Below are 68,526 nucleotides of genomic sequence, written 5' to 3' on the forward strand. Positions count from 1 at the left end.
CTCATTACTGCACCGAGCGATTATTCATCGACCCGGGCAGTACTTCTGATATCATATATGAGCAATGCTTCAACCAGTTCGATCAGGAAGACAAAGATCGATTGCAAGCAGTGGATTACCCGTTGGCCGGGTTCGCAGGGGAAACTGTCTTTCCCCTTGGCCAAATTACGTTTCCTGTGCGCCTCACCAGCGGAAGGCACACACGAAAAGAAGAGGTAAACTTCATGGTTTTACCTCATACTTCCAAATATGACGTGCTCCTTGAGAGAGAATCCCAAGGTGATTTCAACATGATTACGTCTGTACCCCATTCTGCAATCGGTTTCCCAACCGAAACAGGGGTCGCGATAATCTATGCACGCCGGGAAGTTATGACGTCGGACGAACTGCGTCCGACCAAGGTAGCAAGGCCGACCCCCAACAACCAACAGAAAAATGGGTTCTCAACGCAAGATACCCAGAACAAAAGGTAACGTTGGGCCACACCTTGTCCCCCAACACCAGGGCACACCTGAAGCAGCTTCTCTTCAGGAACCAAAAGATTTTTGCATGGGCACCCGCAGACATGACTGGGGTCCCACGCGAAATCGCGCAACATTTCTTGAATACCTTACCAGGTATCAAGCCGGTGATCCAAGGCCAACGCCACCTTGGATCCGCAAAAAACCAGGCGATGCATGAGCAGGTCGAAGAACTGCTCTCCGCAGGCATCCTGCGGGAAGTCAAGTACCAGACTTGGTTGTCTAACCCAGTCATGGTAGAGAAACCATCCGGGGGCTAGCGCATGTGCATCGATTATAAAGACCTCAACAAAGCCAGTCCAAGGATTGTTACGCACTTTCGGAAATCGACGAAAAGGTCGATAACCTCGCACCATTTCGATGGAAGTGCTTCCTCGATTGTTACAAAGGCTACCATCAGGTACAGATGGCAATCGAGGACGAAGACAAAACGGCATTCCGCACACCTACCATAAATTACTGCTACACAAAAATGTCGTTTGGGTTGCGGAACGCGGGCGCGACCTATCAAAAACTGATGAACGACACTTTCTGCGGGCAAATCAGCAAAAGTGTCGAAATCTACATGGACGACCTAGTCGTCATGAGCATGGAAGAGGATACCATGCTCACTGATATCGAAAGAACATTCCAAACTCTGCGAAGCGTCAATATGAAGCTCAATCCAGGGAAATGCTCGTTTGGAATGGAAGAAGGCAAATTCATTGGATTCATCGTAACCAAAGATGGATTCAAGGTAAACCCGGAAAAAGTTCAGGCGATCGAGCGCATGCCATCGCCTTCAACGATGAAAGACATGCAACGACTAGCCGGCAGGCTAGCCGCATTAAATAGATTCTTAGCCAACCATGCAGCTAAGTCTTACCCTTTCATCAAGACCCTGCGGAACTATCTAAAGAAAGAACAATTTCAATGGACCGCAGAGGCTGAAGATGCTTTCCGGGAAATGAAGGAGTGTTTGATACAACTCCCAACTCTAACCGCACCACGCAAAGATGAACCACTTATATTATACCTATCCGCCGCAGACAATGCGGTAGGCGCGGTACTAATTGTGGAACGGGAAGGAGTTCAAACACCCATCTACTACATCAGCAAGATGCTCAACGACCCAGAGACAAGATATTCAATAATGGAAAAGTTGGTACTAGCACTAGTACACGCATCAAGACGGTTGCGACGCTACTTCGCAAATCACGTCATCACGGTGTTAACCAACTACAGGATCGGCCCGATCCTATCCAAACATGACATCTCTGGGAGGTTAGCAAAATGGGCAATCGAGTTGGGCGCACTCACGCTAAACTACAAGTCGCGCCCCGCAATCAAGGGCCAGGTCCTAGCAGATTTCGTTGCCGAGGTACCGGCAAATCGCATCCAAGAATGCGAGGAAGAACAAAACCCTGCACCGCCACCACCTTCTTCAGAAATATGGGCACTTTTTACCGATGGTGCGTCCAACGAAGAAGGTGCACGCGCAGGTCTGCGACTCGTCAGCCCCGACGGCCAAGAGCTCACCTATGCAATCCGCCTTGATTTCAAAAGCACAAATAACGAGGCAGAGTATGAGGCTCTACTGGCAGGGCTACGTCTAGCAGTCAAGCTCGGCGTACAACATCTGGAAGCACACGTCGACTCCTTGTTAGTTGCAGGACAGGTGCGCGGTGACTATACCGCAAAAGGGGATATCATGATCCTCTACCTCGAGCAAGCCTTGCAACTAAAATCAAAATTCACTTCCTTCAATATCCGTCATATCAACAGAAGTGAAAACAAATCCGCGGATGCACTGTCAAAACTCGCGTCCACCAGCTTCCAACACTTGGCAAAGGAGATACGCATTGAAATTCTGCAGAATCCATCAGTACCCCTGCGCCAAGTCAATGTCATCCAGTACGGTACAACATCCTGGATGACACTAATCATTTCATACTTGCAATCAGGTGTGACTCCCGAAAGCAAGTCAGAGGCACGCAAATTGCAATACAAAGCGTGCCATTATCAAATGGGAGACGGTATCCTATACCGTAAATCATACCTGGGCCCACTCCTACGCTGCGTCGACCCCCAAGATGCCACATACCTCATCAGAGAGATACACGAGGGAATGTGCGGCATACATGCAGGGCCACGCATGGTAGTGGCTAAACTCATGAATGTTGGGTATTACTGGCCCGGCATGCACCTGGATGCGGTCAAAGAACTGCGCAAATGTATTAATTGTCAGCGACACGCTCCCAAGACTTTGCGCCCCAAGAACAACTTGATCCCGGTTTCCACCGCATGGCCCTTTCAAAAATGGGCAATTGACGTGATCGGACCTTTCCCAGACGCACCACGTGCGGTCAAATTTATCATAGTAGCTGTCGATTACTTCACAAAATGGGTAGAGGCTAAATCACTTGCCTCAACCACTGCTATGATAACGAGGAAATTCATTTGGGAACACATCATCTGCCGCTTCGGTCTACCAATGTGCATTGTTACCGATAATGGCACCAACTTTGCTGCTGACGAATTTCAAAAATGGCTAGAAGAACTACATATTGAACACATATTCTCCTCTGTGGCATACCCGCAAGGGAATGGCCAAGTTGAGAGTATCAATAAAAGTTTAGTCGAAGGCATCAAAGCAAGGTTGGGAACAGCCAGGCGTGGCTGGGTCGATGAACTCCCAAGCATCTTATGGGCTCACCGAACAAGCCCAAAAACCAGCAATGGGGAAACACCCTTCAGCTTGGTCTATGGCTCAGAAGCGGTAATCCCCGCGGAAGTAGGTCTTCCTTCACCTTGAATGTTGGCTATCAACAAAATAGCCAACAATGAAGCACGCAGACTTGACTTGGACCTCCTAGAAGAAAGGCGCGAAAATGCTGCCATCAACGAAGCCAAGTACAAAACCAAGCTTGAAAAATACTACAATTCACGCGTGCGGGTTTGTACATTTAACCCGGGAGACTACGTCCTTCGCGATAATGAAGCATCTAACGCAGAGCGCCCAGGGAAACTCGCCCCCAAGTGGGAAGGACCCTACCTCATCAAAGAGGTCTTGGGCAAAGGCGCGTACAAACTAGAAATGTTAGAAGGCGAAACTATCGCACGCACATGGAATGCACAACAGCTTAGACGCTGCTACATGTAAGCCATGTTTTTTTATATTTTCATGTAACCTATCGGGCCGCAGGCCATTTGTAAATAAATAAACGAGCAAATCAATGCAATATTGTTTGTTACTACTATTACAAATGCGTGTCTCACTTTGCGGTATCCGCACAAACAGAGTGGCAAAATCTTCATTCGCGATACCCACACAAAGTGCTAACCACACACAATTATTGTAATAGGCCAGCAAAGGCAAAACATTAAGTGTCTATCCGGCCGGATACACACACGGGTTTTTACAAAACTTACACAATTCCTAAACCCTAATAGGGCAAATGACGGAATTAACTAATACTCATACGACAAAGGTATAGAGTATACTCAACCCCGTTCACAACGGGTAGAGTTCCACATACATACATTCAAACATGCAAGAAGTAAAAACACTTATACAAATTGAGCAACAGTTAAACTTTATATTCAAAAAATTCATGCACCCACCTGGTGCACAACGGATTTACATAAAGTTCTAACATATACAAAGAGGAAAACAAAAAAGGGGCACGCAGGCCACCCTAGTCCTATTTTGTACCACTGGTACCCGCGCCATCTTGGCCGTCACCAGCAGTATTTTCCTCTTCTGCATCGGCATATAACATCCGCAACCGGTCTACATAGTCCGCTGCATCTAAGCATTCATCAAGCTTCTCAACAGAAGAGAGAGACATGTCATAAAATGATGCAACGGCCGCCTCAAGAAGCGCTTCGGTGTCCACATCACGAAACCCGGACCGTTCATCAGTGTAACCGCCTTTAGACAAAATGTTTATATTTCCGATACAGCGGTTATAACCAGCTTTAAAACCAGCATCACGGGCACGCTGCTTGATCAAATCTATACCACTTACGGTCTCAGGTGCGTCCATGATAGCTTTAACAATCAGCACCAAAGGGCAAGTACATTATCACGTTTTAATTCAAATACATGTAAAGGCACGAGATACTTACATGTCCAATGTCGTGATACCGCATCCACTCATGGTCAGTCTCAAGCTGGTTAAACGAAGAGGTCATGGCATCTCTAGCCTCGATAGCCTCGTTAGCCCGCTCCTCAGCTACAGTCACGCGGGCAGTAATGTCTGCAAGCTTGGCCTCGAGAGTCTGAACCTCAACCATTCAAAAGCAAGAAACAGTTTGCACAAAGTTAGTAAACATTCTCGAAAGGCAGAAGGAAAGATAAAACAGGAAAAGCAAATCATACCTGAAGGCTGCCAACAACCTGATTCAAACGGGTGCGCTCAGCATTCGCCTCTTCAAGAGCCTTAGAAGCACGGCTCTCCCTCTCCTTGGCCTCTTCAAGAGCCTTTGCAGCACGGGCCCCCGCCTCTTTGGCCTCTTCAAGCGCCTTTACAGCCCGGGCCTCCGCCTGCTGGGCTTTAACAGCAATCACCTCAGCCGCAGCCTTCTCCTTGCCCAAAGTAGCATTCGTTGCCTTGGCATTCGTCAACTCCTGACGAACACGAAACAGTGTTTCATTCATCTTGGCCCAAGATTCTTTCCATGACTTACGCTCACTAGAAAGAGTTTCTTTCCAACTCTTGCGCTCTTTAGAAAGTACCTTGGCAAGAGTACGAACCTGTTTAAGCTCAGCAGTCGCAGCCCACTCCTCGGTTTGCTTCTGCTTTTCAAAAGCAGCCTTATCCTTTTCAAGCTGCTCTGCACCCGCACGAGCAGCCCTCACCAACTCCTCCGCCTCGACCCGTAAGCGCGCAGTCCCTGCGGCCTAACACCTTGTAATCCTCCAGAATGGCATTTGCCACTATGGAACTCCCCACAAGCATGGTGGAAAGTTGGTTGATGCGCAGTTCAAGAGGTGCGGAACGGGCACGATCAATTTCAAACGGGGTGCCCAGGCCACCTAGAATCTCCTTGCAAGCAGAAGGATCATTAGAAATATCATCCCCCTGCATAACGCTCCAGGGGGGTCGGTGATAGCTGGTACTCCGATCCGGGGTGTAGGTGCGGTAATAATACTCCAACTCAGACTCTCCAGGCTGAATTGGAGGCCCTTCATAACCCTCACCCCCAGATGTGGAACCAGAAACCTTCTCGGCAGCAGGAGACTTCTGCGACTCAACACCAGATTTTTGTTTCCCAGCATCAAAGAACCTCAAATCAAATTATCAGCATCATTTGGAGAGATTAGATTGTTAGAGGAATCAACGGTATCAAAAATCTGGGTCGCGACCTTCTCCGCAACCTTCTCCACAGTCTTCTCTGCCTGCACGGTTGGATCAGGCACCACCTTGACAAAAGGTGCCGCAGATTCCTTCGTTACCCCCGCATCCGCAGCCGTGGTATGCGAGGGAGATGAAGGAGCGTCAAAGATAGAAAAATCTTTATCTTGAGGTTCTGCAAAACAAAGAAAGCAATAACTATCAGAAAACAAGTTGTGCGTACAAAACACTTGGAAAAAGTTATAAATCACTTACCAGTAGTAACCGCAGGCTTCTTTTGCGTCGGCCCAGTGGACCTCTTAGCCTGCAACCTCTGACGTTTCACCTCACCAGCACCAGCAACTTTCTGCTCGGGTTTCCTCTTCTCACCAACAAGTGTGGAACCCGCAGCTGTCCCACTTGCAGCCGCACCACCACCTGGAACACCCAAACCCTCAAGGGTGTCAGATACTACCACGTAATCGGTATATCTGCGGTAACAAGAACGAGAGATACCTGCGGTTTGTGGCACCAAAGGAGGGGCAACAGAACCCTCAGGTTTCCCCTTGCCGTGACCCTGCGCGGATTTCTTGGCTTGCTTCTTCTCCACATGCTTCTTAGGGGCAGTTTTTTAAACTTCCCCAGGTCCCCAAGAGTACCTGCATTCGACACAAACAAGCAAGCAGTTTACAAGGTTGAATTTTAAACAACAAAGAAATCTTAGAAGATACCTTTGCCTTCCGCAATGGGTGCTTTCAGCATATCGCGTGTGGGAACGCGAAAATTTCCAACAATCTCCAAATTAAAACCCTCACGTTCTGACACCGCGATCAACTCAACTTTGCCCTTAAAATCCGGCTCAAACATCCTCCACAGGCCGACCGCATTCTCTGAAAAAACACATGCAAATTAATAAAAGCATAAAGAAGCAAGGAAAACACACAAGAATAACATGCTTACCACCACTTTTCTCTCGCAACACAGGCCTTGCCTTCCTATCCGGCCTGGTAAGCATCATCCGCAACACCCACAACTCATTGTTGTCCAGTTTCTTAAGTTCAATAGGTCGTAGCCTAGAGAACCAGTCTACAGTCTTTGCGGAAGCAACAGGAATATCTTTCGGAGTAACACCCGCACTCACGTTCCGAAAGGTCATTTCGGCATGCACCGCACAAGCTTTCACGTAGAAAAATCTCCTTTTCCACTTGAAAAGACCCTTCGGAGGGGTCATCAGCTTGAGACTCCCATACCTTTGGTTGAAAGAGAAAAAACCGGTGTTTACCGTTAACTGGTAGAATCGCCGGAAATTCTCAACAGTAACATCCAAGCCAAGGGCACGAAAAGTGTACTCGAAGTTCCTGATTCGGAACATCCCAAATGGACTCAGTTGGGAAATATGAAGGTGATAGTGTTCTAACACCTGGGCAACAAACACCATCACCGGCAATCGGAGGTTGCCATCATTGAAAAACTCAGCCCATAGGGTGATATATCCCGTCGGAGCATCAGCACCGGTGTCACCCTCTTGTGAGTAGGTGGCACCCCACTCATCCGCCATTTCTATGCTGGTCATTAGGATCCTAAAGTGATCCTTTGACCACTTCAATACCGGTAACCCACCACCGGGAGCAGCACCATCATCGTCTTCATCTTCATCAGCCACTGCCACCGGCTGTTCAGGGTTTTCACCCTCCACATTGTGTGGATTTGATGGTTCAGCCATAGAGATGTAGAAAGAAAAGAAATGAGTAACAAAAACTCAAACAACCTCACCGGAATTTCAGAAAACCTTATCAGAGAAGACAGAGGAATCCTTTTTTCTCTCACCGGAAATTTTGAAATTTTGAACAAAGTGAGGGGAAACCACGAACGGTTTCCCCTTATATACTGATCGCAATTAATGCAAGATGGAAACTGAATCATCACGTTCAAAAAGAGCGAATTATGCGGCACCATGTGTCAAGCGACGTTTCCGCTGACGGTTACCACGCGCGCGTGGCCGCACACGCGCCTGACATAGGAGACGTTTGCACTCCTACTACAGTGCATTTAATGAGCTCGGGCAGTGCAAACGTCCTTTCATTTCAGCACATGCCAGGAAATCTCACCAACTTCCACCAACTCACACGTGCGCTCAGCCACGTATACAACAAAAAGCGACAACATTATCCAAACACTAGCGGCATGCGGTTTCTCTGGTATACCGCACCATAACCCATACCGTATGTCGTTTTTTTTACATACCCCATAAAATAGCCAAAAAATATATCTTTCCATGGTAAAGGGGGTGTAAACATGTCCGCACATACCCACGAGCACACGTGGAATATGCGGAAATGACACACACGAGCCCGTACAGGTGTGTCAGATACTCAGAACCAACGTTGTTCTTTGGACTGAACCGCATCTCAGGAACAGGTAAACCGCTTTGCCTTCATTCTCTTTAAGCTTCAAATCCCTCCTGTCCGGTTCACAACCACAAAGGGTGCATAAACAACTTCTTCAACAAAAAGAAGGAGGGGAATGTACGCGAACGCACATCAGCAACCCTGACTCCTGATCCTTCAAGAGCCATATCCGAGCAACACACTCGTTTCAAGTGAGTCTGGGGTTATAAAACTGCAGACACTCATGAGTTGCTGCGGACGCACCTATAGCTCCGCAAATGGTTGCTACGGTAGAGCCACAACTAAGTCATCACATAGATGAACGAAGCTACTTCAAGGAAAAATTCTCGGTATTGGAGCGGGAAGGAAAGTGGCTAAGTAAGATATACAGACGAGATTTCCAAAAATCATAAGAGATCTCGTCGAACAACAAGCGGTCGAACAGCGGTAACAAGTCTGCTTATGACTTTGCTGCCCCACTTGTGAGACGGATAGAATAAACAATGGTGGGCATAACATGCCTATGACCATGTTTATTTGACCATTATCCAGATTCACATTGTTCGATCAAACACGGCCAACAATGACGCAAGTCTCCAACATTGTTTAGCCAACAATGCCAAGCAACGAGGTAACCGCAAAGGACGTGCGGTTACTTGAGAGCTAATTGGAAGAACATGAAACACCCCACAAAAGGGATCATGATCACATGTCCAATTACTACTGAAGACCACTCTCTTCTTCATTCACCACTTCAGAGGTTGGTTCGAAGTTTATGCATATCTTCAACCACCATCTCAGAGGTTGGTTTGAAGTTTGTGGACACCCCCAGCAAGATCTCAAAGGTCGGTTCGACACACCAACAGGTGGCACCCAACCCCGAGAAGAATTTCGGAGGTAGCCTAAGCTACCATATCAACACCCGAGGCTGAGAATTTCGCATCAGACGAAACTTTTTCACCGGTACGGAAGAGACGTCGCATGACTCTTCCAGATATCCAGCTTGATTTACGAAGAGCAAAGACCATCTACATGGTCTAGAATCTTCTCCAGACTCCAAACTACCTTCTAGACACCATAGTCCAGTACTCCTCCCACATGCAACTTGCATATGGCAGCAACACTAGACTGGGGGGACTTGAAGGGGTATGGTCCCAGATCTCGCGTCAGCACGACCGCGAGTGACCATTACCCTTATCAAAACCCCCACTAGCTAACAACCTACCTGTGTCCGTGCGGGAATGCACAAACACAGTGGTCGAATCCAATCTGCCCAATGATGGAGGAGGACTTACCTGGAATATGAGAACGGTAGAGCGATGCGGCATAGCATCGCATCTGGTGTATGAAAACGGAAGTATTCACAGCGATGTGGCCTAGCACCGCATCTAGTGAACACTTCTATCAATACAGGGAAGCTGGATAACAGCAACAGTCACCACAGACGACGATGCGGCCTGGCACCGCATCTCGCGTATTTCTTGATCAAAGAGTGAGACGCGGGAACATCTACAGTTACCGCAAACAGCGATGCGGCCTGCACCGCATCCTGTGTACTCAACAAGTGGGACTGACACCACAGAGCAAGTAGCACCAATGGCAGCCGCCTGTCAGATCTACGTAAGCGACAGACTGACGTGGTTTCACCTCCATAGCCGACATGCCTGACACACCTGCAAAGGTGCAGCATGTCGTCAGTCTATCCATCCACCTCCTCCTTCACTCCTCGGCTATAAATACCAACCCCAAACCAGGTTTGAGGTATCTCTTGACAACTCTCTCACTACTACTACTATCACACTTTGCTTCCCAAGCAAATTACTGATTCTCACGCCGGAGAGTGGTAACAAGGAGCACCCCCTACCCCATCCTCCTTGTTACGAGTCACGATTTGCTTCCTTGTGCAGGAGATCAACCAGCAGGCGACCCAGCCATCGATCCTCGAGAGGAAGGGATTAACCCCTCTTGGCGAGACCAGTGTGTTAACCCTGCCCGGTTAACCATTGTTTCATCAGAACCAATATGAACAGACTTACCCGGAACCACTAGAATCTATGACAGATTCCTGGAAGTTAATACAAACCGATAAAACTTCTCCAAGCTGTGACCAAATCTCTGTATCATTTAAAGATATCAAATAAAAACCAATCAACCACCTCATGAAAAACTGCCTAAATATTCACCATCACGAATCCCATATGAAACACATGAAACAAATATGATACAACATTAAAACACACAAATCTGCATATGTTTTACGTCTCCGGCGGTTTTCCGATGTAGATCCGACCAAACCAAAGCTGAAACGAGCCACTGAGGCTCTGATACCAAATGATAGTCCCGAAACGATCCGGTTTCAGTCTCGGTTCGGTGAAAAATAGTGAGACAGGTGATTCGAGCCAATAACAATCGATAATAAACAAGAAAGATTGAAACTTTAATGATTGTAGCAAAGAAAGTTTCATTGATTTGATAAAAGAGATACAAAGATAATGATCCACCCCGTGTGAGCTCCCCCGGGGTGGTGGCTCACAAAATGCACACGCTCCAAGTGAGGTGTAATTCCCTATTTATAGACCCTTGAGCCTTGTCCTCCAAGCAAGTCGCCTCTTGCTTGGAAAACCTACTATAATCACTGAAATATCCGACTATTACAACTAAAAGCACCACATAAAATAAACAATAAAATTAGTAAACTAAAGCCGTCATAATTGATAACATCATTCTCCAATTTGACCCAACACTTGACAACAGAGGATCGGACACCCTTGTGATATAAGGATGTCAACAATGATAAATATGTGAGCCACCTTCCTCTTTAGTAAAATAAAATTAACACAATATTAAAATTCAAACTAAAATAATTCTGCTAATTGTGTTAATAACTGACAATTTCACATTATAATTAAATCATTAGAGTAATTTGTAAAGTTATAGAAAAAATATCTTTATAGAAATGTAATATTTAAATATATTTTATTACATTTGTTTATATTATTATATTAGAGTAGTAAGAAAGACAAATGCATCAGTAAAGTTTGTCCTCTAAATGAATGGCATTTTAAAAATGGCTTAACATAGCAGTGTCATATACAAAACTAGGAGGAATATATAGATGGTACATAGTGTTATAGTTAACAAATCAATTTTAAACTTATTGTAAATGATAAGATGACCATCTTGGCGTCATATACATACAAGTATGTATAACCTCTAAAATGTTAACTTAACACTATGTCCATCTACCTTCGGGTTCGGTGGTTCTAATAAAGTTCACGTTTCAAAAAGAAAACACTATGTCCATCTACCTTCTTATCGGGTTATTTGTAAAATTTTAAAATCGTAAATATTTATATCATATTATTAAAATGCTTTTGGAAATTGTTATAAAAAAAGTATAGTATTTAGTGAGACAGACCTGAATTCCAATTGCCGGAACAGGAGGATGGAATTTCCAATGCAGAAGAGACTTCTATTCAAAAAGTTCCAAAACTGCAAAACGCCATATATAACTATAATAATAGTATTAATATTAATCTTAGGTGGCAGAAGCAATAGGCATGTCACATGTGATTCCATACTGCAGCTTACATTTTTTATAACTTATTGTAATGTAATAACTTTGACCTTAAAACAGACAGAGGACCATTAATTAATAAAACATATTACTTAAGTTGATGACCTTAAAATAATAAATGTGTTTCATCTTCTTCAACGTGCAGGGTTTGTTAACAATTTCTCTAAAATATTTATGTTTATGAATCATACAGCAACGAATTCACATGTGTTTGGTTCCTTGGAATCAAAATCTCATTCTTAACAAATTCGTGAATCTAAATTCATACACCCTCAACAAACACTTGTATCTGAGCCCATATACAGACTTTTTAACGCTAGGATCATTATACTTCTTGGATTTAAGGCATATATAAGTACGTCTAGATAGAGATCGGAAAATGAGCGGATGGGATAACGGGTCAAGGGTAACTTTGTTTAAATGGATTGAAGTTACTACTTCTACTCCTAAATCCTAATACTTTATAGTTGGGCCCAAAATACTCAGGCCCAGCCAGACATGTTATCACTTCAGAAGAGAACAATACAACAAAGCACAGGGTATGGGTATAGAGACATTGTAAGCAATAGAAAAATCATGTAAGGATATCTACTAACAATAATGGACATGGACCTTAGTGTCTAATGATAACCTTCTTTCTACAGTCTTTATAGTTTCTTGCATTACGCTTCTTAGTTCCGTTCTTGAACAAATAACTCGTTTTTCTTTGACGATGAGCGTGGAAGCTTTTTCATATTTGGTTATTTTCCTTTTCTAGCATTCAAATGCTTATGCCTCAACTGCTTCTCACCAATACAGTGAGAGATTAGTTTTGTTAAAAAGTTCAAAAATATCCGTCATACACTCGCACAAGTTGTGTTTGCGGGTTGACACAGACTTAGCCCATTTAACTTAATTTTTTTTTTTTACATTTCAGTGCTATATAATTATAAATTGATAACTGAGAATACAAATTTAGTATGAACCAATTGTGTAAATTATAAAACTTGATGTCAATTTCTCTTTTTAACTTTTAAATTTTGGCATAAAATACGAATCATGACACAAAATACAATTTTTTTAAATATAAAAGAAACAGGTTAAACGGGTCAACCCGAACATAACCATTTAGCTAAACATTTTTGTGGTTCAAACCGAAACTGACCCGACCCTGTTTAGAGTAAACCCAAAGCCGTAAAATTCATGTTGTGTTAGAAATTTACACCCAGATTCATACACCACCAAGTATAATTGACCTCCTAAGTGAGTGTTAGTTCCTACAGGAACAAAACCATAGTGTTTCATAGGTTTACAGTTTAAAAGGGAAAATCACCATAATGAACATTTGTATTAACAAATACTATATTAGTCGTCGTCGTCGAAAGATAGCAAGTTTTGCGCCAGACGTGGCAAACACATGATACATGTCTGTGCCAATGGGACATTGTGTGTCTTGCCACTCATGTCCTCAAATTTCTCTCTTCATCTACTCATATTATCATACCACACACTGAAGCCCAATCTGATCTGTAGTTACACTACTCATACACGTTAACAGATGTCATATATAAACATGCACGCATACATAACTAAAACACACTTATACCTCAATTTCATACCTCTATCTACTAAACACACAAATAACAATATCAAATCTAACAAAACCACATGAAATCAACAATTTCTTACAAATTAAAAAAAAACCAATAGATCACCGGTAACCGCAAAAACATGGACAAAAGAAATTATGACCAGAAGCTTGTGGTGAACAGACTTTCCGTTGAAAAGCGCATACAGATTCATGTCTCTCAACCTCCGCCAGCAGCGATTTAACGTCTCTGCTGTTCAGAACCGACTCCAGTAAATACTAAACTAAAAAATTTTGGCCCATGCAGGTCTCGAACCTACGACCTTCGCGTTATTAGCACGACGCTCTAACCAACTGAGCTAATAGGCCGATGCTGCTGATTATTTATATAATTTATTTAAATGTTGCTAAACTGGCCACCCCTTAAAAGCCCTATAAGAAGAAATTGGAGGGGAAAAAAAAAAGGAATTTGGAGATAGTTGAGAGTCTAAGATCGGAATCGATAAACAACAAGAAGAAAACAATAATTTGTTGAATTTTCTAACTAGTATTATCAAGAAAATTTTTCAAAAACTTTATAACAATGTCAAACCCTAACATAACATAGTTTATATCTTATATATAGGCCAAACTTGATAGCCAAGACATTGTTGTATTTAATTATATCATAATTAGGAAACTAACCTAAGTGTAAACCGAAGTACATATTTTGAGAATCATTGTCCAAATTGGGATATCCACAGTCGAGTCAATCTGGAAGTAAAATACGCGAATACACACCTAAAATTAATTTGCCATATTGTGATGTCCATACTCGAATCGGTGTCCTTGTTTCTTCCATTTAGTTTGCTCTTATTTGTATCAATTCATTCATTTGCTAGGGTATAAACTAAACCACCCCTGCTAGTTGAAAACTTCATTTACTAGGGCACAAATTAATTGTTTAACCACCCCCACCAGTTGAAAACGAGTTGAGCTACTCAAGCTTGATTCGAACAAAAAATTTGAAACGAGTTGAGCTTAAACGAGCTCAAGCCCGAGCATAAGAACAAACTTGTTTAGTAAATTAGCTCGTGCTTCGCTTATCGGGCTTGATCCGGTTTGCGGGCTTAAACAAGCCCACTATATATATATATATATATATATATATTATATAATAATAACTACTACCTATAAATTATATAAAAAAACACAACTAGATTATATACAAAATATTAACTATAACCTATATAAGTTAATTTTAAATGATAAACACACCGAACTCGAGCTTGAAAAACTACCTACGAGCCAAGCATGAGCTTTAGAAACAAAGCTCGAATTAAGCTAAGCATGAGCTTGAGCTTTTTTTATAATTAAACAAGCTCGAGCTCAAACCTATTTAAACTTAGGCTCGGCTCGACTTATTTACACCCCTAACATATCTACCCATATTCCTTTTGTTAAATAAAAAAACATAAAAACAAAAAGGTAAGCCATGCAAGAAAAAACAATGCATCGGTTCCAAGTTTTTTTTCTAAAAACAAGTTTATATTTTTTTTTTAAACTAGGATTTTAAACCGCCGCGTGTTGCGGCGGCGTCGAAAGCTAAAGTAACTCGGTTTGACCCTACTCGTTTCTTTGACCCTACTCGTTTCTGAAAAAAAATTACATCGCCATCGAATAAAAACCCAAAGTTTAGCAAAACGATCTCTAGTCGCTCATGAGTGACTTTTTCATACCCCCATCTGTTCATGAACAATTTTAAAGTTGACAATCTCGCATTGTTCTATTGTTCCCGTTGAAATTACAGCGTTGAATTCAGTCTTAGTTTTTTAATCCTCTATATATACCACTACTGTTAAGTTTATACTTTTCAACCTGGAAAAACAAACAAAGTTATGACCATTTGATGAACATGCATATTGTCAACTTAGAAGACTACAACTGTACAAGTGGTTAAGCACCTTAAAAAACACCCATGCTCTGTTGCAAGCCCGACTTTTTCAAAAGAAGCAAACCATTCACCTAATGTATTTCAGCTCCTTGCCCTCTCAACAAAAATCATGTTGTTCTTGTCTCTACACAAAGTACTGAGAATCTCTATCGTTTTAGAAGTCGGGCTTTATCGATGGAAGATTGAGGCATCAAAGTGCCATCATAATCCAAAAGAATCGCCCTTGTTGTAGTTCGTTTAAAAGCCGAAACTATATGCTCCATTGATAGCTTCTTAAAATTCGGATGTAAAGAGACAACTCTAAAAACTCAAACCGAACTGTATCCCCCAACACCTTTTCCTCACATGATCATTGCATGTTCTTTTCAACTCTTGCATAAAGCTACGGGCCCAATACCCGACATCATGAGTACTCACATACCTATAATGTCTGGTTTCTCTTTTGCTTCTCGGGGTCATTCAGCTCCAACGCACAATCAACATCCCACGGGTTGACCCGTATAGCCCCACTCAAAGACGGGGAACATCCGATAAACTCGAAAAAAACCAACAATGCAAGATGATTAACAAACAAACATATTTGGTCTGTTTTAACATTTTTTTCAGTTGCATATCATACCTGGAAAAATTCTTGCGATTATAGAGAGAAACGCTAAGCACCCACACCAACAGATTGTATGATCTCAATATCTTTCTACAACGGTCGATTAATCAGATTCAAATAGTTTACAGAACGGAAAGTAAATTTTTTATATAAATTAGAGAAAAACGAATAAACTATGTAGATACCAGATATTTTGGTGATACTCATCTCTTATCATCAGCTACGAATCCATTGTGACCATTACAAATGGTGCCTACACTAATATTAGTTGCAAACAATAGATTTCATATTAAAATTGGAATAACTAATCGTTACGACGGTGGTGATAGTGCGGCGTGGGTGGTGATGGTAGCGGCAGTCGACCGACACCTGCATTCATATTAAAGTCGTGATTCAGTATCGGCACTTATCTTGATAACATAAAGCAACAAATATGAAGGAAGGAAAGAAACAAACCCAAATCAATCTCTTAAAGAGAAGCGACAACAACATCATCAAAAGCAAACTTCCATTATGAAAAAATCTGATTTTGGTAGATCATTGTGACTGTAAATCATTAGATTGCCGCACCAAAACAACGAAGAAAATGTCCATGTTCCTTGGTACAATGTCCATGTTCCTCATGTTCTCAAAGCGCCGAAGGAAATGTCCATGCAATTTGCATAAAAAAACTCGACATCTGAAGGAAATATTCATACAATTTGCATAAAAAAACTTGACATCTAAAGACGCTAACCAAAACGCGTTCCACATATGTTGAGTTGCGGGTCAGAACCGGATGAAGTTCTAAACTAAAACACAATCAAACTAATCCATTTTCCAAACAGTCACACATATATGAGTCCGCCTCCTACATGTTTATTTTGAAAAGTCAACGAACAAACATACCTGGCTGGATATATAGGCATAGTTGGCAAGTCCCCTGCTCTAGCATCGTTGTAGCTGTCGTGATCCTGAAAATCTCACCCGATTTGATGATGTCAAGTATGGCTTGCAGTGTATATTGTAAAATCAGTCATATTAAACAAAACTAATGATTGTATATTTGTAGTTAGTCTTAAGTCAAATGTCATACTTTTCTAATAATTCATTATATCTATGCAAACAAACCACTGTTATTGCCAAAATAAAATGAAAAAACACTTCTTTACAAGTAGTAGGCAAGATAGTCTTAAGAAATTGCAATTTCACAACGTACTAATGAATGGGTTGCTTTAGGATATGCTCTATTTGTAACAGATAAAATAAACAAATAAATAACAGGTCAAAACTCAAAATCCGCCCAAAGGTGTGTTTTAATGCTTAAACTCCACTTGAATCGTTTTATTCAAAATATTAGCTTGCTATTGGAGTAATATATACTCATCATCAAAAAAAAATCCATTCAACTTGACCCGTTTAGATCTACACAAAAAATACATCTTTTGACCCGTTACCCAGCCCATCCCTTTCCCCAACTCTGCCCAAATATTTATAGGTGTTCACATTTCTATAGTTTTTTTTTTTTTCAAAACGATTTGTTACAACAGATTGCAACTTCTTTTCTTTTCTTTTGGATTTTCACAAAAAACTAATAAAGTAGTTAAAAAAATTGATCACGCCGCCAGCAAAAAGATGCAAAGTTAGGAAACAACCGGATTATCTCCGGATCTTTAATGAACTCCCACACAAACCCACGGTAAAGCGTTTGGTGAATGTATGCCTACAATACACACATACATATAACATATATTAATTTCATCCATTGCCTCATGTACCATAGTGGGATTCGGCTGAACATTTCTAACAGCTAGGTTTATTCAACATGAAGAAAACCAAATACTAAGCTCCAAACAACATTTAACAACTCATGAGGCTCAGAGAATGCAAAAGGACCAAGCCACCATGGCTGCAATAGGGGTTGCAGGCGATAACCTGCCATCCTCCACAACTGCCACGCCATGGCGACATACTGACTTGATTTCGGGACTAATCATAGCCTCGTGTGTACCGATGACAAATTTAGGGCTTGTTATTGTAAAACCCTAAGAGAGGACACATGCATGCCCTATAACGAATGATTTAGGGCTTAGTATCAAAAATCCTAAAAGCCCTTCGTTATGGCCAACGCCACACCAAATCTAGTGTTTTAGGGTTTAGCAACGTAAACCTCAAAGACGCTCCAACTTCACCATCATCGGAGCACCTTCCATAAGCGATCGACCTCTGGTTTACCATCGTACACCCAAACGGTCTTCCGTCATCACCATCATTGGATCATTTTCAGCACAAGATCAACAGAGAAATCCATCACCAGAGAGCGACAAAAGTGAAATATTGACAGAGATGAGAGGATGAGATAAGCCAGGCAACTAAAAGCTACAAAACAGGTGTCAAACTCTTCCACAACGTGGCAGGCCAGAGGACACCAAGAGCGTATCGGAACCCTATAATCCCCAGCCGTCATTGTCGGCTTCAGCTACCACCGATAACATTATTGTCGCATACTATCACGCTGGAACCCTCGTCCACCACCGCCTTCTACCATCTTTTCGTGTTTCTAAACCACCACAACCCACCACTGGTCTGACCGAAGGCCAAGAGGGTGGCCGGCGGGAGACGACGGCCAGTTCTTCCATCACCGCCTCTCCTCTCCCTCTCTCTCTCTCTCTCTCTCTCTCTATCACTCTCATTTTATCGCTACCCTCTCTCTTTCTCTCTATCCATGTCTCTAAGCTGGACTTTGAACCACTACAAAATAAAACTGTAAGCCGTGAAGATGGAAATACGCATACACGTGTCAATATTAAAATTTAAAATTCCTAATATACCCTAAATCACTGTTCATTCAGTTCTTCTTTTAACATATAGAGATTTACGGGTTAATTTTTTTATATAAAAAAAACAATAAAGCATATTTGGTTTTTTTTTATTTACTATTTACCCCTATTAGAGAGAGTGTTCATTGGATAACATTAAAAAAGTGACGAACCGGGAAACGCTATTAAAAGCAATGTTGCAGAAATCGGCCTAGGCGACCGAGTAATCGGTGCCAAGGCACTAGTCGGTGGGTTACTGCCTAAATTTAAGCTAGTCGGTCAAAAAAATCGGTTATGGTCAAAATCGGTAAAAGTCGGACAAAATCGGACTAATTGGGCCCATGTTTTTTGACCCAAAAAACCCAATTTTTGAAACATGGCCATGGCTTAAAGGCCAAATTTTAGTTATAAACCTATTTTAACTTTTAAGTTTAGATATTTTAACATTTAACCCCCTCTATCTTTCACTAGTTTACATATGGTTCCTAAACTTTTAAACTTATTAATAAAAAGTATAAAGTTATCTCCTAAACTTGTATATTTATTAATAAAAAATATATAGTAATCTATATATAAAAAAAATTGTAAAATTATACTTAAAAAGTCCAATCCGATTAATCCCGATTAATCCTTATTAATCCCTAGGCGGTACCTCACCGCCCGACTAGCGCCTAGCGCCTTCTACAACAATGATTAAAAGTTCAACTTAACATTTTAAAATCATTTTTTTAAATAGGCGTTTTTCCTTATAAATACATGTAGAAACATTTTTAATAAAAAAATAAAAAAAAATATAAAAAAATGTTTAAAAAACAGTTAAAGAGGCTAAAATATATATTTTTTTTACAAAAATGATTTTTATTGGAATAGTTTCTACCCATTTTTATAAGAAAAAACATTGAAAAAAATTTTTTTTTAACATGTTAAGTTAATTTTATAAGATATTTTTATTTTAACTGTTTTTAGACATTTTTTTGTATTTTTAGTTTTTGATTTTTTTATTAAAAATGCTTCTACATTTATTTATAAGAAAAAATGCCGAATTTATTTTTTTTAAATGATTTTTAACATGTTAAGTTGAATTTTTAAGAGTGTTCTTCAGTTCCGCACTTTTTTAGTGTCCCCAATGAACTTCACACTACCCCTATTTATAGAAAAACTTAAAAGGGGTGGGAGGTTACATATTCTCGCCTACTAAGCTGGCTTATTACATATTTCGCCAAACAAAAAAAATAACAATTACATATTTCTCATTTTCATTAAAACTACTTTTACAATTACCATTTTACCCTTAATGAACTATTAAATGAATATATACATATTTCTCCTTTCTAATATTATCAATTGACGGGTGGTCCCTTGGACAACCCTTTGCGATGCTAAAAGACAAGTTTACCCCTCATTTATGTGTGTAATTATCTTGAATTAGATAACTACTGTTGTCTTTGTCTCAGGTACGGTTTGGCGGCTCAAATTGAGGAAAAGTGCAGCTTTGGAAGCTTTCAAGTTGAACGGGTTGAGAATGCGGAGCAAAGGGTGAATAAAGCACAAAACTCAGGTTGCCACCGTAAATTACGGTCCCACCGTAATTTACAGTGGACCTGAAATTCATTTTTGTTCCTACCGTAAAACAGTTTCAAAGTGCCGTAATATGTTTTATGTCCACCGTAATTTACGGTGGAGCCGTAAATTACGGTGGAGTCTGCGATCAAATGTGTAACTGCCACCATTAAGATGGTTTTGTGGTGTCTTTTCACCTATTCTCATCATTGGACGTTTTTGGAACTTGCTAGGGGCGATTTTGGTGATCTTGCTTGGTTGTAAACATTTCCAAAACAATTTGTTTGTGTTTTCGATCCGTATGAACATTGAACTTGTTGCTATGATGATTCACCAAGCTATGTGTGGCTAAACTTATGGTGATCATCCTGAATTGAAGGTTTGTCTAAGACTTTTGTGTTTGGATTCGTATTTCTAGAATAATAGACTTGCAATATTTGTTTGTTTATTATGGTGTGTGGATGTTTGTTTGTAAATTGTTGATTGATGTTATAATCATATTCTAAACCGTACGTTCTTGGTGTCATTGACAATCGAGATATCACGGGAGGGATTAGGGTTGGATATTAGTCAATTGGTTATCGGGTAACAACCTCGCATTGTCATAATCCGAGTACTTAGTTCCCTTTTATCACAACAAACAATTATACACGAATCATGTCTATGTGATTCTTTCTAATGAATTTAAACACAATTGTCAAAAGCAAACTAGAAATTTAGGATGGTCGCTTATTCCTAATCTGTTTACAAACTACGGTCTTTGATTTGCAATTTAATTAGTTAATTTTAGTTATTAAAACCAAAACAATCAACTCTTGAATTTTAATTTCTGCATTTTAGGTAATTGTAGTTAAACCACAAAGCTATAACATAAACACATTTTCCACATACTCCCTGAGTTCGATACCCTCTTACCACTATCTATAGTTGTTTTTGGAATTAAATTTGTGTGTACCACGACATCACGTCAAATTTTGGCGCCGTTGCCGGGGAGTAGTGCGCAACGTGTGTCAGTTTATTAGTTTTGTTTTGTTATTTTCGGGTTTACGCTGGTTGTGTTTTAGTGTGCAGGTACTTCAGGTGTATGCATACTAGGGGCTCTCACAGGTCATCACCGCTATCGTTTGATCCGGAAATTGAAAGAACACTAAGGCAAAACAGAGTTTTAGTAAGAGAAAACAAAATCATTGGTTCACCCACTTCACCCATTACACCAAGAAACATCATGGCTGATTCACAAATTCCACCTACAACGGGTCAAACGACCTCATCCTTTATACCTACTTCCACCCAACCATCACCAAACACCACATTACCTAATACCACCGTTGAATTCACACCAACCAATGCCACTCAACCAATCACTACTCAAGTTGAACCCACCATTACCTATAACCCTTCTACCACAATCCCACCATTATCCCACTTCTTTCCTCCAACTACGGGTCAATCATCATCTAATTTCACAATTGCACCAAATTCAACCATTGTGCATACTACTTCATCCTTTAGACCACAACAACAATCGGGTTTTCAGTATTCGACCCTCCCATTTGGGCAAACTTCGGGAATTCAAGGGTTTGAAGAATTTGAGGGTTATGATGAGGATGGGTATTTTTACGGGGGTTATGGTGATCAAGGAGAATTTGGATATGTTCAAAGTCAATCTCAAGGGATGGCAAGTGTTGGTGGAATGCCACAACAACAACTCGTACCACAACACATTCGGCCAAGACCACAAGGGCCACCAATGCAACATCCTATCCCATTGCAACAAATTCGGCCACAAAATGTACAACCAAATGTTCAACAATTCCAAAGGCCAATTCAACGCCCACCGATGCCGCAACAGCAATTTCAACAACCAAATGCACCACAAGGGCATGTACCAAGGCCAATGGGTCCTATTCGCCCAAGGGGTAGGTTTGGTGTACCAAGGAGACACCTTAGAGAAAATGTGAGGGGCATCGAAGCACATTTTAGGCCGGTAATCACTCAAAACCCTTCACCGGTAGTCATTCCTCATAATGATCAAGGGCGAACATTTGAAGTGAGGACCAACTCTTTGCAAAGTTTACCAAAATATAAAGGGTTGGCAACGGAGGAGCCTTACTTTCATTTAGAGGCTTATGATTCGATTTGTAACACTCTTGGGAGTCAAGGGTTCTCGGCTGATGACATCAAATTGGTATTATTCCAATTTTCTTTGGAAGATAAGGCGAAGAAATGGTTCTACACGTTACCATCGGCATCCATATATACATGGGGGGAGATGCAACAAACTTTCTTGGATGAGTTTTACACCACCCAAAAGACCAACGATGCAAGAAAAGGGTTGAGAAGCTTCCAACAACAACATGGTGAGATGTTTCACGAGGCGTTTGAACGCTTCAATATGATGATAAAGAATTGCCCTCACCATGGAATTGAATTGTGGGAGTTGATGAATGCCTTTCACGAGGGGTTGAGTGCCGAAGATGCACGTGATTTGATGTCCATTACCGGTGGGACTTTTGATACAAATTATGAGAATGATGATTGGGAGTTCTTGGAGAGCATGGCAACTACATCAAAGAGGAAAGCTCAAGCATCAAGGAGAGCGTGACCAGCCATTGCCCGACCTCAAGTGCACGCCATAGATGATGGTAATGTTCAAACTACTAACCGAATTTATGATGTTTGTGCTTTGTGTAATGAAATAGATCACGCGGCTGAAAATTGCCAAGGGATGTTGGAAGGGCAATACGAAGAAGTCCATGCGGTTCAAGGTCAAGGTCAAGGAGGAGGTGGTAGGAATTACAACAACATGAACTCTAATACCTACCACCCCGGGTTGAGGAACCACCCAAATTTTCGGTATGGGAACCCTTCAAATCAAGCCAACCCGAACTTTCAAGGTAGCCAAGGTAACTTTGGTTCACGCCAACTTTACACCAACCAAGGTGGATACCGAAGCGGGAACAACCAAGGCTATCAAAAGCAATATCAAACGGGTCAAGACAAGGGGGGTCTTCGGGTGGAAATGAGATGATGGAAATGCTAAAGAGCATGCAAATGGAGATGCAAAAACGGAACCAACTCGATGAAGTTCGAATGCAAAAGGATGAGGTTCGTGACAAAAGCATCCAATCACTAACAACCCAAATGGGTCAATTAGCAACCGACATGGCTGAATTGAAGAAAAGTAAGGGTCAACTTCCAAGCGACACTAAGGTAAACCCTTCACATGGTTCGTCACGAGGTAATGTTAATATTAATCATGTTAGTGTTGTAAGAAGTGGAAAAGAATTTAAAGCCAATTTGTCACCCGAATTGGTTGAGGGGGTAGTTGAGGATATCACGGGTAATGAAAGTGATGATGAAGTTTCACCGGTTAAACCAAAAGAAACAATTGTTAAAAAACCGGGTTTGGGTGAAAACGAAAAGAGCGAAAAAGTTGAGGGTGAACCGAGTCAAGTCTTGTTTCCATCGGCCTTACTTGACCCGGGAAAGAAAAATTTTATTGTGTCGAGGGGTCCTCAAAAAGAAGAGATGTGGGACATGTTTAAATAAGTGAAAATAAATCTCCTACTCCTCGATGCAATAAAACAAGTCCCCGCCTATGCAAAATTTTTAAAAGAATTATGTACACAAAAAAGGCAAAACAAGAAGAAAGTGCCTAAGCGGGTGGATTTAACCGGGCAAGTGAGTGCAGTTTTAAATGGGGAGCTTCCTCCTAAGCTCCAAGATCCGGGCACGCCATTGATTAATATACAAGTTGGTAATTTTCAAATGGCTAAGGCGTTGCTAGATCTTGGAGCCAGGGTTAGCATTCTACCGGGGGGCTTATATGACCAATATGACTTTGGTCCGTTAGCAAGGGTGGAGACAACGGTTGTTTTGGCCGATTTGTCTCATAAGCTACCTCGGGGTATGGTTCAAAATGTAATCGCAAAAATTAATGAGTTTTATTACCCGGTTGACTTTTTAGTCTTGGATTACTCATTGGCGGACCCTAGGCAACAACAAAATATAATTTTGGGTCGGCCATTTTTGAGCACCGCACATGCTATTATCGATTGTAGATTTGGTACAGTTGATATGGCTTTTGGAAATAGAAAAATGCGTTTGAATGTTTTTACTAACAATTCTAATGCTAATGGTGTTGATGAGTGTTTCATGGCAGATATAGTTAACGGATGCAACGGGCATGAGTATGAGGAGGATGGTTTGGATATTTGCCTGTGTGATTTTTCTAAACAGGTACATGCTTATGCACTCCGGGTTGAAGAGGAAAAGCAAGATGCGATGGCGTTGAAAGAAGGTAGACCGCCATGGACCAACCAGTTCGAAGGTCTACCGGTGGAGATCGATTCGGGTACGAAACCATCATTAGAGGAACCGCCAAAGTTGGAGCTCAAAGACTTGCCGAGCCACTTGAAGTATGTGTTTTTAGGGGATAATGACACTTTACCGGTCATTATTGCCTCTAATTTAGAGTTGGCCCAAGAGCAAGCATTGTTGGAGGTCTTAAAGGAAAACAAGGGAGCCATTGGATGGACGATTGCCGACCTCAAAGGAATTAGTCCATCCATTGTCATGCATAAGATCATTACCACCGAAGACGCAAAGCCGACACGGGAAGCTCAAAGGCGATTGAATCCGAACCTACGGGAGGTAGTTAAGAAAGAGGTAATTAAATGGTTGGATGCGGGAATTATTTATCCGATTTCGGATAGTGCTTGGGTGAGTCCCACCCAAGTTGTGCCTAAGAAGGCCGGCATTCAAGTAGTCAAGGATGAAAGTGGTGAACAAATTGCCACCCGACCGGTTACCGGGTGGCGTGTATGTATTGACTACCGGAAATTGAATGCCGCCACTTCTAAGGATCATTTCCCGCTACCATTCATTGATCAAATTATTGAAAAACTATCGGGTCAAAAATACTATTGTTTTTTAGATGGGTATTCGGGTTACAACCAAATCGCCATACACCCGGATGACCAACACAAGACCACCTTCACTTGTCCATATGGCACCTTTGCCTTTAGGCAAATGCCATTTGGCTTGTGTAATGCTCCGGCAACTTTCCAACGATGTATGATGAGTATTTTCTCGGACATGGTTGGAGAGTCGCTCGAAGTATTCATGGATGACTTCTCCATTTTTGGCACTAGTTTTGATGCTTGTCTTAATGAATTACAAAAAGTGTTAAAAAGATGTGTTGAGAAAAACTTAGTGTTAAGTTGGGAGAAAAGTTATTTCATGGTGCAAGAGGGCATTGTGTTGGGTCATGTAATTTCTGAAAGGGGGATGGAGGTGGATAAGGCAAAAATACGGGTGATATCATCTTTGCCACCTCCGAAAAATGTTAAGGGTGTAAGGTCGTTCTTGGGACACGCGGGTTTTTATAGACGTTTCATTAAGGGTTTTAGTGTTATCACCAAACCCTTAGGCAACTTGTTATTAAAAGATATCCCATTTGATTTTACTAACGAATGTATGCAAGCTTTCACTGTTTTGAAGGAACACTTGATCAAGGCTCCTATCTTGCAACCACCAGATTGGTCAAAGCCGTTCGAGATAATGTGTGATGCGAGCGACACCACTATTGGTGCAGTTTTGGGTCAACGGGTTGACAAGAAACCGGTGGTTATTTACTATGCAAGCAAAACTTTATCCGAAGCCCAACTTAATTACACCACAACCGAGAAAGAATTACTAGCGGTGGTGTATGCTTTGGATAAGTTTCGCTCGTATATTTGGGGGAGCAAGGTGGTGGTTTATTCGGATCATAGCGCGGTCCGATACTTGATGGAGAAAAAGGATGCGAAGCCTCGTTTGATTCGGTGGGTCTTATTGTTACAAGAGTTCGATCTAGAAATCCGAGACAAAAAGGGAAGTGAGAATGTAGTAGCGGATCACTTGTCTCGGATTCCGGTGGAAGGGATTGATGATGTTAGTGAGATTAATGAAAGTTTTCCCGATGAGCAACTTTTAGCCGTTTCCACTTTCGTTGCACTGTGGTATGCTCATTATGTCAACTATTTAGCCACGGGTGCCATCCCAAGTCATTGGACCAAAAAGCGCCGACAACAATTTATGGTTCAAGTGAAGCAATACATTTGGGATGAACCGGATCTCTTCAAGATTGGACCGGATCAAGTTATACGAAGGTGTGTGCCCGAAACAGAAGTGTTGGAAATTTTGACCCATGCCCATTCATCCGCATGTGGGGGTCATTTTAGTGGGCACAAAACAGGCTATCGGGTTCTTTCATGTGGGTTTTATTGGCCCACCATTTTCAAGGATGCATGTGAATTCGCTAGAAATTGTATAAATTGTCAAAAAATGGGAAGTATATCGAAGAGGGATGAGATGCCGTTACAACCAATCTTGGTTGTTGAGATATTTGATGTATGGGGTATAGATTTTATGGGTCCCTTCCCGAATTCGAATGGCTTCCTATACATTTTGGTAGCGGTGGATTATGTCTCGAAGTGGATTGAAGCCATTGCAACACGAACAAACGACCATTCGGTCGTTTGTAAATTTGTTCAATCCAACATTTTCTCTCGTTTTGGAATCCCGCGGGTCATTATAAGTGATGGTGGTTCGCATTTCAAGAACTTCAACTTTGGGAAACTATTGAAAAGGTATAGCGTGAATCACCGAATTGCCACACCTTACCATCCGCAAACAAGTGGACAAGTCGAAGTGTCCAACCGTCAAATCAAAGAGATTCTCATGAAGACGGTAAGAACGGATAGAAAGGATTGGTCGAGTAAGCTAGACGATGCATTGTGGGCATACCGAACGGCTTACAAGACTCCTATTGGCACAACGCCTTACCGGATGGTGTATGGTAAGGGTTGTCACTTGCCAATGGAGTTGGCGCATAGAGCACATTGGGCAATTAAGACGGTTAACGCGGATTATGATGAGGCGGGTAAGTTGAGAAAGTTGCAATTGAGCGAGATAGAAGAGATTCGGGATGAGGCGTACGAATGTGCATCGGCCTATAAAGATAAACTCAAGAAGGTGCATGATGCGAAATTGAGAAAGAAAACGTTTGAAGTGGGTCAAAAAGTTTGGTTGTATAACTCAAGACTCAAGATGTTCGCGGGTAAGCTTAAAAGCAAATGGATGGGTCCGTACGTCATTCGGAGAGTTGGAAGGTTTGGTGATGTAGACATCCAAGACGAGCAAACATTGAAACAACAAACGGTGAACGGTCACCGGTTGAAACCATACTTGGAGGGGAACGACATCAACAATTTGGAGCTTGACAAAGCGGGCTACATCTTGCACCCGGTCGATGAGGAACAACCATGAGAGGCCCAGGTTTGGTAGTGTACATAGTAGTGTTTTATTTTGTTTGTTTTGTATAGTTTGCACAATTGCCGAATTTCCTCGAAATCCGTGTTTGAAACAAGTGTGGGGACGTTCGGGTCACGAATTACTCTAACATTGTGTTGAGGACAACACGGGACTTTTGAGGGGGTGGGGTGATTTTTACACGTTTTTGAAAAAAAAAATTAAAAACATAAAAAAATTGAAAAATCTAAAAAAATACAAAAAAGTCACTTAAAATTCCATTTTTTGTGCAACCTTAAATGCCCAGTTCGTACCGTAAATTAGGGCCTCACCGTAATTTACGGTGGAAATGAAGAAAATAGGGGCTTTACGGCATTTCACTACTGTTTTACGGTGAAGAATTGTTGTTCAGGTTCCACCGTAACTTACGGTGGGACCGTAAGTTACGGTACGCAGAAAATGATGAAGGGTGGTTTCGGTTCCGCGATTAACATAAAAAAAACCACACAAATCATAACATCTGGTCACGTGACATAACCCCATCCACACAATTCTTCTTCATCTATCACCATCACCATCTCTTTCAAAGACCCACTTCTTCTTCTTCTCCAACCTTCAAACCTTCATAACTCCATCAATTCTTGTCCAAACTAAGTGAAATCAGAGTCTATCTTGACTAATTTTTCACGTAGTTTCTGATTTTGACAAGAGATTTACAAGAAAACGCAGTTTTTGGGTCCGAATTCCAAACCCTAGTCCGAAAATTTTTGGGGGTTTTTGGAGTTTTTGTTTCACAAGCACTTTAGCATCTTCAAAACAAAGTATGGAAGTTTAATTTGTGTATTTTGATGATGCATTGTGAAGATTGAGGTTATTGTTGATGTTTGTTCATCCCCACTTGGTTGTTTATAGTGTTACTTGTTACTTGTTCTTGAACATGAGTATGGTTGTAGATGTAGGATGGTTAGTAAAGTAGTGAACTTTTGGGGATTTCTACATTGTAGAGACACCATGCCCAAATTTTTGAAAAACTTATACACTTATAGTTCACTAGCATCTACAACCATAGTAACAAGCAAGTGTGGGGATATTTTGGAGAGAGGAGCCTAATTTTGCTTTGTTTCCTTGTGTTGTTTGTTCTCATGTGTGTAGGAAAATGGTTAAGACAAAAGAAAAAGCGGGATCTAGTTCGTCATCATCGAAAGGGAAAGGCAAACAAGTGGAACAACAACCGCGAAAAAGGCAATATGTGGGTCGGATAAGTGAAAGCGAGAGTGGGAGTGAAGAAGAAATGGAGTTGGATCCACATGATAAGCCGGTATGGGATTCGGGTCCTCTGGATGACCAGCCAGAGGAGTGGCAACCAACATTATATCATGATAGAATGAATAAGCTCAAGAACAAGGCAGCGGCCTTCATTTGTGAACGAGAAGTTCGGGAAGTGGAGTTCCAACAGTTTGGGGTGTTTGATAAATTTCGAGCGTTAGGATAGGAATCAGCGCTTAAATGTTTCGATAAAGACAAAAGCAACCTGTTTATGACCGAGATACAAGAATGGATGGCAACTTTGAAATGTAGCAATTATGACAAGCCATCACAGATGAAGTTAATTGGTGAGGTACACGGGGTACCGGTGGAGATGTCCTTTGACACATTGAAGAAGCTCGGGAAGTATGACAGTCTCCCGGCTCGTGATTACAGGATTCCCACTCTCGATGATCTGTTAGTGAAACCGGAGAAGCATCCGCGGTGGAACGATATGTTAGCAACATTATTTTTGTCGGGTACGTATCAATTTTGTACCGGAAAAAATTGAGAATCGAGGCAAAGCTGTTGCTAGCAATTTGTTTGTTGAATGTGATACCGCGCAGAGGAGATAAGGAACAGGTGAGATTCCCGGAGGTACCTGTTCTCTATTCGCTAATGCATGGGTCTCCCCGTTTTCCGATACGCTATCTCATCATGCACCACCTGTGGATCAGCCGAAACAAATATGGAAGGGACATTGTCCCATATTGTAGGATCATCACGGGGTTGATGAAACAGCAGAAAGCTCTTACTTCGGAGGATCGAGGGGTAACGAAGAGGCACCAACCGTTTACGTTAGACAAAATGGGAAGTGGTTGGACATATACCCAATCGGAGCGGTATCACAAGTTAAAATCTGAGGGTCAAAGATGGAGAGCTCTTAAAGCGGGTGCAAGAGATTTGTTACCGGGTGAAGCGGATGAACCCGAGAGTGAAGCGGAGATCCCAAGTGGGGATGAAGATTATGAGGAGCAACCGCAAGGCGGTGTGAATTTGAATGTGGGCCAAGGGGGTCATAGTGGAGGTTTTGGTGGTGCTTTCTACGATTATACTGAGCGATCTTATGTGCCCGGGTGGGCGTATGAAGGTACCATGCAAGAAGTAATAGCAAACCAACGTCCTCCGGCTTCCGTCTTCGACACGTGGTCGGGTCCGGAGCGGACGTTATATGACCAAAATACCATGATGAGTGCAAGTATCGAGCGTTCTTTGAAGCAAAATTTTGATCGTAATGAGGCATGGAACCGCACCTTTGCGTATTCCCAAGAGGTGGAAACGAATAATCGGTATTTTGATGATCAAGAGAGGAGGATGCACGCTGATTATCATGCCGGGCGGCCGGTGGTTGTGGATCCACAACATGTGGATTATGCGTCTCTACCACCGTATGATGGTAGTGTTTCGTATCCAACCCCGCCGATCCACCACTCACAATGGATTGACCCAAGGCAACAAGAGGGAGCCCAACAACAACAAGGAGGAAGTAGTAGTAGCGGCTCTTTTGCATTTGGGGAATGGAACGACATGATGTCTTCCATCTTCGAACCTCCGGGACCGCGCTACTATTAGTAAGGTTGTGTTTCTCTTTTGTATATTTTTGTGCATATGTGTTAGTTTGTTTTGTTTTGTTTACGGTTGGGCGGTTGGGTGGTGTATGATTGTGTTGTTTTGTTGGGTTGGTGTTTGTTGGTGGTGTCATTTTTTTTTTAAAAAAGAAAAAAAATTATAAAATGAAAAATCCAAAAAGAAATTTGGGGTTTGAGTGAAGAAGCTTTTTGTGATGTTGAATGATTTTAGTGATCAAGCCTCCTAAAGCCATACATTGGGGTCAATGTATCCCAAGTGTGGGGATGGGGGGAATTTTTGAAGATTTTGAAAATTTTTGAGCCAAGCAAAACGATGTGAAAATTTGAACACCCTAAATTAACCCCAAATGGTGCACCGGCAACCCTTGATACCCTTTCATTCTTGGTGAGAGTTGAAGCCACACTTGTATATAAATAATGCTTATCTTTGTTGAGAGTGGCTACGGGTGGGGGTACATTAGAACTTGTGCTTGAATGCGGTTTGAGTCCCTAGTTAGACATGAATGTGAAAAGGATAAGGGCATCTAGGTAGCCTCGTGTTTAGTGTGTGCGAGTGTGGGATTTGGGGGGTTGGACCTCATAAGTTATATATATGAGCATGGTTGCGAGAGGGGCGGGGGTTTGGACATTTAGTTGCCCAATTTTGTGCCTAAAAGCCTATCATTTGTTACCCCTAGCTACCTACCTAAAAATTTGCCCAATTTGACCCGGTCTTTTAGTATTAGTCGTAGTTGTAGTAATGTGATGTAGATATGTGATGCTTTATTGCATGGTTATTTTCTATGAAAAAAAGAGAGAGAAAAAAAAAAACAGAAAAATCAGAAAAGAAAAAAAAAGAAAAAATATGAAAAATGAAAAGAAAGGATGTTTAGTTGTCTTGTACTTAGTAGTTAGTTTGGTAGCTGTTATTTTGTTTATTTGTGTAACAAAAAGACCGAGCCAAATTTTCGCTACTTCATATATATTCCATTTCCTACCCATACACCTAGCCACGTTACAACCTTGAAAATCCCTTTGATTTGCATTCATGTTTGGCACTTATAGGAGAAGAATCGATTTAGGTACAAGCCTATGATTGTGCAACCACCCGTTTGCCTATTGTGTGTCTAGCTTATCTTTGCTAGTATTCAAGTGTAGCCGAGAGGAGAGATTTAGAAAGGGGTGCATTGTTTTGGGTGTTAAAAAAGGGGTTAGTAAAAAGATTGCTTGTTTTGCTTGGTTTACATTGATCACTTGTTTAGAAACTGATTTGATGAGTTGCTTTGGGACAAGCAACGGTTAAGTGTGGGGATGTGACGGGTGGTCCATTGGACAACCCTTTGCGATGCTAAAAGACAAGTTTACCCCTCATTTATGTGTGTAATTATCTTGAATTAGATAACTACTGTTGTCTTTGTCTCAGGTACGGTTTGGCGGCTCAAATTGAGGAAAAGTGCAGCTTTGGAAGCTTTCAAGTTGAACGGGTTGAGAATGCGGAGCAAAGGATGAATAAAGCACAAAACTCAGGTTGCCACCGTAAATTACGGTCCCACCATAATTTACGGTGGACCTGAAATTCATTTTTGTTCCTACCGTAAAACAGTTTCAAAGTGCCGTAATATGTTTTATGTCCACCGTAATTTACGGTGGAGCCATAAATTAAGGTGGAGTCTACGATCAAATGTGTAACTGCCACCATTAAGACGGTTTTGGGGTGTCTTTTCACCTATTCTCATCATTGGACGTTTTTGGAACTTGCTAGGGGCGATTTTGGTGATCTTGCTTGGTTGTAAATATTTCCAAAACAATTTGTTTGTGTTTTCGATCTGTATGAACATTGAACTTGTTGCTATGATGATTCACCAAGCTATGTGTGGCTAAACTTATGGTGATCATCCTGAATTGAAGGTTTGTCTAAGACTTTTGTGTTTAAATTCGTATTTCTAGAATAATAGACTTGCAATATTTGTTTGTTTATTATGGTGTGTGGATGTTTGTTTGTAAATTGTTGATTGATGTTATAATCATATTCTAAACCGTACGTTCTTGGTGTCGTTGACAATCGAGATATCACGGGAGGGATTAGGGTTGGATATTAGTCAATTGGTTATCGGGTAACAACCTCGCATTGTCATAATCCGAGTACTTAGTTCCCTTTTATCACAACAAACAATTATACACGAATCATGTCTATGTGATTCTTTCTAGTGAATTTAAACACAATTGTCAAAAGCAAACTGGAAATTTAGGATGGTCGCTTGTTCCTAATCTGTTTACAAACTACGGTCTTTGATTTGCAATTTAATTAGTTAATTTTAGTTATTAAAACCAAAACAATCAACTCTTGAATTTTAAACACATTTTCCACATACTCCCTGAGTTCGATACCCTCTTACCACTATCTATAGTTGTTTTTGGGATTAAATTTGCGTGTACCACGACATCACGTCATCAATCAATTACATATTTCCTCATTTTTAATCAAGGGTATTTTGGGGATTTTTCAATTTAAATTTTTCAAATTGTGATTTTGATCCATTCTTTTTTATATTGAAAAAATAAAAGAAAAATATCTAATTAGTGCGACCCACCCCTACCCTCCCCTTCTTCATCATCAACACCATCCACCACCATCAACAACATCCACCACTGCCACTATTAATAAACTCTAATCGAAGATCTTAAACAATGGAGATCTTCATCATCTTCTTCTCAATCTCAACCACTTAATACTTCCAAGTTCACACTCACCAATTCTTCACTTCATCAATCAATCATTTCTCCACCTATTTCACACAATCTCCACATTCAAATATCCCTCGCAAATCCCCAATTTCATTCAAATCAATTCAATTTCGGTTAAATTCACACCAATTTTTGTAGATTCGAAATTCGTATCAGCCAAGTGGAAGGAGCCTTCATTTAAAAACAGCTGTGAAATCAATTCGAATGAAGGTGACGTCAGCAGTCCTGGTGATTCAAATTGTGTTAGATTTGAGTTGTTTATTCGAATGTTATGTAATTGTTTTGTGAAATACAGGTTCTGTTTGTAATAAAAATTGCGATAATTGCATATTTCCCCTTAAAAACTTCTTAATTGCATATTTACCCAACTTAAAATTAAAATTGCATATATCCCCTTCCTTAACTAATAAAATTGCAGATTTATCCATTTTGATTTGTTTTATTAAAAATACATTATATAATGATTATGTTACTCTTATTTTTACTAAAACTTTAACAAATTACGTATTTATTCATTTTTACTAGTTTTTATGGCCTTTTCATAATTTTTATTGTTTTTTTTTCACTAGTTAGTTTTTTTGTTTTCGTTTTTTTTTTTTCATTTTTACCAAGTAATTTGTTTTGTGTTTTTCTCTTTTTATCATTAAATGTATGTTAATGTATATATTTATAAATCAGCCCAAAATAAAAAAGACCTCTAGATCAATATCAATATATACACATATGCAAACACCCGAAAATGATTAGACCCAATTTTTAAAATAGGTGTTCTAAAATTACACCACTGCCCATTTTCATTAATATTTATACACCGATTTTGCAATATATCTTCTATTTAAGAAGGAAGTATTAAAAAATATCACCAAAACTGAAAGAAGAAAAATATAGCATGTCATTATATATATAAAAAAACTAACTAGCGAAACATAAAAAAATAAAAACAAAAAAAATTATGAAAAAGCCATAAAAACTAGATAAATATGTAATTTTTTAAAGTTTTAGTAAAATAAAGGTAAAATAGTCATTAGATAATTTATTTTTATAAAATAAATTAAAATGGGTAAATTTGTAAAATTATTTGTCAATGAAGGGGATATATACAATTTTAATTTTAAGTTGGATAAATATGCAATTAAGAAGTTTTTAAGGGGAAATATGGAATTGTTCGATAAAAATTTGACCAAGGGAGGCAAATCGATGAATATTGTTTGGCATAAATTGTTTTGGGCTTTCTATGCGTCGCCTTCATCGGCTTTCGTCGTATTCTTTTATGGTGACACAGTGTTTCAAAGTAATAGTACACACTTTATCTATCAACTTTAAGAACCACCAAACTATTCACCATACACAAATATATAGAGCCTGTGACAATAAAGTGTTGGAAATTTAGTGAAAATGAGTTTTCACTAAATATTTTGGACATCAATAATATTTATATATGTGTTGTATAAATAATTATTTATGGGTTTGTGTTCAAACTATGTCCAAATAGAGCTAAGATGAATGAGATATCGAAGCTTGAAGTTGTATGTTTGGAACAAACAAAGATGAGAAAAATAGATTGAGATTTGTCACCTTGTCCCACATAGGTGGAATGACAAAACTTAAAGTGGTATATAAGGAGGAGCACTCCTTGAAGGCAAACACTAGTGGGGACCAAAGGGTGCACCGCACCTGCACATATGCGCGCGTGATGTGGGCTATAAGCCCAATGTGGTGCGTTTTGAACTTCGCACGCCGCCTTTGTATTTTTGCCCATGAGCGCGTGGTCAGATACATGGCGGGTCCGCTTATAGCGCACCCTTGGGTGGCGTAGGTGGATGCCTTGGCATGGCGCATGGCGCACGAATATGGATGGCACATAACCAGGTGGCGTCCTGGTATGCGTAGTGGCATCCAATTAGCTCGTGGTGCAAAAAGGTGTGTCTCCGCGGAAGCGTAGTGTAGGCTCAACTAAGGCGCGCCTGCATGCGCACTAGACCGTTCAAACCAGTCTACTTACTAGAGAGTTAATGTTAGACGGTTTCCACTGGTGCCATAAGTTGAATGGCAGTTTTGTTTTTACTACCACTTAATATCCATTAATTTAGAGTTTAAACTCTTGTTATTACAAGATTAATTATCTTGTTAATTACAAGATTAATGACCTTGTTTATGACAAACATTAAGGGGTTGAATGAGTCTTGATGTATCTCTTTATAAAATGAATATTGTTTATTCATTTGAGGATAAGGAAAGATACTCAAGAGTAATCTCTACATCTTATGAGATTTTAGAGAAGAGCATTCTCTAAATTATTCACAACTTCATATTTCCATCAACAATTCTAAACACCCTGATACCCGGTGTGATCTCGGGCGTGAGTGCCATCTCCGGCAGTACACATACTGTTCCGGTTGTTGTACCCTGGGAGACAGACCGTCTGAGAGGAGGCGCGGAATCTGTTTTAAGGGAAGCGTGTCGAACACGTGCCTCAACCAAAAGCGTCAACCATATTTTGCTTGTCTTGCAGCGGAGTTTCGTACAAGAAGGTGCGGTTGCAGTTCTTCTAAAGACATCGACTTGGATCAAGATTGGTACAATTAAATTGTATATTACTTTTATTTACTTAGTTTATGTAACCGGTATTGTACTAGAATAGTTTCCCACAAATAACGATAGTCTCGTTATTATATATTTTGTAATATATTTTAATAAAAAGTGAACCTAGTTCCTACAATCTTAAAACAGACTTTCGTGAAGATTGTTGCTACAATCTTAAATCCCTTCTCTACGAGAATTTAGGTTCACGAAAGTTAAAATTTTAATTGAGATTTTGCTAAAATCTTATAAATATTTTGGGAAATATTTATTTAGTACAATGAGTCGGATTAATTTTGATGATTGGAGTACAATTTTTAATCCGAATACCGTGTTATAAAACCGTACAATTCGATTCAAGAAGATAATGGGTTTTGTTCATTTTTAGATAACACGAACTTTATACAAAAATTAATATGTATTTCGAATGGTTGGAATACTAATTTTTCTAATGAGCGAATTAGAAATTGGTAATTTTTGTAAGCCCATAAAATGTGTATGAACCATGGAAATTCTCTAAGGAGAATGTTAGATGTAATTTGGTAAAATAATAGTGGTTTCAAATGTCTTGAAACACATATATTTTCTAATGAGTGTATTAGAAAAATAATTATTTAAAAAAAAATTACAAATTTTAAAACATTTATGTATTCTTACACTTTGTTTTAAAACGGTTAGAAACTTTAATTGGTATATTAATTTTGGTTTCAAATGTCTTGAAATATATTGATTTTCTAATTAGCATATTAGAAAGTAATTATTTTATAAAATAAAAAGTTTTAATATTTTCTAACGAGCGTGTTAGAAATAAATGTTGATGTTGAAAGAATAACAAGATTAAAACTTTTTATCTCTAACGAGCGTGTTAGAATTTTATAGAATAATAAGTTTTAATATCATCTTTTATCTTTTATATCTAATGAGCGTGTTAGATACGATGATTGTGTAAAACTAACTTGTTAAAAGACGATTAGATTTTCTAACGAGCGTGCTAGAAAATATACGTTTAGATTTTCTAACGAGCGTGTTAGAAAATATTATTATTTCAAATAATTACCGACGGGCGTGTTGGAGACAGTTATTTTGAATAATAAACCTTGTAACGGTTTTGTCTAAACTATTTAATTTCTAATGAGTGAGTTAGAAACGGATTTTTTCCACATACGTTTAAACGATTTTTATTTGTTTATTTCTAATGAGCGTGTTAGAAATAGTTTATATTTTTTATAAACTTCGAAACAAATTTTGTAATCGATTACTTTTAACGATCGTGTTAGAAACGATTTAAAGAGTTTGATAGTTGTTTATTTTCTAACGAGCGTGTTAGAAACGATTTAACGACTTTGTCAATTATTTATTTCTAACAAGCGGGTTAGAAAACGTTTATTTTATATAAACCAAAACGGCTTATGACAATAAATAATCGTTTAATTTTCTAATGAGCGTATTAGAATTAGTTTATCTTATAACCAACTATTTTAACGATTTGCAATCGTTAATTTCTAACAAGCGGGTTAGAACCGGGTTAACTATGATAAACTATTTAAGATGATTTGTAATCGTTTTATATATTTTCTAACGAGCGTGTTAGAAAAGATTTGTGTTCATTTCTAACGAGCGTGTTAGAAAACGTCCATTTAAACCAAAAGTGAATAATTGTATTCGTTTTATTTCTAACGAGCGCGTTAGAACCGGTTTACTTTATAAAAACCGAATATTTTGAATGTTTGTTAAACATTTAAATTCTAATTAGCATATTAGAATTGGTTATCATACAAACCACTCATTTTAACGATTGGTAATCGTTATTATCTAACATCGGTTAGAAATGGTTTGAATATGATAAACGATTTATTAAAACGATGTGTATTCGTTTTATTTTCAAACGAGCGAGTTTGAAATTGTTTTATTTATTAAACTATTATAAGGTTTATTGTCTTGATTTGTAATCAAAACGTAAATATATAGTTTAATATTAAAACACTTGCAAAAATGAGAAATGTTTTGAACGAATAAAACATGTCTTTGCAAAGTATAAGTGATTCGATACTTCCACGAGAAGTATAACGTCTTCAACCATATAATAGTTTCGGATAGACTATTTGGGGAAAAACAACTCGATGTTGTTATAAATATAATAAGTTGCTCAATTACTTGCGAGTAGTTAATTGTAAACAACTTTATATTTTTTGGACAACTTGTGATTATTCAAGTTTAGAGTTTCAAGACGAAACAAGTTATACGTGTTCCATTGAGGGAGTACCTTAAAACATGACAGAACGATGTAATTGCGTTTATTTCGTTCTAAAGTGTGTTGAAAATAATAACACTTTGGAATTTGATGTTTAGATATCATTGGTGTATCCGTTATTTTGACTACTAATAATTTGTCAAAAGGATACACATTTTGGTACAAAGTGTAAAAATTAATTTACACGGACACAACAAGCGGGTTGTGATCATGACTTATGTAATAAGTCACAAATCAAACATCAAACATCAAACGTATAACAAGTTCGTGAGAAAAGTGGTGCATGGTTTGAGATGAAATGCACGAAAACAAGATATGTCATCTAAGTTGAGAGCATCAATATGGAAATGCACATGTAAGTTTTCAAAGAATATAACATATGAAAGAAATATATGTTATCATTGTAAATGATTTTAATAAATTTAGCAAATTTATTAACGGAAATTTACAATAGTGATGGACTTGTAGATGCTTCTACCACCATCAATGTTGCTTAAACTATGTGGAGGCTTCGTCCTCAATTTGGAAGAGTATCCCAATACATGGTATTAATGAAACAACAATGTAAATGTATATATCACTATAGGCATACGTGAATGCTTTGTTGTTGAGAGTCAATCTAATTGGCAATATCTCAAGACTCAAGTGATTTTATACAAAGATTTTTCATCAAAGTGACTTGGATTAAGACTTATGTTTAAGTCATTAGGAAGTCAAAGGTGAAGCCTTGGAGAAAAAAAGGCAAACGAGTTATGATCCTAATGGATGGAGTTAACTATGGTTTTGAGGCCTTCCTAAAAACCGATGGTTTTGGAATGGTGAAATAAATTTCATTATTGTGTCTAAACTAAGAAACGAATGTTCGAAAGAGATAGTGCGTTATCTCTTAAGGCTGTGAAGATTCAGAATGATGCATCTTCTGTTCACATGCTAGAGTATTGTGGTCTAAAGCATGCTAGACTAATACTTGTTAATTTATATGCTCGACGGAGATTAAATTAACTTTAAACATTCAAAATATGTGATGACACAAGAACGAATTTTGTGATAAACAAAACTATAAATATAACTTCATTAAAATGCAAGCAATGTGGGGGGAGGAACCATTTAAGAAACAAACCCTTTAGGGTATGAAGAAATGGTAGTTGAGAAGTTTTCTCAAACTCGAAATGAAAGGGAGAACCTTTCATCACCCCATTTGGATGTTATCCAATTACACTTAAATGTGGGGGTGACTTGCATTTGAATGTGGAAATAGTAGTTGAGAAGTTTTCTCAAACTCGAAATGAAAGGGAGAACCTTTCATCACCCCATTTGGATGCTATCCAGTTACACTTAAATGTGGGGGTGACTTGCATATATTGCAAATGCATGACCAAGTGGAGTACACAATGGTTATATGGAGTCAATCGAGTAGATTGGACTCAAATGCCAATTGGTTAGATTCAAAATCTAGTAAGATGTCAGTCATGACACACCAAAGGCATGGTGAAAACGTGTCCAGCCATGAATTGAGTTTCATGTCATTCTAAGACAAGGTACATAATTGGATCCAGGTTGAGATCACGAGTTATAAGTCTTATGAATTGACTAAAAGGCAAAAGTGACTAGTGAGTCAAGAACACGTTAGAACAACTGATCGCAATTTAAATTATCGTTGGTGACTTAGCGAAGTCAAAGATAATTTTGGATCCAACAACCAGTGGGTTGATAAGAGATCAGGTTGTGGAATGGGACTAAAGCCATGGAAAAAGGGACATGAGGGAAACCTAACCTAGTTGACTGGAGATCCCAAGATCTAGGTTCAATAGGCCAACTTAATCATGAACCGAAGGGTAGTCACTGTGGGGGCGTAGCTAATATATATGTTTATATATGAGCTAGTTTATATGTTTCATATATCCCCTTAAAACTATAAAAGGGTGTTTAAATACGTCCTAGTCCATTCCTATAATATTCAGTGACATTGTTGTGAGGTTAAGCATAATATGTGGTTTTATGATTTGTGTAAATCATATAGTAAACCATAATGCTTTTAATGATTTAAAGGGAAATCACCTATGTTGGAGAGAAGTGTGGTCGCTTCGAATGGAATTAGGGCATAATTCCTAGAGCTCCCGCAGAACCAGGAAAGTGTTCCATGACCATTATAGGACACGATAGTGAGGGGATGGCCCGGCTAGGGAAAGTATTGTGTGAATGTATATTGTCGTTTACACAAATGGGGGGTTGTTCAAGGACATCACGTCTACAAAACCCTAGTAGACTAAGTATGCTTCACAAAGGAAGGTTCAAAGGCAAAACCTACCTATCCTGCAATACTCGACTGTCGAGGTTTTATCGGGGAATTTTGGGTGTTTTCATCGATCTCCATTCATGTGGGGGATTGTTGGAAATTTAGTGAAAATGAGTTTTCACTAAATAATTATTTATGGGTTTGTGTTCAAACTATGTCCAAATAGAGCTAAGATGAATGAGATATCGAAGCTTGAAGTTGTATGTTTGGAACAAACAAAGATGAGAAAAATGGATTGAGATTTGTCACCTTGTCCCACATAGGTGGAATGACAAAACTTAAAGTGGTATATAAGGAGGAGCACTCCTTGAAGGCAAACACTAGTGGGGACCAAAGGGTGCACCGCACCTGCACATATGCGCGCGTGATGTGGGCTATAAGCCCAATGTGGTGCGTTTTGAACTTCGCACGCCGCCTTTGTATTTTTGCCCATGAGCGCGTGGTCAGATACATGGCGGGTCCGCTTATAGCGCACCCTTGGGTGGCGTAGGTGGATGCCTTGGCATGGCGCATGGCGCACGAATATGGATGGCACATAACCAGGTGGCGTCCTGGTATGCGTAGTGGCATCCAATTAGCTCGTGGTGCAAAAAGGTGTGTCTCCGCGGAAGCGTAGTGTAGGCTCAACTAAGGCGCGCCTGCATGCGCACTAGACCGTTCAAACCAGTCTACTTACTAGAGAGTTAATGTTAGACGGTTTCCACTGGTGCCATAAGTTGAATGGCAGTTTTGTTTTTACTACCACTTAATATCCATTAATTTAGAGTTTAAACTCTTGTTATTACAAGATTAATTATCTTGTTAATTACAAGATTAATGACCTTGTTTATGACAAACATTAAGGGGTTGAATGAGTCTTGATGTATCTCTTTATAAAATGAATATTGTTTATTCATTTAAGGATAAGGAAAGATACTCAAGAGTAATCTCTACATCTTATGAGATTTTAGAGAAGAGCATTCTCTAAATTATTCACAACTTCATATTTCCATCAACAATTCTAAACACCCTGATACCCGGTGTGATCTCGGGCGTGAGTGCCATCTCCGGCAGTACACATACTGTTCCGGTTGTTGTACCCTGGGAGACAGACCGTCTGAGAGGAGGCGCGGAATCTGTTTTAAGGGAAGCGTGTCGAACACGTGCCTCAACCAAAAGCGTCAACCATATTTTGCTTGTCTTGCAGCGGAGTTTCGTACAAGAAGGTGCGGTTGCAGTTCTTCTAAAGACATCGACTTGGATCAAGATTGGTACAATTAAATTGTATATTACTTTTATTTACTTAGTTTATATAACCGGTATTGTACTAGAATAGTTTCCCACAAATAACGATAGTCTCGTTATTATATATTTTGTAATATATTTTAATAAAAAGTGAACCTAGTTCCTACATAAAGATTTGTAAAAAACCGTGAATACATAGGACCACCCGTAGTGGGGCATTATTTTCAAAAAAACGCTATCTCTCCCATTACATAGGGCATTATTTTTGAAAAAAAAAAAATGGTTTGGCGCGTTTATAAAGACGCCTAAAATGGATTGTGGAAAGTTTGACTGGCCAATGAGAAACTAGTTTGTTTGTTTGTTTTTGTTTTTTTAATGATTGGAAGGGGCGTTATTCCCACTACGCCACTTTTGCAATAATGCCCCATGCTGACTGGACTGCCACGTGTCGTAAAATGCCCCATGGTGGGGGCATTATTTGCCTAAACCACTACACATGGTCTAACAAAGCCAAGAAACCAAACGTCTTAAAAAACGTTAAGCACGCAGAACCAGGCCGTTCATGAGCCTTTTTAAAAACTATTAATCATGTGACCATTGACTATGCACATAAATAAGCACTTCAATTTCATATTGATGGTGGTGGTAGCTGGTGTTTTGTTGGTGGTGGTGGTTGGTGTTTATGGTGGTGTTGGGTGGGAGATGTAAAGTGAGGTGAAGGTAAAGAGAGGGAGAGAGAGAACAGGTTTGATGAAGAAGGGGAAGGTAGGGGTGGGTCCCACTAATTAGATATTTTTCTTTTATTTTTTAATATAAAAATGGACCAAAATGACGATTTGAAATATTTAAATTGAAAATTCCTAAAATACCCCTAGTTAAAAATGAGGTTTTTGGACGGATTCAGGCAATGTGATCAAAATGACAACAAAACGGAAAAGTCAGGGACCCAGAGGAAAAAAAAAACTATTTGAACTAAAATGACAAATTTGAACAAATCTCAGGGACTAAAATTGCAATTTACTCATATACTTCCTAGGAATTCCCCTAACCTCCAAACTATCTCAAAACTTCATCCTTAATTAAGTCTAGAGTAAATTGCCAAAATCGTCAAGAGGTTTGGGTTTGTTTGACATTTTCATCCAAACGTCTAACTTTTTTGCTAAAATTGTCCCTAAGATTTGAGAGTTTTTGCTATTTTTATCCAAATATTTAACAGAAAATATAAAGAAATTACATCTTTGGATAAAAATAACAAAAAAACTCAAAAGTGAAAAGAGTATTGTAAAAAAAAAAAAATTTATTTTGGATAAAAATAACAAACACACAAACCTTAGGGAATTGTTAAAACCTTCTTTTAAACTATCCCAAAACTCCAAAAAGTATAAGCGTACATTACACTTTGAAACACATCAACAACCCCCTGACACCACCAACGCTGTAAACTTGCCGGAACCCCAACCGGAAAACAACAATTCAACTCCCACCCACGCAAAAAACCACCACCAATGGCCAGCAGAGACTACCACACACGCGACACATCAAAACCTAAACGCGACTCCGACTCCCACTCACGCCGCGCTCTCGAATCTCCACCGCGCCACCGTCTCTCCGACGATCGGGTCGCCGTCCACCACCGCGACGTCCAGACACTCCTCGTTGACAACCAGCGCCTGGCCGCGACACACGTGGCGCTGAAACAGGAGCTGGGCGTGGCGCTGCAGGACCTCCGGCACCTCTCGGGCGTAGCGGGAAAAGTGAAGGCGGAACGGGCGGCGGAGGTGAGGGAGGTGTTCGAGAAGGCGGTGAAGATGGAGGCGGAGGTTAGGGTTGTGGATGAATTGAGAGGTGAGTTGGTGAAGGTTGGTGGAGATGTGAAGAAGTTAGGGGTTGAGAATAAGGAGTTTGTTGAGAAGGTTAGGGAGACTAATGGTGAGATTATGAAGGAGAGAGCTAAACAGCAGGAGTTTGAGATGGTTAAAGGGGACATTGAAGGGATGAAGCAGGAGATTCAGAAAGGAAGGTATGTATGTTTATAATTCGTAATGGTTTGTTGATTGATATGTTAGTAATGAGGTTTTAGGTTGTTAGAAAGTTGCAGAACCTTAGGTGAGTTCCACATTGTTCATCATCATAATCGGTAAATCCCACCAACCGATAGCAAAGCAAAGCAAAGGTAGGGTCTGAGGAGAGGAGGGTAACCTCTACCCGTAGGAATAGAGAGGCTGCTGCTTCCAGTGAATTCCACATTGTTGAATTTGGTATTTAAACCAGCATTTTTTCACAACTGCCATTGTGGTGTATAGCAATCAATTTAAGCTCTGTTATGTGTTTTAGAACCTCTTATGTACAACTAACTAATGTATCTATAGATAGGACCAAAATCCAATCTTTATAAAAATATCCTTAAGAATCTGCAACAACTTTCTAATCTTTTATTAATTTAGAACAAAAATATTATAAAAACGTTTGTGCGTCATTGGGATGTGAATGTGTGATGTTGACCTGCCCTAAATTTTACTTTGACCCTTTACACGATCCAATTAAGTTCGTGTTCATTGTTGACTTGAAAGTCAACCCATTTCACTTGCCTGATTGAATACAGGGCGGCTATTGAGTATGAAAAAAAGGTTTACGAATCTAACTTGGAACAAAGTGAAGCAATGGAGAAAAGTAGGGTTTCTATGGCCCATGAAATCGAGAAGCTACAAGCGGATCTTGCTAACGCTCATAAGAAAGCAATGGCAGCCGCTGCTGCAGCTGCAACAAATACTCCAGGTATTTTACTACCTTTTTGCCTATTACTTTTCGTTACAACATATCCACAAGATTCCCCTAAATTGTAGGGGTGTTCAACGCCGGTTTTGATGAAAGCTCTGGGTCGAATCCGCTAACTATGTTTTTGAAAAACGGCAAGCTAAATCGGCAGGGTTGGTCGGACCGGCCAAACCAATTCATTTAGCGAGGGTTCCACCTAACCACTATACCACCCTTACCTTTGCATCAAGACTTAACGGCGTCAAAACATACAGTAACTGGAATTTATACCGTCGAATGAAAACGGATTATATCGGACCTGACTCGTTTTCAAACAAAGTATACATCAAAACGTAGACCAACCAAAACCGTACATAAAAATAAGCATGAAAACCTTTTATATTTGACCGGATTCGTTTCCTAAAAAAATTACATCGAAACGTTAATTAATACCGTTTACGTTGAAATGCGAAGCACGTGGGAAAATAATGTTTTTTCATTTAAGTCAAAATGTAGATCAACTAAAAACGTACATAAAAATAAGGGTGGAAACATAATATATTTATGTCAGAATCGTGAATTTGTACCGACACATACATAAAAATAAGTACGTGAGAAAATAGTTTTTTCTTTTAAGTTAAAGAATGAGAATACGGGGGGTAAACTTGAAATGTTAGAAACTCATGGAGGTAAAAATGGAATTTTATAAGACTTTTAGAAGATGTAGGGATGTAAATGTCTTTCATTTTAAAGTGTAGGGACATCTTTTGTCGGTGTCAAAGTCCAACGACATTGTCTTTTAACAATATATAGAATGAGAACGGTCGGTTTGGTTTACCGTTTACATTGCCGGTTCCAAGTTCCAAATTCCAAATCATGAACCGAATTGTATAAATCTCAAACCAGCCGATTTGCTTTGGTTTGAGCGATTCAGTCGGTTTCAATGGTTTGTGAACACCCTTGCTAACTTGTCATTACTCTTGAGGGTGTTTAAATATAGCCTAGACAAAGTACTTCTATTAATTCATATCCAAACCAACAGTCACACTATTATTATATCCATAGTTATTAAAGGCGCTAAGCGCACTCAAGGCGCATAGGCCTCGCCTGGGGCCTAGGCGCAAAGCGCAAAAAAAAAAACGAGGGCTTGAGAAGAATTAAGCGCATAATAAAAAAAAAGTTAAAAATATATTATCTATTAGAAAAAGAGTACTATTCTTCAAATAAAATAAACAAATTCTATTATATAAAACTATGGATTAGGATCAAATACAAAGGATCCTTATTGTAAGAAGTGTAAGAAGGATTTATAAAGTGAAAAATGTCCAATAACCTAAAAAAACCCACTACAAAAAAAAAAAAAAAAAAAAAAATTAAACATCCACCACCACCAAAAACCTAAACCCCCACCCCATCGCCCACCCCAAAAAAAAAGTTTTTTTTTTTTTTTACCGGGGGGTGGGGGTTTAGGTTCTTGGGTGGTGGTGGGGGTGTGGTGGCGGGGTGGGGTGGGGGTGGGTGTTTAGGTTTTGGGTGGTGATGTAGTGGGTTTAGTTTAGGTTATTGGACACTTGTCACTCTATAATCCTTCTTATACTTGTTACAATTAGAAGTCTTTGTAGAATAACTTAACCCATAAAACTATATATCTATTTAGAACCAAAAGTTCTAAAAACATTAGTGTAGAAAAGTAGTTTTCCTTAGATAAAAGTAGAAATCTAGCTAGAATCTTGTCGGAATTTAGAGAATTTGGCCGGAATCTCGCCGGAATGTGCACCAAAGCGCAATTTCCTTGACTATGATTATATCTTGTTAAAATTTGAATAAAATGTTTTGAACCATTAACAGGATATGCTGCAGGATATGGGAACCATGATGTGGGTTATGGTGCGAATGCAGCATATTCGGGCCCTTATGTTGCCCATCAGGTATGTGTTGACCCGTAACACTTTGTCTGAAATATTGAATGTTTATATATAGTTGATTTACCATTCTTCCATTCAGGTACCAGGTGGAGTTAACCCGCAATATGTGTCTCAGGGTCCATATGATATGCAACATCATATGGTTAATCCTCATTACGTTCCTGGGCCTGTGCCACATGGTCCGTATGACATGCAACATCCTAACGCACAAGGATGATGGTTGTTTTACACACTCGAAATATGTGGTTATGTTTTATTCATTTTCAGCTCTAGGCTTCGAAATAAGTTATGTGTATGTTACATATAATTTTTTTTTTTTCATTTGCTTTGTTTTACATGATGTAATTTTTTTTTCATTTGCTTCGTTCTACCGGGTTACATTGCATGTGTGTGGCTTCTATGTCGTGTGAATCTTTCAACGGTCATATAATAGATGGTCCAGGTCGAGTAAAGAGTCGGTTCATATAAGCTAAATGATCAAATTAACTTGACCCACCTTGTAACTAACTCCCTAAAACTCGAATGTGATTCATTTTAAGCTAGTTGGTTCATATAACATTCATGATGAGTTTGAATTGAAGGTATGGATGTTCATAAACCGTTAAAATCGCTTAAAAGTTAAAACTAGACAAATCAATGGCCGCTTGAAACGGACCTGGAAATCGAATTGGCTCTTTACTTTAGCCCATGTTATCTTGTTATTTTTGATATATAATGCATACAAATTTTAGAATTAATTAAATTACCAAAATACCATCTTACTATTCACAAGCTTTGTTTTTTTAATATATATATGATAATAATGCATGGTCATTGTGTAGGGGTGCAAACGAGCCAAGCCTTATCGAGTCTGAGCCGAGCTTAAGCCTCAAAATGAAGCTCGTTTGTTTATCAAGCCCGAGCTCGAGCCTCACATGTGAAGCTCGTTAGGCTCATCGAGCCTTAGTGTAAACGAGCCGAGTCAAGTTGAGCTTATTTAAACTTGTTTACAAGCCGACCTCAAACCTAAAAATAAGCTTATTTCGTAAACGAGCCCGAGCCCGAGCTTTACTTATTGAGCTCGCAAGCCTAAAAAGTTTTATATTATTTTTATTTAATATACTAATTAATAGATAACTAGAATTGAGACCCGCCGCAATGCGGCGGGGATTCTTTAGTTATAACTAAGTCGACCTAGGACACGCACGTTATGTTAAACTTGTCAAACGGGAAAAAATAGACGATGTAAAAACGTTCACCCAAACACGCACATTGCGTCGTGTTAACTCGCAAAATTTAGAACGAAACGTAAAAACGTTAAACCAAAGACGCATGTTGCGATGTGTTAAGTCACAAAATTTAGAACCAAGCATAAAGCGGGAAATTTGCGGAAAATGAAAACTATACAGGATCAAAGTTGAAAGTAAAAAAAGTTGTGAGTATAGATTGCAAAAGATAAAAAGTTTTGTGTTAAAAGTAAAAAAAAAACAAATAGTTTTGGGTTAAAAGTAATTTATGAAATACTTTTGATGAAAAGTAAAAAAAAAAATCAATTATTTTTTGGAAAACCCCTAAAGCCAAGGTTACGACAACCATATGCATAACCATTTTTTCTTTGGAAAACCCCCAAAGTACACCTCGCGTTGCGGCGGGGCATAAAACGGTGTCAAATAGTACTAATGTCACACAACCGTGATCGACCACCAACACTGACTCGACCTAGGATCTGCGTGTTGCGACAAACCTGTCAAACATGAAAAAATAGAGGTAAAAACGTTGAACCACACATGCACGTTGCGCCGTGTTAACTTGCAAAATTTGAAACAAAACATAAAAAAATTGAACCACACTCGTACGTTGCGTCGTATTAATTCGAAAAATTTAGAACTATACGTAACGAAACGTAAAAACGTTAAACCAAAGACGAAAAGTATAATTGACAAAAGTTGTGAAGTTAAATTGCAAATAATGAAAAGTTTTGAGTTAAAGTTAAAAAAACAAATTTTGTAGGGTTAAAATTGCAAAAGGTAAAACCTTTGGGTTAAAACAAAAAAAAAAAAAATCAAGTTTTTTTTTGAAAAATCCCTAAAGCACAAGTTACAAGTATTTATGCAGGAAAAAATTGCTTTTTAATATATGGAATAATAAACGAGCCGAGCCCGAGCTTGATAAAATACAAACGAGCCGAGCTCGAGCCCGAGCTCTCATAAGTTAATTGAGCTCGAGCTCGAGCCTGGCCGAGCTCGTTTGCACCCCTAGTGATTAGGGGTGTTCATTATTTGAATCAGACTCGAATAAGCTGAAATGAGACTGAATTTGAATTTCATTCAAATCATGTACTCCGAATTGGTTCTGATTTTGAAACAATATTAGCATTAGTTATTAGTTTTGTCTAATCTGAAATCCAAATCAATAAAATAAAAAGAAATATCTTAAACCCCAACTAGTAATCATCTTGTACACCATTTATGAAAAAAAGCATGCATGATAATTCGAACAAAATCACATTAACAACCAAAATAAGTTAGGCGTTTGCAGGACCCACAAGAACCCCTTGCGTGGACCCCTCTTTCTTGCTATTATCATCCATGGATTCCCCATCATTTTTTCTGATCCGAATCTTGTACTTTGACTCAAAATCAGTCAACTCTTTCTTCTTCCTCTCCAAAGCTTCGTTAAGACGAGCAATCACAACTTCGATTCCTTCCTTGTTTTGTTGAACAGCTGGCAAAACTTCTTTGATAGTTCTTTCGACCAGCACACCACCAATCATTCTGTAGCAACGGCGTGCAGGATCAAGCGGCTGTATGGCGTTAATGACCAATGAGTGCTCACTTGCTTCCATTTCAAGTTCCGTGATTTTTGAGTAAATATTATTCATTTCGGTTCTTATGCTGCCGTATTTGGCTGCAACTTCTTGCTCGTTGATTGGTTCCCTGTTCTCACTTCCAGAGATACCAGCCATGATGCTGAAATCAGGAAAATAAAATAGATGTTAGATCTCATTCTATGTTGTTCTAATCAAACGGCCATTTTAAAGACACGTCAACTGGGGTAGGTGTTGGACATTGGGTCGGAATGACCTGCTGATTTTTCTCTTTTCGGTTTTTATTTCATAATAACCAACGTATTACAGCATCTAGAGTTTGCAAATTAGCGGAGTATCCAATACAAAACTACAAACAATGTGAGAACCAATCTGGAACAATCATTTATTGTGTATTTATCTAAAATTCTAGCATGACTAATAGAATACATCATGGTTATGTGAACATACTTGAATCGCTATTTGCATACGTGAAGATAAATTTTAGTGTATTCATATATTATAGGCATGAGACATCTATACACATGTAGATTCACTATAGTTATCTGATCCATGTGTGTACAAAACTTGTTACGAGGAACTACGGAAGAGAGGAGAGAAAGTGGGGAAACCAACTAATTAGACAAAAAATTCATTTAATCTTATAAATTTTTCATTCAGTTTTTAACAATAGATGTATGCTAACATAAAACGGGTCAAATGGTTAGATTGTATACTTTTGTTATGACAGAAAAAAAAGTGTTAGCTGGTCAGCCCAAATCAATCTGGCTTGCATAGGCATATAGCCTGCCTGATCAGAGACTACAGGCACATGTTTTGCCGTCACTTGATGTAATGCTTGCCACTAAGCTATGTATTTCACAACATGAATGTACCAAATTCCAATGTTAGAATAACCATGTGACAATTACTGGAAACACTTTCAGATTCAACACTTAAATGTCAATAAATCGAAGGAATGTTCTACTAGTATGCTATTGTTTAATCTTTTCTTGCTCTAGCAAGTAGCAACATGAACAACCTTACACGCATAAACTATAAATACATGTTGGGTAGGTTTTCACCTTCAAAAATGAATACGTCTCGTTTTGGATAAACTGCTAACTGAATCAAACTTTAAAAAGCTACAACCTCCGTTCCAACAAATACGCTGACACTGATAGCAGAAACCTGGCCTCTAAGACTAAGGGTCAGATCACTCTTGATCACAGATAACTTGAAAATAAAGTTATATACCCATATGCATTGGAACACACAGATTCATTTTATACGATGTATGTATATATATATGTAAACAGACTGGAAGCAATATATGTATCAGACAAAATTTGAAATCTGATAACCACATCCCATCCAAAATATGAGAAACTTCCACATCTTCCTTTGGTGAAAATTATCAGGATATAAGAATCAAAAATCAAAATGCATTCGAAATCTTAGAACCAAAATATCCAGCATTTAGATGAACTCTAAAACACATACATAACAATATAGTCAACTAGTAATAAAAAAAAAATGACACATTCCTTCAACTACTTACAAAGATAAGAAACCGTTCACATGTCAAGTAGCATGCGACCAAAGATGATAGTCTTTTTTGTGTAAAAAGATTGATATCAAGTGCATTGAATTGTGAGGATACAAAATGACATCCCAAGTTCCCAACCATTATGTTACTACTACAACAACAACCAAAACAAAAATATAAAAATAGGAAGCTACCAACACAAAAGAAGTGGTGAGAGAGTAACACAGCAAACATCATACAAGAGCATCTAGGCATAAATACACGAAGACAATCACTTACAAAGCCCCCTAAAGTGTAGAAAAATCTAAGCCCCTGACACTACTAAGGCACTACTGTACCCTTCCCTAGAAATCGCTAACGAGCTCCTATCCTGGATCAAGAGGTGCAACTTAATCCGCTCATCCCAACCACTATATTAACATTTGCAAACAACTTGATAACATAACACCAACATTAACCCATATAACTTAGCTTAAAGCTACTAACTTTAATCTTGCAAAATCCACAAGTAGAGTTGATCTTGAAACAAACAAACAACCAAGATAGAATTGCCCTTATTAAATTTGAAACATAAACAACAACTTAATTAGTTAAATCCCAAAAGAGCCAGATTGGTTTAGGCATTTTATCGAACAGTTGGGCAGCATACCATGGCATCAAATGCTAATTATTGAAAAACTTACTGCGACTTGATGGGATGCCTTGATCGACGTGAAGAATATTATTTCCGGTAATCGATGTCGGACGAAGGAACCCTAAAATGTTGAGTGCTTTTCTTATGTGCTCCTAGTTTTGCATTTGGTAAAATTATGTAACTGTTAGGGTTTTGGGGGGTTATTCTCTACATCAATAGTTAGAAAGAAAGTAGGAAGAATCGAACTTGAGGCGGTGTAACTAAAAGATAAATATAAAAAAGTGTTATGACAAATTGGAAATAAATAATCTCACCAAACTTAATTTGGCCGATAATAATCTCAAGTAAGTTATTGGCCGATAATAATCCGAACTGATCATTTTTTTTGTAAAATAGTCCGCCGTTAAAATAACTTAACGGAGTTAAGTTTTTCCAAATTACAAACCGATGTTTTATTACAGTTTAACCCAACAGTGGTTTCAACCACTGTTTTCTCCACAAAGCGATACCTGCCCATGAATCGTTTTAATTACTTGTGTTTGGCTCTATTTGTACCATTAATCAGGTTTTCTTGAGGGTGGTGCTCAAGTTAGGACATGTGCAGCTCTTTAATATCTGAGTTGTTAATTATGCACGCATCAAGATTAGATTTGTATTTAATGGTTTTCCGAAATCTTCATGTACAGATTGTTTATTCAGCTTTCTATATATGTAAATGTTACATCTACAATGGAACTTTAAAAGCTTGAAATAGTAAGTTCTTTTGGTGTAAACATGTTTATCTCTTATGCGATTCCGATGACGGGTTGAGACATGTATTAAATGGTTATTATATGTGTAACTGCAAAGCCAAAATACTCTTTTCTGCAATAGGCTTTAACAAGAAGTTAACTGGAATTGTTAATGTTTCATGAGCTATTGCCAGCTTGGCTTTAAAGGCGAAGAAAGGTAGCCAGCAGCCTTAAAAACAATTTTTTTATTTACATTTTTTAAATTGTTCTTAATTTTTGTAATTAGGGTTAACGAAGCTTTTAGCGAATAATGCACCGAAGGCTATGAAAGAGCAAAAATTTGAAAGTTATTTTGGTCGGAGAATTGCTATTGATGCTGGCATGAGCATCTACCAGTTTCTGGTACCTTCATTTGTGTTCATTTTTTTTCATTTGAACATGTATGTCTGTGTATGTTGTATTAGATAAGTTTGTGATGTTTAGATTGTTGTGGGATGAAGTGGGACTGAATGTTGACCAATGAGGCTGATGAAGTGACCAGGTAGCCGCCACATTGTTTTTCGCTTTTTCATTATCGTTTTAGGCTGCACATACCTTGAAAGTGTTTGAGAGTTCATTGAAGAATGTATGTAGTTGTAATTGTACCTGTAAAATGACGAGTACATTATTGTTTTTTACATTCTGTACAATGGTTTTTGGTTTCTAAAAGTAAAGAACATGTTCTGTTATGCATGCTTTTGGTTAGTCCTAGAAAATGCTATGCTTTTTTATGTTTGGTTTTGTCATTGCAGAAAAAAGGGGCAATTTGGGAGTTGTTGATCATTAGCAGAAAACTTTCATTTTATTTTAATATGTGGCAGTTGGGGAGTTAAACGTTGCATTTGTTTGGGACAGAGAGTAGTAATTAGTTTAAATTCGTATGTATGTTTAGGAGTTAAGTATTGAGATTTTATGTTTCTATTTGCGACTTGAGTTGCATTTATTGTTGGGAAAACGTGGCTTATGTTGGGCTTCCTTCATTGTCATGTTATATATTATTACGATGAATCTTAATTTTTGTAAAATAACACATTGGGTATGAACTTTACAATATATGGTACATGTGGCAGTCATTTGCAAGGTATGCATGGTTTTTTAAAAACCACCCGTGTTGTACACGAGTCTTACCACTAGTACATATAATAAAGTAAATCAGATATGGGACACATGGCGCTGTATGGAGTGATCTCATTTATATTTTCCCGCCTAAATAAAATAGATATAGATAATATTTGTTAATAAGATTTAAAAAATTATTTTAATCCATAAATTTTATCTTTTTATCCTTTACCCTAAATAAATCAATAAATATAATATCTATCTATCTATCTATCTATCTATCTATCTATCTATACTTTCTATAAAAAGAGAAATCCCAATAACATAAGAAAAGCTGATGTGTCAGTTAGAGAGGCTGTCCAACAATGCTTTTCTTATGTCATTACTGCATCATAAACCGGAATATATAAATCACTTTAAAATACAATTAATTTCAAACCACTGCCATGTATTCAAATGTTAAAGGTCTGGCCCACATTCAAAAAACAACTGCCCATCTACAAGAAAAGCATAACTTAGCAGATGGTTCATTTGGCAAACGTATACCTTAGCAGATGTTTTGAAATTGTCGGTAATTTCAAATTCAAAATGCATGGGGATATGTAATTTGCAATTAATGCATGTCACTCGCTCAATTCTGTCAATCATCTTCTTGTATAAAGTGATTTATATTCTCATTTCACGCTTCATATTTACACTCTCATGTTCTCTGCTTTTGTATTTTCAAACCACATTTCTAATGCATCTCTCCCTCAAATCCCTTCTTCTCAATACTCGACATTTGTTCATAAAGGATAAGAGAAAACGGAAGCTCTTCTGACCCACTTTCAGAACAAATTTTGGGGATATGTGGTTTGCCTTGATGATGGTAATGTGATATATATGATTATGTTTGTTTTGGTTTTTTATTTTTACTAAAGATTTTTTATCTGAGTTATGACTAAATGATGATTGTGAATGATCTGAGCAGATGATGATGATGATTGTTTTATGGTTGTTTCCAGCATCATTGTTCCAACATCGTTTAAAGTATGTTTTTTTTTGCTACTCTAATTTTGAATTTTTAATTTTGAGGTGATCTACTCTAATTCTCGCTTTATATTTCAGTCTAATCACAGTTGTTTGAAATTCATACAATCATCTGCGAGTTATTTTAGGTTTGTATTAAACGAAGCATAAAGTTAAATTAAACACAAAGAAAGATTATTAAATGTACAGTTAAAATAATTTTTGCTTATGACTAAATGATGATTATAGTTGACTTGGGCAGATGATGATGATGTAGAACCCACAGTAGTTCCTACTAAACGCAAGAAAGGATCTGCTACTGATGTAAGATAAGATTTTATTTTACTAGAGATTTGTTCTTTCCTGTCCTTTCTTTATTAAAAGAAGCATAAAGTTAAATTAAACACAAGAAAGATTATTAAATGTACATTTAAAATAATTTTTGCTTATGACTAAATGATGATTATAATTGACTTGGGCAGATGATGATGATTAGAACCCATAGTAGTTCCTACTAAACGCAAGAAAGGAGTTGCTACTGCTGTAAGATAATGGTGATTGTCGAAGATATACATTGAGAAGTTCGGTACTCGATGGAGTTGAAGCTAAAAGCACTAAATTTTTGCTGTTAGATTCCTAAATTCCTTGGTGTTGTTAAATTATAAAGTTTCGTTGTTCAGTACTCGATGTAATTGTTGATCTTTTAATCCTCATAATTATTATGTAATTTTTAATATCATCTAATTATTGCAGATCGGTACTTTTGATATAGAAGTGAAATTGTCTCTGAGTTTAATTAGATTATGTTGATGTTGAATCAATTTCTGTTAGTGTATAGATCTGTCAAACATGCCAAACTTGTGCCTCCTCGGAGAATATATTCTTAGTAGAGTGATTAATTGGATATAAGAAGCCGTTTGTGAAAATAATCGGAAGATTATAAAACTACAGGGGGTTAAACGTGTCAACATGTTAATTCTTACCTCTGAGTGACCTTTTAACGAACCCGAGGCTTCGAAATATTCAAATATACTCTCAAGAATAAGTGGTATAAATTTCACGTGGTTTCGAGATCTTTAAACAAGTTTTCAAGACTTTGGGTGAAAGTGTCAATTTGATGAAACTTGTGTTTACAGTGATATTTAACGAAACCGAGCCTAATGAAGTTTGATTATACATCCTTGAGCCTCTACAAAATAACTTCAAGGGCCTTATATGTCAAAAATAAGGTTGTATAAGGTTTTAATTGGCCAGGGACTGATTCTGCCATGTTTGAAACAACTTTAACATGAACAGCAGGTTTACGCGGGGCGCGTAAGCCCCCTTCAGATCCTACGCGGGCCGCGTAGAACTGCCCAGCGCAGAAAACACCAGCCAGGTACAGGTTTTCAGCTCCAAACCGACTTTAACCTATTCTAATCGATACCAGGGGCTGTTGGACGGATTTATTTTACCACTAGGACACCTGGGGCAGTGGCGGGCCCAACATTTTTTTTACTGGGGTCCCATTTTTGGTGTTAAGATTTTTTTACAACTAAACATTAGAATTTTCGGGTTGGTTGTCGTTCAGGTCGGGGCGGGGCGAGAAACATAATAAAATACAATGATCATATAAAACTATATGATCATTACTTGTTAGAAAACAAACAGTAAACAAAAGATGGCATTGACATGAAAAAAAAAACATTACAAATATTTAAAGTTATTCCTACGAAAATCAAACGGATATAACTCAGCCAACCATAAATCTTTTAAACATAGGCACACGAAATTATCATCCAGGCTCAAGTTACTACACATAAGTAATTCGGTTGTTACCTCACTAAAACTTTCACCAAACTCTTGTATTTGCATTTTTTATAGTGGACGATGCAATAATATTACTATGCTAATTACATTATTTACATTAATAAGGATTAAATAATATTGGTATGTTATTCCCAAGAATGATCAGCCATGATGGCAGCAATTAATCCTCCTAGAATTATTCAAAAATGCCAAACTATGTCAAGTGAATTGCTAAAAAACAAACAAAAGACGCTACTTAAAAGGATCGAACCTAAGACCTATTTGTTTGGAGAGAAGGAATTTACCACCACACCAACCTTCCTTTTAATGTTATGTGGTCCAATGAATTATTTTTATGGGGTCCTTATAAAAATTAACATACCGATTCTACTAATTTTTTAAAAAACATTGGGGTCCGTGGACCCCAACCCATCTTATGTGGGTCCACCCCTGACCTGGGGTGATCCTAGGAACATCCAAAACAACTGCAATCATCTAGGGACTTGGCAATCTTCTATATAAGACACTCTAGTTCATTGTTCTTATGCACACATTTGCAACAACTTTCAAAAACACACACTTCTGGAGCTTGCAAGCATTAGGAGAAGATTGTCAAGTGTAGAAAAGATAACAAGGACCATAAGTAAGAGTTTTAATCCCTACTTAGTCCTTTTAATTAGCTTAAAAACCGAAAAGTCAAACATATCGTAATTAAGCTTTGACTTTCGGTTTAATCATAAATGGTCCAGCCACTGACTGAAACGAAAGTGGTTATGGAACCATATTAAGGTAGGTGATTAACCCTTAAAAGGGCACCTCCTAATTATTTCGTTTGACTAGTTAATTGTCGGGTCAAACTAATTAGTCAAAAAGTCAAACTGGACAGAAAGTTTAAAAATGATTTAAACTAATAAAACAGAGGTTCTAAATTATATTTTAACATTCTAATAACTTGGTAATTAGTATTATAACATGTTTAATCAGTTCTAACCCGACAATTATCAGTCTAAGGTCAGTTTATAACCTAAAGTCGCAAAAGCTTGACTTTTGCTTTGACTTTTAGTTCTGACCCGTTTAAGTTTAATTCTCCCATGTTTTAAGCTTCCATTAGGACCACATTATTCAGTAGTATAACCCTCTGGAGCTATATTGCTTGGTCCTTAGTAGTTTGAATTATATGCCCTTGTTTGTTAATATGCTTATAAATGTCGTAAATGCCCTTTTGACATACAAATGAGATTTTTAGAAATGTGAGTGGACAAAAACCTTTGCTACTGATATATAAGCTTGTCCCGAAAATTTGACATCATTTCTTGGTCTCAAACAGAATTTATGCTCGATATCGTAATTAGAAGCTTTTTATTAATTAATTTGCGATATCTTGCATAATACATGTTTAAACTTGGATTTTGAGCCAAAACTCATTACCTACTGTTAAGATATTATTTTTAAGGAATTTTAAGATTTTTGGTCAGATTATAATCTGTTTAAAACATAGAGTTCTTGTGTAATTCGGTTAATGACGATAATACCCTTTTTAGGCATAAAATGAGATTAACAAATAATTTGAATGCCAACCCTTTTCCTACTGATTTCATACATTAAATAAATTATTTTGAGCATTTAAAACTAATCAAAATCTCAGATTTACATAAACATCTTGATTATCGTCAATTAGCGAGTTTTACACTAATTAGGTGCATAGTGTGGTTTAAAACCATATTTAACACCTAAGACTTGTTACCTACTAAATTTTTAAACAAATTTAAATATTATTACAGTAGGTATAAGTTATGAACTCAGATTTCCAAAATGTCCTTAAAAGCATATGTGAAATGACCAAAATGCCCTTTCGGGGCATAGTTTGGCCATAAATGATAAACCTCATATATGTATGATATCTTACTGATGTATTGAGATAAAATAAATATTTTTACTGATTTTGTAGGATCGTATCGCGACCCGAACGAGTCGTTCAGAGGCTTTCTCCTTGGTTTCAGGTGCGGAATAACAAGAAACTAAGGTAGAAATAGCATGCAGATCACTTTAACTACTTGTTTTATTGATTTTACACTTCAAATCTCGCACCGACAGCACTTCGGCACGTTTTCTCCCACCGTTACAACTGAAATCGCTCATAGGGTATTTATAGAGATCTGGAACCGCTTATTGGACAGGCCCAATAAGCGGTCCATACACATGACACATAAGCGGTCCAGTATGATTGTCATTCGAGCGGTCCATAGCTATTGACACATGAGCGGTCCAACATTATGTCGCTCGAGCGGACCAGCCTACTTGGCGTTCGAGCGGTCCAGCATATGACCGTTCGAGCGGTCCAAACCCTAATAGTCTATATGAGCGAGCCAACCATCTAAACCTATACAATTCTCACAATTTCTCATATTTCGTACATTTTACAATCAATCCTATTCTAAGACTCGAACGAAGATATAGTCGACAGACAACTGCACCAACAGACTCCCCCTTGAATGTTGACGGAATCTTCAGTGCGAGTCTTCAACATGACATTCTCAGATATTGTTCGGTCTTCTTCAGAAATTCTGCCTGGATCTTTCTTTCTTTGGCTATAACTTTCGTCAGACTCCCCCTATCATCTTGCTAGGATAGTCGTCTGGGATTTGTTACCACCATAGAAAATATCTCCTGGCTTCTCTCTGTTCAGCTCATCATCTGCATCATCTGCATACATCTCAAATACTCTATCACAAACAAATAATGTTGTGATTCAACTTAATGAATCAACTAAACATTTGAGAATTTTTACAATTTAAACACTGATCACAAATTTGAAACATTTCAATTTCTGATTCAACCTAATGAATCATTTTAAGCATTTCAAACCATTTAACCAACCTGTCTGTTCATCATGTTTAGCCTTTGAGATTTTGAAAATCAGCTCTTCACCATCAGTTGTCGAAAATCTTTTTGGATTTTTCAAAATAAGAAACATGAATGCAAAGACAAAAATTAAATGCAGAAATGAAATATGTACAAACATATTTTTGTGAGTTTGTGTAAGAGGATCATATCAGTTTTCTTAGACACATCACTAGCACCGTTAAGCTTTTAGACATTTTAAGTTCTAAACGATTCACGTAGATTGACTATAACGCCCTACTTTTTTTATATTTTCCATAATTAGAAAGCTCGTCTTGTAATGCTATTTTTGGAAATCTTATATGCCTGGTAATCGTCTTCACCTTGTGTCATCGTAAAATCCGAGACTTGAATCATAAATAAAATCGTTATTTCATACAAGTTATACTTTGCTTATTCATTCATACTTATACGTTTTGATTCTTTATATTTGACGTCTTATTCGTGAATCTTGTATACGGGATCGACTTACAAATACATATCGTATACTCACGACTCATATACTTCGCATACCTATTACGTCACTTATTCATATATAACATACTTGGGCATTTGACACACACATTTATTTTATCACCTATTTGGTAAAATTAAAACATGTTACACACTTGATTGTTATACACTTATATATCGCATCTTATGTTTAATAAAAACATGTTTAAAATATATACTAGACCTTAAACATCTTAGGTTATACTTTAGACATAGTAAATACATAACATTAGTCTTAATTATACAACTTACATTATTTAATCAACAAAAAAAAAAGGAAAAAAATAATAAAAATAAAAGATGGCAGCAGGTCCGATCGACCAGCCAAATGGCTGCTTCACTTGACTTTTGCAATGTTTAAATCATTTTCATAGATATTTTGATTACTTTCTTTAAAAAAAAATGGATACTTTAATTAGTTAATGGAATGTTTAGGAAATATAAGACCTAAACTATTATTGTGACACAAAAAAAAAAGAAGATATTAAATGGCTGCCAACAGCCCCACTTCCGACCGCTAATATGAAGACAGCCACAATTTTCTTTTTTTAATTGTTTTAACCCTCAACTAATTATATTAAATGCCAACCAACTCAACCCTAATCCTTCCCTATAAAACCCAAGTGTTGTCCAAGCCATTTTCACTTTTCTAAACACTCTCAACTCTCTCTAATCACTCCCAAACACTCTAAATTCGCAGCTATAATCAGAAGTTCGGACATATTCAGCAAGCTTCACTAAAACTAGCATAACTTCTTCGTTTCTTGTCCGTTTTAGCTCATTCTTTTTCCTATGTACTTGGATTTTCCTTAGCTTCGATTCCATGGGTAATTCACAGCAAATAAGTCCCTGGAACTCCGGCAAAAAGGCTCCAAAGTTCACTGTTCATTTTATTTTGAATCAAACTTTGTTTATACTTGTTTAAACTTGAGTCTAACTCACTCAAACCCACGTCCTTATGCTTATAACCACTTCTATGGTTAGTTAAGCTTAAAAACGGGGCTGAGATATACGAAATCAGAGGTTAAACCTCACATATATTTTGTTTTGTTTAGGGTTTTTAACCCACAAGTGATGTTCAAGCTTCAAGCTTGATGAAGGTGTGATTATGGACTAACTTGGGTTGTCCCAACATAAAATTCCCACATTACTTGATGATTTCTCATAGTGTAGTCATTTACATTCTTTTATTATTCATAGTTCATGACCCTCCTTGTATGTTTTTACATCAAGTGTAGTGGTGAACACATAAGAGGTGCCTAAATGGAAGCTTGTTCTTCCTACCTCCTACATGATTTCCATGATACTTAGAGGTACCTAAATGAAGGTCTTAATCTTCTACCTCATGCTTGACTATTGGACATACTAATATATGATATATAACCTAAATAATATCTATATACATTCGAACCTTTGATGGTGAACTTGTGTTCATTCGTCAAGATGTTAGAATAACATCATCTAAGGACATAAGACTTGTATGATTCTAATGGGTATATTACTCATGAAAACATTAACCCTTGAGGTTTCATAGTGTCAAGACAAGTACTTAATGTTACAAGATGATTACTTTTCATATGCATACTTTTCATGCACTTTAAACTTCACATCCTTAGACCAAATGTATACGACTCTTAAAAATCACTAAACGAACACATCCAACCTTCTAACCTCATCAACTTCGTCACATTGGATAATCGGAAAGCATATGCAAATTTTGTGAGTACACTCGACCCATTTACATTTTAAACCACTTTTGGGTTGTAACATGTTACCATACAAAATTACACTTACACACATAAACATGCTTTATGAACTCAATCCGTCATACATGCTACTTGTTATGCTAGATAATACATGCTTTATGCCATTACTATGTTATACCCTCGCTTAACAAATATAGCGCTATAGGAGTAGCACACCACCCGACGGGGGTTTGTTAAGTCAATATACTATACGGTCTCGTCACTTTTGTGGCGAGGGATGCTAAATACTAGTGGACACTTTGGGTTTAGACGTAATGTTATGCATGCTAGTTACCTTGTATACAAATTGCCATGTGGATTCGAGTAAAATGCTTTATACTTATGCTATACTATCTAAACCTTGTGTACTCGCCTTTGCTTTTGCATTGAATTTTATTTTAACATGTTACAGGTCGATGATGATGATGCTATGAAATGAAGTAGCGTTGATGCCTAGATACACATATAGACGTTTAGGTTTAAATGTTGTATCAATTTTGATTATGTTGTTATGTATTCCTTTTGAGCTTGTTGTTATTTGAATTCCTTGTATTGTTGACAATTTAGTTTATGAAATGAAATCGGTTTATTAAATATTGACGCAAATAGTGTTATGATGTCTCTTGCAATCTTCACACTTCGTCTCATCCCGATGTTTCCGCCATTGGTTGGGGTGTGACAGATTGGTATCAGAGCCATAACTATAGGGAATTAGGTAGAATTGCCGTACCTTTTACCTAGTCTATAGTTCTAGAGCCTTATTCTTATGATTTCTTTGAACCATTTGCATGACACTTTATTTGCTCCTTATTTATCTTCTTTGACCTTTTAAACATATATGTCACTTTTGTGTTAATACCTGCTTTATTATTTGTTAATACTTGTTGTATTATTCCATCCTTTATGTGTTATCCTTGAAATGTCTTTTACGTATTATTTCTTGAGATGCTTATTGTGCTTATACTTGTTATTATTATTTTGAACATACATCATTTTACTCGCTTATACTAAAATCAAAACCACTCGTACTACACAAACGAGACAACTTCACCAAAATGGACGTTAAACCCACAATTTGGTGAACAACTCTCAGTCCATCTACTTTTCCTTTTTTTACATGAAATTCACCATCAAGATAGGAGTGAAATCCTCACCTTAATGGAGAAATTCAAATTTCAAATTCTAGTGGACCCTCGTCAAAGTGTTGAAATTAAATTTTGACCCGACGAGTACCAACCACACTTAGGATACGAAATCGTCAAGTTAGGGGTGAAACCCGCACCTTGTCGACTAGTTCCACTCCTTGATTTTTTTTATAAATCCCGCCAAGTCTCGAAATTTCAATTGATTTGGGACATGTAGTAACCGGAAGGGTAAATACCGTTAATCGACTTGTCGGCGAGAGTATTTCACCTATTAGGCCAAAGCATGCTCCTCAAATTCGAAAGACTTTTCGACCACTTTGGTTAGTCAAAGTTCCGTTTTGGAACCATCCAAATTTTAAATCAAACATGTGTTTCTATTATTTATTTTATATGATGCAATCTTTCGAATTCGAATTTACTTTTGATATTTACTCCTCATACACACAACATATTAAATCTTTTTCATACATTTATACATATACATGATTTCATATAATTTTATTCATATTCCTTGTAACAACAAATGGAGACATATCATTGAGATATGAGTGATTTCCTTACCTTGACGATTAACTCCACTCCCTCTTTCCTTAAAACAACCTCACCAACGAGTTAGGGGTGATTCCCTTACCTAGGTGATCGTTACCAAAACTTTCTTTCAAAATGTTTTATTATGCAAACCTGATCATGTTTTATACCTAAATCATTTATCATTATTCAAAATACCTACTTATATCGATTTCAAAATACATTGTTTTATCAAATGTACTTCTTATTCTATGATCTATTTTCACTCAACTCATATACACGAGATTCTTAATCATATCTTAAAACGTTTTATTACCCGAATTTCAAAACCTTACGAAATGCTACATATCAACCTAATCGGTCCAATGAAACTCTTGCCCATGAACTTCATATTCGACTTAATCACCAAAACACGCTCACATTATATCATCATACTAGAGACATCTAATCTTAATCGAAATCAAACCAACCTTTCTTAATTGCTTATAAGATCTTATCAATATTATAAGATCGTTTTACCAAAGACTCTTTTCAACATCAACAAATCATTTGACAAAACCCTTTACAATAAACACTAAGTCCTTTTGCTAAATCTCTTTTTCTAAAGATCAACGTTTTTACGAGAACTTCCTAAATTCAAAATTTCTTATTTTGATGCAAATGAAGCAAACTTATTATTTTCGAAGGCCTTTTTCCTACACTACTTAATACAAATTTCCTAAACATGTGGGCAAGAAGACTTCATGGGGACTGACGATCTTCAACTTACGTAAATTTTTCCTTTTAAACAAAAGTAGCATTTCCATTCATTACAAAATACGTTATGCATAACCAATAAGTACTTTATGTTCACTTACATTTACAAACTATATTATACTTTCCCAATCAAACTCGATCTATTTTGATTCGATGAACCTAACGTTTCGTTTAAACAACTATACATGCATATCATCATACACGCCTTAGTCAAAACCTCACGACGCCTTCGTTATATCATATGTTTTACATACTCAAATTTCTCAAATGTTTTATACGCTTAGCTTCGTTATGTTTCAACATAAACTACATACTTAATCCTTATTATTCGTATCAACATTCATACTCATACTCGTGACAATACATTTTATGTTTATACTTATACTCATACTACTTATACGTTTTATGTTTATACTCATACTTACATGCATTTTCATACTTAAACTCATGCTCATACTTTCATTCATACTCATAATTCATACATTCGTGCCCATACGCGAGCGTAATTCGAGGGATTCGCTTACGCGTGGGTCCCATACATACTTAAGCATGGACTTGCTTACATACTACATTCTTACACGTATACATTCTTAAAATTTTAAATTATGTATACCCTAATTCATACACAACTGGTACAAGCTATGCGGATCATGCGACGATCAATATAATCGCGGGTGCACACGGGATTATAGTGATAAGCGCATGAGAACCCTAGAGTGTACTATTGTGTATGGTAAGACACGGAATGTAACATGACACCGAATATGAAACAGACGTAACGTGGTCAAAACATGGTGGATACGCCGCTGGTACTTCCTATATATAAGTGTTTTCACCATGTTACCAAAATTTCGTAAAACGTGCCATGAGAAATTCAGTGTTTTGCAGACCTTTTTGACCTAATACAAACTTCAAACAACTCACAAACGCATTATATCCGATTATCCACGACGAGACTTCATCCTTAACCCAACATTTCCGTTGTCCAATACGCATGCCATCCTTATACTCATTTTTGTTTATCGATCATTCACTCTCGTACCTCCGTTCTTCCCCGTTATTCTTCGTCTTTTGTATAAATGCCTCAACTCATTTTAGTCAAACAAACTCCTATCCTTCCGTTCTTCAAAATTTCGTACTTTTCTAAACCTTTCAAAACTCCCAAGTCCCGATTCCTTTAGCCAAAATGCCTTTTAAAGCCTTCCTCTTGAATAAATTTCGGGACGAAATTTCCTAAAGGAGAGGAGACTATAACGCCCTACTTTTTTTATATTTTCCATAATTAGAAAGCTCGTCTTGTAATGCTATTTTTGGAAATCTTATATGCCTGGTAATCGTCTTCACCTTGTGTCATCGTAAAATCCGAGACTTGAATCATAAATAAAATCGTTATTTCATACAAGTTATACTTTGCTTATTCATTCATACTTATACGTTTTGATTCTTTATATTTGACCTCTTATTCGTGAATCTTGTATACGGGATCGACTTACAAATACATATCGTATACTCACGACTCATATACTTCGCATACCTATTACGTCACTTATTCATATATAACATACTTGGGCATTTGACACACACATTTATTTTATCACCTATTTGGTAAAATTAAAACATGTTACACACTTGATTGTTATACACTTATATATCGCATCTTATGTTTAATAAAAACATGTTTAAAATATATACTAGACCTTAAACATCTTAGGTTATACTTTAGACATAGTAAATACATAACATTAGTCTTAATTATACAACTTACATTATTTAATCAACAAAAAAAAGGAAAAAATAATAAAAATAAAAGATGGCAGCAGGTCCGATCGACCAGCCAAATGGCTGCTTCACTTGACTTTTGCAATGTTTAAATCATTTTCATAGATATTTTGATTACTTTCTTTAAAAAAAATGGATACTTTAATTAGTTAATGGAATGTTTAGGAAATATAAGACCTAAACTATTATTGTGACACACAAAAAAAAAAGAAGATATTAAATGGCTGCCAACAGCCCCACTTCCGACCGCTAATATGAAGACAGCCACAATTTTCTTTTTTTAATTGTTTTAACCCTCAACTAATTATATTAAATGCCAACCAACTCAACCCTAATCCTTCCCTATAAAACCCAAGTGTTGTCCAAGCCATTTTCACTTTTCTAAACACTCTCAACTCTCTCTAATCACTCCCAAACACTCTAAATTCGCAGCTATAATCAGAAGTTCGGACATATTCAGCAAGCTTCACTAAAACTAGCATAACTTCTTCGTTTCTTGTCCGTTTTAGCTCATTCTTTTTCCTATGTACTTGGATTTTCCTTAGCTTCGATTCCATGGGTAATTCACAGCAAATAAGTCCCTGGAACTCCGGCAAAAAGGCTCCAAAGTTCACTGTTCATTTTATTTTGAATCAAACTTTGTTTATACTTGTTTAAACTTGAGTCTAACTCACTCAAACCCACGTCCTTATGCTTATAACCACTTCTATGGTTAGTTAAGCTTAAAAACGGGGCTGAGATATACGAAATCAGAGGTTAAACCTCACATATATTTTGTTTTGTTTAGGGTTTTTAACCCACAAGTGATGTTCAAGCTTCAAGCTTGATGAAGGTGTGATTATGGACTAACTTGGGTTGTCCCAACATAAAATTCCCACATTACTTGATGATTTCTCATAGTGTAGTCGTTTACATTCTTTTATTATTCATAGTTCATGACCCTCCTTGTATGTTTTTACATCAAGTGTAGTGGTGAACACATAAGAGGTGCCTAAATGGAAGCTTGTTCTTCCTACCTCCTACATGATTTCCATGATACTTAGAGGTACCTAAATGAAGGTCTTAATCTTCTACCTCATGCTTGACTATTGGACATACTAATATATGATATATAACCTAAATAATATCTATATACATTCGAACCTTTGATGGTGAACTTGTGTTCATTCGTCAAGATGTTAGAATAACATCATCTAAGGACATAAGACTTGTATGATTCTAATGGGTATATTACTCATGAAAACATTAACCCTTGAGGTTTCATAGTGTCAAGACAAGTACTTAATGTTACAAGATGATTACTTTTCATATGCATACTTTTCATGCACTTTAAACTTCACATCCTTAGACCAAATGTATACGACTCTTAAAAATCACTAAACGAACACATCCAACCTTCTAACCTCATCAACTTCGTCACATTGGATAATCGGAAAGCATATGCAAATTTTGTGAGTACACTCGACCCATTTACATTTTAAACCACTTTTGGGTTGTAACATGTTACCATACAAAATTACACTTACACACATAAACATGCTTTATGAACTCAATCCGTCATACATGCTACTTGTTATGCTAGATAATACATGCTTTATGCCATTACTATGTTATACCCTCGCTTAACAAATATAGCGCTATAGGAGTAGCACACCACCCGACGGGGGTTTGTTAAGTCAATATACTATACGGTCTCGTCACTTTTGTGGCGAGGGATGCTAAATACTAGTGGACACTTTGGGTTTAGACGTAATGTTATGCATGCTAGTTACCTTGTATACAAATTGCCATGTGGATTCGAGTAAAATGCTTTATACTTATGCTATACTATCTAAACCTTGTGTACTCACCTTTGCTTTTGCATTGAATTTTATTTTAACATGTTACAGGTCGATGATGATGATGCTATGAAATGAAGTAGCGTTGATGCCTAGATACACATATAGACGTTTAGGTTTAAATGTTGTATCAATTTTGATTATGTTGTTATGTATTCCTTTTGAACTTGTTGTTATTTGAATTCCTTGTATTGTTGACAATTTAGTTTATGAAATGAAATCGGTTTATTAAATATTGACGCAAATAGTGTTATGATGTCTCTTGCAATCTTCACACTTCGTCTCATCCCGATGTTTCCGCCATTGGTTGGGGTGTGACAGATTGGTATCAGAGCCATAACTATAGGGAATTAGGTAGAATTGCCGTACCTTTTACCTAGTCTATAGTTCTAGAGCCTTATTCTTATGATTTCTTTGAACCATTTGCATGACACTTTATTTGCTCCTTATTTATCTTCTTTGACCTTTTAAACATATATGTCACTTTTGTGTTAATACCTGCTTTATTATTTGTTAATACTTGTTGTATTATTCCATCCTTTATGTGTTATCCTTGAAATGTCTTTTACGTATTATTTCTTGAGATGCTTATTGTGCTTATACTTGTTATTATTATTTTGAACATACATCTTTTTACTCGCTTATACTAAAATCAAAACCACTCGTACTACACAAACGAGACAACTTCACCAAAATGGGCGTTAAACCCACAATTTGGTGAACAACTCTCAGTCCATCTACTTTTCCTTTTTTTACATGAAATTCACCATCAAGATAGGAGTGAAATCCTCACCTTAATGGAGAAATTCAAATTTCAAATTCTAGTGGACCCTCGTCAAAGTGTTGAAATTAAATTTTGACCCGACGAGTACCAACCACACTTAGGATACGAAATCGTCAAGTTAGGGGTGAAACCCGCACCTTGTCGACTAGTTCCACTCCTTGATTTTTTTTATAAATCCCGCCAAGTCTCGAAATTTCAATTGATTTGGGACATGTAGTAACCGGAAGGGTAAATACCGTTAATCGACTTGTCGGCGAGAGTATTTCACCTATTAGGCCAAAGCATGCTCCTCAAATTCGAAAGACTTTTCGACCACTTTGGTTAGTCAAAGTTCCGTTTTGGAACCATCCAAATTTTAAATCAAACATGTGTTTCTATTATTTATTTTATATGATGCAATCTTTCGAATTCGAATTTACTTTTGATATTTACTCCTCATACACACAACATATTAAATCTTTTTCATACATTTATACATATACATGATTTCATATAATTTTATTCATATTCCTTGTAACAACAAATGGAGACATATCATTGAGATATGAGTGATTTCCTTACCTTGACGATTAACTCCACTCCCTCTTTCCTTAAAACAACCTCACCAACGAGTTAGGGGTGATTCCCTTACCTAGGTGATCGTTACCAAAACTTTCTTTCAAAATGTTTTATTATGCAAACCTGATCATGTTTTATACCTAAATCATTTATCATTATTCAAAATACCTACTTATATCGATTTCAAAATACATTGTT

General features: G+C 37.8%; 2 protein-coding genes, 1 long non-coding RNA gene and 1 other non-coding gene across 9 annotated transcripts; 1 reads left to right on the forward strand and 3 right to left on the reverse strand.

Moving 5' to 3' along the window:
- Positions 1 to 13,665: 13,665 nt before the first annotated feature.
- TRNAI-AAU lies at positions 13,666 to 13,739 on the reverse strand. The gene has a single exon. It is a non-coding gene; the product is annotated as a tRNA-Ile (tRNA).
- Positions 13,740 to 15,107: 1,368 nt separating this feature from the next.
- Positions 15,108 to 18,708, reverse strand: LOC110936160. 4 transcript variants are annotated; one of them, XR_004891272.1, is made up of 5 exons: positions 16,796 to 18,708; positions 16,364 to 16,586; positions 16,093 to 16,276; positions 15,314 to 15,997; positions 15,108 to 15,227 (listed from the first exon to the last, which is right to left on the reverse strand). It is a non-coding gene; the product is annotated as an uncharacterized LOC110936160 (long non-coding RNA). The 4 variants fall into 4 exon arrangements; XR_002589762.2 differs by lacking the exon at positions 15,108 to 15,227 and having other exon boundaries at positions 15,229 to 15,838; positions 15,923 to 15,997; XR_002589761.2 differs by lacking the exon at positions 15,108 to 15,227 and having other exon boundaries at positions 15,229 to 15,997; positions 16,796 to 16,860; positions 18,057 to 18,643.
- Positions 18,709 to 42,898: 24,190 nt separating this feature from the next.
- On the forward strand, positions 42,899 to 46,661 carry LOC110936159 (protein FLC EXPRESSOR). Its single transcript, XM_022178506.2, has 4 exons — positions 42,899 to 43,550; positions 44,133 to 44,305; positions 46,133 to 46,212; positions 46,289 to 46,661. Exons 1-4 carry the CDS (start codon positions 43,036 to 43,038, stop codon positions 46,424 to 46,426), a joined length of 906 nt encoding a protein of 301 aa, XP_022034198.1. The 5' UTR covers positions 42,899 to 43,035; the 3' UTR covers positions 46,427 to 46,661.
- A 1,940-nt stretch (positions 46,662 to 48,601) lies between these two features.
- LOC110936158 (probable prefoldin subunit 2) lies at positions 48,602 to 51,414 on the reverse strand. 3 transcript variants are annotated; one of them, XM_022178504.2, is made up of 3 exons: positions 51,227 to 51,414; positions 50,080 to 50,185; positions 48,602 to 49,157 (listed from the first exon to the last, which is right to left on the reverse strand). In XM_022178504.2, the coding sequence occupies exon 3, from the start codon at positions 49,151 to 49,153 to the stop codon at positions 48,713 to 48,715; it is 441 nt and encodes a 146-aa protein (XP_022034196.1). In that variant the 5' UTR covers positions 49,154 to 49,157; positions 50,080 to 50,185; positions 51,227 to 51,414; the 3' UTR covers positions 48,602 to 48,712. The 3 variants fall into 3 exon arrangements, with proteins under 3 accessions (XP_022034196.1, XP_022034195.1, XP_022034194.1); XM_022178503.2 differs by having other exon boundaries at positions 50,080 to 50,192; XM_022178502.2 differs by lacking the exon at positions 50,080 to 50,185 and having other exon boundaries at positions 51,227 to 51,412.
- Between the last annotated feature and the right edge of the window lie 17,112 nt (positions 51,415 to 68,526).

Source organism: Helianthus annuus, chromosome 4, assembly GCF_002127325.2.
Source record: "Helianthus annuus cultivar XRQ/B chromosome 4, HanXRQr2.0-SUNRISE, whole genome shotgun sequence".
Taxonomy (NCBI): Eukaryota; Viridiplantae; Streptophyta; class Magnoliopsida; order Asterales; family Asteraceae; genus Helianthus; species Helianthus annuus.

What these genes read in the sequence shown, in the direction of transcription:
- LOC110936159 (XM_022178506.2), top strand. Translation starts at nt 43,036, where the DNA reads ATGGCCAGCAGAGACTACCACACACGCGACACATCAAAACCTAAACGC. An exon ending in CAGGAGATTCAGAAAGGAAG is followed by an intron (nt 43,551 to 44,132) that starts GTATGTATGTTT and finishes GATTGAATACAG; the next exon opens with GGCGGCTATTGAGTATGAAA. An exon ending in GCCCTTATGTTGCCCATCAG is followed by an intron (nt 46,213 to 46,288) that starts GTATGTGTTGAC and finishes TCTTCCATTCAG; the next exon opens with GTACCAGGTGGAGTTAACCC.
- LOC110936158 (XM_022178504.2), bottom strand. Translation starts at nt 49,153, where the DNA reads ATGGCTGGTATCTCTGGAAGTGAGAACAGGGAACCAATCAACGAGCAA.